The sequence below is a fragment of the Vespa crabro genome, chromosome 1 (genome assembly GCF_910589235.1).
Source record: "Vespa crabro chromosome 1, iyVesCrab1.2, whole genome shotgun sequence".
NCBI classification, from domain to species: Eukaryota; Metazoa; Arthropoda; class Insecta; order Hymenoptera; family Vespidae; genus Vespa; species Vespa crabro.
Window position 1 is genome coordinate 7,884,178 of NC_060955.1, and position 70,842 is coordinate 7,955,019.

Below are 70,842 nucleotides of genomic sequence, written 5' to 3' on the forward strand. Positions count from 1 at the left end.
CGCTAAATCGACGTACAATTTATCATTGAAATCACTTACATATCGTACAAAAAATGAAAAGATTTACCCGATATTTTGCTCGGACTTTCATCACCCATTTCTGGGTAAATAATTTGTGTTCTCGTTGGTATACCAGGTTTTATAGGTATTGTCAAAATCTCTTCTTTAAGTTCCGTTTTTATTTTATTATTATCAACGAAAACATATCTTTGAATTTTTATTTTCTTTGTCCCACCAAAAAATACCTATACATAGGTAAAAAAAAAATAAATTGAATTTATCAGAAAAGACGTCTGTCGGTATTGTTCAAATTTATTTATACTAATGAATCGGCAAATTATGTATATTTTATTATAGCTAATTTTGTATTCTATACTTCTAACTATAATATTATTGCAAGAATATCTGTTGATCTTTTATTACCTCATAAAACTGGTTACTCAAATCTTTCTTTTTTCTTGTATACATACGGTGAATATTAATAATAACATTTTTATCGATGATACTTTACTTTTAGATTATTTCTAACATTCTCTTAAGATAAAGAAAGTCAAGAATTCATAGATACGATGAAACCAAAATATCTTATTCGAAAAAATGCTTAAGATATTTAGGTCATTTAGAAAATTCGTAGCAGAACGTTATCATCGATAACCACTGTAGAATATTTCTGTTTCTAGTACAAATTTCTAGTACTATTTAAAACAGAATACCTCTTGCAAAGTAAGCTGTAAGCTATTTATCACTGGCTCTTCCTTTTTTTTTATTCCACGACCTTCTGGGAATTCAAATAATAACTGTGGCTGTGTTAAATAATCCAGAATATCACCATAAGGATTATCAGTACCAAAAAATTCTCTAAAAATATTTGTATCGTAAAATTACATTTTTATTTTCAATGATAACAATATATTAATTTAATGAAGAAATAATTTCTTATGTACCTATAAGTTCTCAACGGTTCTCCATGATAAACGTAAGGTTCGATAAATCCATTAGGACCTGGAACTCCACGTTTTAAACCTTCCTCACCATACTGATCATATACAGCTCTTTTCAGTGGATTCGAAAGTACATCATATGCTTCAGCTATCAAGTTAAATATTTCAAAGCAAGCATTATTCCCTTCACTTTTCGGGTGATAACTTATTGCCAATCGCCTGAACCTGCATAACAAATATATATGATATTTCGAAATAAACTTTATCGAATTATCGTTTCAAATAATCCTAATAAAATTGTTATCAATCGATTTGTTTATCTTTATATATATTTTATTAATTTAATTATCGTAAATATCGAATGTAAAAATTTAACGTATAATTCTGTTGAAGATAAAGATATAAATGAAAATTCATTAAAATGTGATTACTATGAATACTAATTATGACATGACACAATTGTAAAGAATAAATCGTCTTTTTATATATACATATATGTATATTATATATGTATATCCATCTTACGCTTTTTTTATGTCGTGGTCATTAGAATTTTTAGTCAATGACAATACACCATAATAATCTAGGCCAACTTTGTCACAAGTACAGCAATCACAGGACATTTTTCCGAGTTCGTAAAAACGTTCGTTGAAATATCGATTAGGTCAAATTAAAATCGGTGAGCCTGATCGTACCTTTTTGACTCTATGACATGATCTTTTGCATGGACCATATATTTACGATACAAATAAAGAAAGAAACGAAAGTGAAAAAAAAAGAAAGTTGGCGCATCGTTACGCTGAAAAAAATTGTTCAATTGTTTCAAACAACGAATGTGCTTCTCCCGACAACCAAGCAAAGAATACCTTCATTCCTGTGTTAGCTTGGTGATTATTACAAGCACCTCAAACGCATCTGATACACATCGACTATTGTTAAACATTTACTATAATACCATTGAAATTAGTATTTTGCGAAGAATTTAGCTGTTTGAAAGTCAACTAATTAAGGCATCGCGATGGAGAGTCATGTATTTGAATGTATCGTTCAAAAAGGTAAGATTATCATAGGATATTCGAATTTTCCTATTTAAACCTCTATAATGCCATATAACTTTCAAAATAATACGTTTATATACATATATTTTTGAGGTTTGATTTCAATTTATCGTCACGAATTTGTTATTTCATATCGGAAGTATTCATGTTAAATATAAGTTATACTTATTATAATATAATTCTATACATATAATTTTTTTCATATTATATAATTTTTGTATAGAGACAAAAAAGAAAATTGGGTTATAAAGAATTAAATATCACATCATTAAAATTTGAATATTGTGAAAACTTTAGTCGTTTGAAAATTATCCGATGAAGACATTGTAATGCAAAATCGTGTAATTGAATGTTTCGTTCAAAAGTTAAAATCATCGTAGGATATTCGAATTTTTCCATATAACTTTCTATAATCGTATAAAATTTTCTAGTAACACGCTTATATATTTATACTGAAGTATACTGTATTAAAGTTTTTCATTTTAAGTATTAGTTATGCTTAATATATAGTATAATTATACTAATATAAATAATATTATAATTTTCATATTATATAATTTTTTTGTTGTAATCTCGATATAAAAAGTGAATTAATATAGGATTAAACGTTAGAATATACAACAAAATATTTAAGTACTATCTCATGTCTCGTATGATTTTCGCATTTTGTAATTCTTTTTATTCCTTTTTTTTTATATCTTATTTCTTTTTCTTTTTTTTTTAATTCCTCTCATTCGTTCGTAATGATCGATGCTAATTTATCACACATCCATAATACTTCGTTCAAGGTGACTCATTGTACTGCGAATCTAGAGAGAAATAATAAAAATAGATTAATATTATGGTGCCTTGTTCACAGACGATACAAAGCTACGTGATTCGAGAAATGTCAAAACAAACATCCTATCACCGATCTCGACGAAGAAAGAAGCTATTTATTTGACTAACTATCCTACCTATCGTGGAAGGGGCTACGTAAGAAGCAATAACAAAAACAACAGTAACAACAACGCCATTATCGAAGATCGTGTTCTCGATTCGTCCCGAAGAGAGACATTCGTTGTTACCGAGGACGACAAAGAGAATTTTATTGGAAAACAAGAGGATCGTTTGAATAATTTTCCATCTACGAAGCGACAAGAGATATTACCAACATTGTTGTCTTTCGACGAGAAAAATAACGAAGGGAATTCACTCAAACGAAAAATTCCACGTCCGGCTAATGCTTTCATGCTTTTTGCGAACGAATGGCGAAAGAAACTTGCCAGTGAAAATCCTCGAGAATCTAACAAGGACATCAGTGTCAGGTCTAATATCCTTGTTAAATATTGTTCATTCGTTGTGTTAATAAGTCGAGTTGATATATGTATCCTAAATTATCAATAATTTACCTTTTTGTATCATAATAATCTAATTTTCGCTTCTTTAATTATCTATTAATTAAAAAATAATTAAAAAATATCGGAACTGAATTGTTCGCTAATTGAATCTGCCACATTGTTTTTGTTGTTATTATTGATGTTATACGATTTCTCGATATCCGTCGGCCTGCAATAACGATTTTTCTTTATCTAATCAGACTTGGAATCCTTTGGAAGAATATCTCGAAAGATATGAAGGAGAAGTACTTCACATTGGCACGAGAAGTCGATGCAGAACACAAGAAAAAATATCCTGGTACGTCTTTTTTATTATTACTTGATTCTCCAATAATAGACATAAAATGATAAGTATTAACTAAGATAAACTTTTTCACAATTAAACGTATTATGATGTTTCGATTTTCAGCACGTTAACGTTGAAAATTAATATTTACAAATCGTAGATGAAAACAAAACCAATACGTTCAATATAAATAATACTAATATTAAAAACGCTATACGATATAAAAGTTCTTACAACATATTCTTCAAGAACGATGTTGTTAATAGAATTTATATATTATACATATATATATTTTTTTCTTTTATCTTTTTTCTTCTTCTTATGTATTGATAAAAAAACCGTAGAAAAATGCACTCTATAAAAATGTACTCGTCAAGAACATCGCAAAGTGTGAATTGTCTCACGTTACTTTATTAACTCGGATCAGGGATGAGTGCATCGTCATCATTGTCGTCGTCATCATCGTTACCGTTGACGTAACACGACAGGACGATGCATGCAGGCAAGCGGACATAGAACGATGCTGATAGCCTACTGAGAGATATAAAGCCGAATGGCAGCCGCTCTACTCGTCATTTGTGATCATATGTTTAACTTGCATATTCGAAACTAACTTTTCGCGATACAAATAGCGATTTCCTAGAAACAAGAACGTATGGCGTGTTGCTGCCAGTATGTAATGTTTAATTTAACGTATACAATGTGTCAACAACAAAAAATATATCAAAAGATCCGTCAAAATTTATTATGATAACTTTTATTATTATTTCTTTTTTATTTTTTTGCAAAGAAAAAAGAAAGATAAATAAATAAAAAGAAATATTTCGCCTTTTTTAATGATCATTTCATACAAATATAATATAGAATTCTTTTTTTATAATTCTATTTTAAAGAAGAAAAAAGAAAAATAAATTAAAAATATGAATCGTCAAATTCAAAAACCCAATTTGTAATTTTCGAAAAATTCTATAATTATCCTTTAATTAAGTTAATACATCCTTTCCATTCACGTTAATACATCCTTTTGATTTACGTTAATACATCCTTTCCATTCTTTGTCCGAAGCAATTTTCCAAGGCCATTCCGTTATCGATTTCTTAATTACACCAGCTTTGTATAAATTATAAGATCGTAACGAAGTTTTCGATTACACATGAGAACGGTAACCAACTCGCCGTCTGGAAAATTTGCACGAATAATCGAGCTTCTCTCTATTTACCAATTAATTCGAATCCTTCGTTACAAAAGGATCGATCATCCGAGTAATCGTTCCTTTACGGAAGGACGACTTGCACTTTTCGTTACATTGCCTATGATATTAGAGTACTCTATTGAATAGACAAAGAGAGAAAGAAAGAGAGAGAGAGAAAGAAAGAGAGAGAGAGAAAGAAAGAGAGAGGGAGAAAGAAATCGATCCATGTAATCAAACGATTCGTTAGGAACGATCGGTAAGATTTTCTAAAACTAGAAAGAAGTGGACCGACTGATCTCCGAGTTGATTATCCATTCTCGTCACTATGAAAGATATGAAGAGTGAGAGAGAGAGAGAGAAAATAAGGAATGAAAAGAAAGATCATTTTTTGATCATGTTAAGAGCAAATGAAGAATGGTCGATATTAGATTTGCTTTCGTCAAAGTAGAAGTACAGAGGTGAAAGAAGCAATGTAAAAGAAAAAGAGAGAGAGAGGTAAGAGATATCCTCGGTCGAGTTGACGAGAAACGTGCGGGAGGGAACGGTAGAGACCGGAGGTATTGATTGCGACGCGGGTCTAGGAACCTGTCCGATACACGACCGCGCTTCTACCTGCCTGCCTACACCCATGGATCAGGCCGATTATGCCCTCCGTACAACCGTACCTCTCCTCTTTCTCTTTCCTTCCTTTTCCTCTTCCTCCGTCGTCGTTGTCGTCATCCCTCTAAGCATTCACATAATGTCACATATAGACATGTATATATTAATATATATGTATGTATTCGTTTAAAAATATAGGTATCCATATATATATATATATATATATATATATATATGTGTGTGTGTGTGTGTGTGTGTGTGTGTGTGTGTGTCTGTGTGTGTCTGTGTCTGTGTCTGTGTCTGTGTCTGTGTCTGTGTCTGTGTCTGTGTCTGTGGTGAATGTATATGTATTTTTTCTTTTATCTAAATAATTTACAATTAATTTGAAATAATATAGAAAGTTTTGTTGTGAAAACATAGATTTATATGTGTGTGTGTTCTTTTTATTTTTTTTTATTTTTATGTCTCTGATTAACGAAATATTTTCTGTCAACTAATATACGTATACATTAGATAAATTTTCTGTTGTTTTCATATATAGTATGTTCGTAATAGATATCTATTATAGATGCATATATATATATATATGTATATATCTGTTTACGAATAGGTATCTATAATATATAGGTATATATAATGTATGTATTCGTTTTACATTTAAGAGTATGTATTCTCCGAATACAGGTGTTATGTACATATGTATGTAGATGTATAGATCGACATAGACAGAAGGAGTTTTAAACGTGCACGAGCGCACGCGCCAGCTGAAGTAGTCGCAACTTATCACTGAAAGTGCCGAACGAGCGTGCAAGCGCATAGATAGGAAAAGGGTGACGCTCGAATCGATCGATTTCTATCGCTTCTGGCACCGTTCGACGATACCGTCCTACCTCGTTCTCGTTGGCAAACGTTAATCGTTAAAAGATTTTTCATTTTCGAATAAGACAAAAACAAATAAAATGAAACATTAAATGTATTGATTGAAAATCATCATTGAAATTTAAACAATATGATTAGACGAATTTAATCGCTTATCTTTCTCATATGACGTCGAATCGAATTTTTTTTACAATCGGATCAATTAGATCTAATACGATTGAAGATTTGATAGAACTTTATCTATCACAATTAAGATGTTTTATGTGTTATTTAACCATCCCCATAAAGAAAGTGAAAATAATTTCAAGTAAAATAAAAATATACAGATATGTGAAGAGTATCTTTGAAAAAGTTAAAATAAAAACAAATTTTTCAACAATCATACTTGAAATAAACAAAATCGATATAGTCCAATCCCAATTACAAGGGACTCAGTGAGCCCTATCGAAAGAAAAATGCACGTTAATACGTTTGATCGTTCGATATAGATTAAACGAATTTAAACAATATTTTCACATGGAAAAAAATGAAAAATAAAAAAAAGAAAAAATTTTTAATAAAAATAACAAAATCCATGGGCAGTCAAGATAATCTATGAAAAAGCAGGTAAAAAGAGAGAAATAGAGAGAGAGAGAGAGAGAGAGAGAGAGAGAGAGAGAGAGAGACAGACAGAGACAGAAACCGAGGTCGAAGGGTGAAAAAAGAAAAGGGAGGAAGCCGAATGCATTTTCAATAAGACATAACGAGCGTTTTACGTTAATCGATCGAATTTTTACAAGAATGTAAAGAATATATGAAGTAATCATTCGACAGATATATTTCTATCATTTTGTTTTTTCATCTTCATCATAGTCTCCGGATCGACGCAGCACGACGGCGCCGAAAGGGCGGGGAAAGTCGGCTTCGTCGGTGACGAGCGTAGCGTTAATCCATCGTCGTGGCGCTGATGCTTGGTTGAAATCAGTGCGAGTAAGGTGCACCGTGAAGCAGGATCGTTCTCTTTCTTTGTCTCTCTCTCTCTCTTTATCCACTTCTTCTTCTTGTTCATCTCTTCGTAGAAGAGAATACCAAGGAGTCATGAGAATGAAAGAAAGAAAGAGATAAGGAAAGAGAGAGAAGGATAAATAAATAAATAGAGAGACAGCAAGTACCGAAACGAAAAAGCTCTCGGCTAGTCTCGTAGAAAAAAAGAAAAGAAAGAATGAGACAAAAAAAGGGAAAAGGAAAAAGATAGAAAAGAGATAGACTAGGAAGATGAGGGTGAAGGGTGAATAATAAGGAAAAAAGAGAAAAAAAGATAGAGGGATAGAGAGAGAAAAAGAAAAAGAGACTCGAAGGAGAAGAGAGTAGACTAATAGTCGTAGTAGAGGCGGGAAGAAAGGTGTCGGTGTGTTGACATCTCTAGCCTCGGAGGGTGTCTCATGTGCGCTCGACGTAACTCCACGGCTAGCTTTGGGGCTGTTGCTGGAGAAGGAAGAGGAGGAGAAAGAGGAAGAAGTGGAGGAGGAAGCCTAGTTTCGAGCATCGATCTCGAACCATCGGCGCAGCTACTGCTGCTGTTGCTGCTGCTGCTGCTGCTGCTGCTTCTGCTGCTTCTACTGCTGCTGGCGCCGCCGCCGTTGTTGCTGCTGGTAAAGGAGGAGGTACTGGTGGTTGTGGCGGTGGTGGTGGTAGTGGTGGTGGTGGTGGTACTGCTGCTATGAGAATGGCGCGAGTGCTAGAAGAAGACGCGAAATCGTCGCATCCTCCGTTCGTCGGAGGGCCGCGACAGAAGGACGACGGTGTACCGCTCGTTGAAGAAGCGGTAGAGAACGGGTCGGTGAACGTTGCGATTCGATAAACGAAATTTATCAACTTTTAGCTTTTCTCCGAATGACAACGTAGAAGACGCCCTCTCAGCGTCTCGACGTTCAGGTTCGAGAAGGATGCTGAACAGAGAGAGAACGTCGTCACCGATATCGACTACAACGAGGATCACGATGAGGATCACAAGGACAAATAAAAAGAGGAGAATAACGAGGAAGCTGCAGGAGAGGGCTGAGCGTACTTTGGGTCTTCCCGATGGAATGCGAGCAGCCGATCGAACGGCACGACTCGAAGGCGATGTTCCGCGTTTTCCCGCGTAATCGCGACCGCCTCGCTTGACCAACGGCGGTAATCTCGCGGCGCGATCAACGAAACAGTCAAAATATTGAAGAAAGTTTCGACGACGATCCTTTGGCATCTTTCTATCTCTCTGTCTTTCTATATCTCTCTATATATCTATCTATTTATCTATCTATCTGCTTCTCTCAAAAGACTTTCGAACGATCTTCGAACTCGCCGATATATCTATTTCATTTCAAAAGACACAACGCCGACTTTAACTTTTGCCGTTCGTGTACGATGTCCGTTCAAAGTGAACATTAATGTCCTTAAACGCTCCGATGTAACGACAAAAATCAAGACATAGTCACATATTGATAATCCACGTATCCTCCTATTAAACAAAAAATATGGATTGCTGCAACTACGTCGAAGCGTACACACCTAGTGCTCATTTTTATCAACAGCAACAACACCATCAACAACAACAACATCAACAGCAACATCATCAACAACAGCAAGCCTACTTTTACAACAACACTAGCGTTGCCCCATACGCAAACTATGGTACCACACCGATCTCGAACATGCTCGAGGCTAATGCACGTTATAATGCTGTCCTTCCGGCTGCTTATCATCCGACAGGTAGATGTCTATTCAATGAGAACTCACGCGAACTTCTAAAAGTATACACGCGATTTCAATCGACCTTTTTTATTTTTTTTTCTTTGCTTCTCATCACGTCTTTCTCCCTTTAAGCTTAAGGGCTTCTCCCTTAACCGTAATGAAAGAACGTCGATAATCACTGAGTGCTTCGGTCTCCCGTAAAGCATCGTTTTATTCGTCGGCGTCGAATTATTATCGCGCGATAGTTCGGTTGATAAACACGATCGATCGGAAGGATGGGTCGTTACGGTTAATTGGATTGACCTCGATCGTAACATCCAACGAGAATGCTATGATTTACTTCTCCTCGAGAGAAGGATGCGTCAAATGATGGAATTCGCAAACTAAATCGATGATGGATGAGACGATAATTTAATAATTAAAAGAATAGATAAGTTGAGACAAGACGATACAAAAACAATCTATTTTTACGGTATCTTATCTGTTCGCAGACTACGTCTACAATCCCAAGGAGGCCCGAATACGAAAAGCTATGCGCGAGCAAAGCCGAGAATCCTCAAGACGCTCGATCCTGCAGAGCACGGTCGGGAATGCACAGGACTCTCTTGGAGCCTCGTCGTCAACAACGACGGCGACGACTACGACGACGACGACAACGAGGACGTCATGTTCATTGGCTGATGAATTCTTGGATCAACAACAACAGCGGAATCATCTTGATTGCAGTGCTTCGGGCTTGACCAATTACCGAACAGAGCAATTCATCGGGCAAGCTCATCAACCGCATCAACATGATCAACAGCCAACGATACAAGAGTCTTGGTGTCCAACGGTAAACGAACCACGTTCGAAATGTGGATACAATGGCAGGGGACTAGAATGGTATACTGGTATTAATCTTGAGGTTGACGTTGAGCAGAGATCACGACTCGCTATGCAACAATATCAACTTCTTCAACAACAACAACAACAACAACAGCAGCAGCAGCAGCAGCAGGAACAACGACAACAACAACAACAGTTTGGTTTGGGAAAACAACCAATAAACATTATCAGTTATCAAGCAGCAGCCGCTACCGTTGCAGCTGCAGCTAATCTCGGGAGAGAAATTAGACGTCAACAGATGCTTGGAAGCTACCAACTTACTGGATTCCCTGAAGAACAAAAGTGGAGTCCTTATCAGGTGATACTCTAATTGATTTCCTTCAATTTGAAAAATTAATTGACATATTCGCTACTGTTATTTTTAAAAATTGTAATTATTATTAAAGCACTGTCCTCAATGGTCATTCTCGTGGTTTTCAGAACGTTGCGCATACACATCATCAACATGTAAGACCAATCCAATTACCCGCTCCACCACAAATTATTATCCCTCATGTTAGCAGACAGGAAACTACTACTCAAGGAGCATGGGGTCATTTCTGTCACAATTTGCCAACGTGTAAGTTTAAACATTTCATTGATATTAATTAACTTAAACGATTCTAAGAGTAATATTTTCCTATTCAGATGTCCCTGGGATGATCCGTAACGTTACGATGCACGGAATTCGGCAAGCCATCTTCTTGCGAGATAGTACGTCCAATAGACAAGGTGCAGAGAATCAATCGCAAATACCATGTATTTCACGAAAACGCGAGCTCGATAACACGCGTGACCTGTCTTATCCGCCACCGGAACATCAGGTATTTATCAAATTAGTCATATACGAGTAATGTTGATACAGGTGTAATTACGAATATGAAAAAAAAGTGAAACGACATTAGCGACATATATTTTCAAACTTTAGCAAATACTCGCAGAAGCATCTACATCAGCGATACCCAGAAGATGTGAAATAATTGAAGAAATGAGATGGCAAGCGAATCCGGTAACAGGTTCAAGGATTTTCAATGGATTATTAATCCCAGCGACGGTAAAGTAGAACTTTTTAGAGAAAAATTGATAAATAATATCTTAACTCTTTACACCATCATAAGGTCACGTGACAGTAATATTTTTTTTTAGAATTCTTAAATCATCTTTGACAAAACATTCCGTTCAGTTAATATAATAAGATTAATAGGAAACACAGTTTTATAGAAAACTTGTTTTGAATATGTACCTACATGTATAAATGAGGATATCGAAAGTAGACGAACAAAAAATCAAGTTAGAGATTAGCTAAGAATAAACTACAAAAATAAATAATTATGAGAAAGAATTAATTTTTCAAAGAATACTTTAATTTCATGTCAGTAGATGACGTCAAAGAGACCAAGAGATCAGGAAAAAGACCATGATCATCATTCCTCCGAAAGCTTTGAATCGAAGAAGCCAAATTTGACACAACCCTTGCCCGGATTTCATCAAGCTTTTGGCTCGACAGAGATTGGGAAGTTCTCGAGATCGGAATATTTCGCGAACATGATCGGCGATAAGAGTGCCGGCGCAGAAGAGGATAAGAAAGAGGACGTAAGTCGGATAGTGGCAGCGGAAGTGAAAGGCACGGTGGTACCGACGACGATGACGACGGCGACGACAACGACAACGACAACGACGGCAACTTCAAATTCAACGAGAAGAAACTTTGACAAAGGAAAGTTCGAAAATGAAGTCGTCGGAGTCATTGATCCGACATCGGCTTTCGATGTTGCCAATCAATGTTCGAGCAACAACATTTATCCAACGTCGTTGTCATCGTCATCGTCATCGTCATCGACATCGACGTCAACCGATGTTTATTGTGGACAGCCCATCATCTCGCCTTGGCACAGTCCGCACGTCGGTCCTGTAGGTAGTGAAATTTAAGTGTATTATCCAATCAAAAAACAAAAAAACAAAAAAAAAAGAGATTGCGAACATTTTCGCACCATTTTATTCGTTACGTTTTAGTGGTCTTCCCGTCGAGAATCGATCGATCATCAAAGAAAGAAAGTGATTCGGCTTGTCCGAGAAATGTGTGCCAATGTATGCTAACGATAATGATGATGATGATAGTGATAACGATGACGGTAGTATAGTATCGTCGTTAATGTTTTTGGCAACACAAATAGCATTTTTATCCGTGGATAACATGTATATGTGTATGTACACGTATATGTACAGGATAAAAAATATAACGTAAATCGTCATTTTTCTCCTTGAAAAAAAAAATTTTCTCTTTTTTTTCTATTTTATGTATAATTTACAACTTTACGAAACGATCACAATTTACCTATTCTTTTCTTTTTATATTTTATTAAATATTTCAAAATATGTAAATATGGTCGTGTTATATAATTCAGTCTGTACATTCGATTATCGATGATACAGTCAAAGAGACTACAGGAAGATATATATATATATATATATATATAAACACACATACACATAAATATATTTATAATTCTTTCGTTAGGAAAGAAATGGAGTTGTTCTCTTTGGTGATCGATCGACGAAAGACTTATCGTCTTGAAAGTTCTAACGGTCTCTTACTCTCTCTTTCTTTTTCTTTCTTTCTCTCGTAAATGTGACTTAGATACTGAGTACCTTATCGAGAAACTAAAATTAATATCAAAGATCGTATGTCGAGCTATAATCAAAATAGATACATATATATAATATATACATATTATATATATACATATTATATCGAAGTTGATTTATCATCAATCTGTAAGAGAAAAATAGAACAAAGGGGAAGGAAGAAAAAAGAGAGAAGAAAAGAAAACGACCGACGAACGTATGTTATCAAGTAGGATTATTAATTAAGCGAGAGCACGTATCAACGCGCAAATAAAAGAAAATAAATAAATAAATAAATAAAAAGAAGAAAATTAAAAGGAAAAGAAAAAAGAACGATTAAGATAATCAATTTTACGCGCTGACGTTGCGAACATGAGAAGGAGAGAAGCCGACAGAAAAGCGTCTTTCTATTTCTGACAAATATTTCTCTAAAGGAATGCACAATTAATCGCGACCAGTATTCGCTTACGGAGTCGTTAAAAAAAAAAACGATAAATAATAAAAGAAAGAATTTTTTCTTCCTACTAGAAGAATGATCTTAACAAAAAGAAATAATCTTCTATCTCTCTTTCATCTGTAATATGTCTTCTCCATAGTAATATATACAACATATGCAACATAAAGTATCATATTCAATTTTTAACGTTATCTTTTATTCGAAATATTGTCGACACCTTTATTTATATATTCAGTTATGTTCATGTTAATTTAAATTGACAAACGAATGAGATAATATTTTTTATGTCTTGATTTTGTCTTGTAACGGAAATCAGTTATTATAACATATAATAGACACATAAAGCATTAAAATTTTCACCGGAAAGAGAAAAAAAGTAAAATATAAAACTTATACGTTTATAAACAACGTTAAAATCGTAGAAGTGTCGATTTAAGTTCCATTTATTTTATTTTCAGAATTTGAGATACAATGTTAAAAAATTGAAGTTATAAATTGAACGTGACAATTTACGTTGTAATATACGTAATATTAATCGTAAATCGTTCATCACTATTTCCGTAAGCGAAGTGTGAACATGTATCGGTGCAAGTTTCACTTGTATCAATTGATCGATCGATCCATCGATCAATCGATCAATTATATAAATTTGGGATAAATTCGTGTCGGGCATACCCTGTACCTACAATGGGACCAAATTAACGAATATTAAAGAAAAAAAAAGAAAAAAAAAGAAAGAATCAATGAACAACGTTTATTTTGCGTTCACCGTCGCGCTTGCGTCCTACGTATTGTCGCACGAAGCGTTCTCTCATTCTGTTCGCACGATCGCTCGAAGATTCGATTCCATTGGCCAAGTTTTGACGACAAATCCTCGTTATGATATTCGGATTTACCAAAATAATCCACGAGAAAGATCTATCACTATCGATTCACCGAAACAAATACAAAGAAGACTTTTACTTATTCCTCTTAATTAATTATACATAATCATCATAAGTAGCGACATGATCGATTCGATAGAGAACATATTTATCGATAGATTAATCTGATAAATTTTTACATACGAGAACATACGTCTTAACTTATTACCGTTGTTGTTGTTGTTGTTGTTGTTGTTGTTATTATTATTATTATTATTATTATTATTATTATTATTATTATTATTATTATTATTATTATTATTACTTTTTCTTATTTTTATTTTTATTTTTATGAAATACAATGACGTGTAAAAAAATAGAATGAAAGATATCGCAGCAGCTGTGTTCAGATTCATGCGTAGTACAACTTAAGAACGTTCTTCCTTCGATGTAAGAATTCTTCCAGTAAAAGATATATGAATTATAAAAAAAGAAAACAAGATATATATGTATGTATAACGAACAAAGAAGATAACATCGTGACAAATTTATTATATACAATTTTATAAATATTTCCTCCTTTTTTGTTTTTTTTTCTTTTTTTCTTATTTATTTATTTTCTTTTTTTTTTTTTTTGAAAGACGGGAAAAAATGACGATAAAGAAAATCATTCGAATCAGGAGATGTAATACATATCGAAAGGAAGAAAGGAAAGTCGCGTTTGCCAAGCTCAAAATAGTCGCGTAATTTTCATATTTATTTGTTTGTTAAGTATGTTGTGTAATTTAAAAAAGCTATATCGAAACAACGAATGACGGTTAAAACCATAGGGATATAACGTTTTGGAGGTAAAAAATTTTGCATTATTGATCATTTATTATTCGTGTAACGTTCGATTTCGAACGGAGCACAGTTTTGATATAATCATCTCTACAAAGTATTTTCATTATTAATATAATGTTTAGTACAAAATTTAGAATTTCTGACGGCAAAATATTACATAGGAGTATGTATTAACACTAAAATACACATATATACATAAATACCGAGAAAGACACACGTGTACACAGAAATGATAACACAATTAGTAAAGCATTGGTGAACCATGTATTGTATAGATATATGAGTTTATTTTTTCTTTTTCTTTTTTTTTAAACAAAATTAAAAAAAAAAGAAAAAAGACGATGTAACATCAACTTGTCATAGCACGAACGATACTCGCGAAAAATCCTAAGTTCGAAAGGTCAACAATATGTATGTATATGTAAGTATGTATATGTGCACACAGCGAAGGAAAAACATTTGAAAATAGATGACAAAAAGATTCAATAATTTTAACAAAATAAATAAACGAACAAAATTTATGGCGATCCAATGTACAGTGAATGAACGAACGAACGAACGAATACGCGCGTGTCCGTGCGACAGTAAAGAGAACGAAATATTATAAAATGCATTTTATTTTCTTTCCCAGATCCCAGAAGGGTATCTATCCGTTCCAACAATGTTTCCTTTCCCTATGGCATGTCAAAACGTCTTTAAAACACCTAATGTGATCGACGAAACGAAAAAGCAAGGTGAACTCTTCTCACGAAGCGTTCACGATGGTTATTATTGGTTCACCAAACAAGCTGACAATTCGATTGCTAAATTCTCAAATGGTAACGCAGTAAGTATGAATTTTTATATCGATAATATAGTATTATAATATTACATCGATTATATCATTATTAATTTTATATCAATAATATAAATTAATGAACAATAATAATCCTTTCATTTTTTATTGTTCAATTTAAGTTTACTTTTGTAACCAAACGTACTATAATTAATTTTCATAGTTTCTTTTCAATTAACTCTATAATCAGATTTTTTCTGCTTTTGATATATCCCATATATTCATATATATAGGTATACATACATATATGCTTTCAAAGTAATTTTTTAATAAAATTCTATTGATTTGTTTAATTAATTAAATGAAATGTCATGTCAAAGGTGATGCCATAGCTCAAAAGGTTGATTATTAGTTGATATTCAAAGATTAAGTTTTGTTAAGTATAAATATTATACTTATTGTTAGTATAATACAGTTACATATTAGTACAACTTTCAAATTTTACATTATCTACATAATTTTTCTTTAAACATGAACAAAAATTGGATTATAGACGATCAAATGCGGAAAATAGATTAGTTATATAAACAAATACTAATCATGTCTTGTTTTTATAATTAGATTTTATCCGAACTTTGGAGAATACATCTTTTTTAACACTTAAGTATCAAACCAATTTTGCAAATCAATATCGTTATCTCATACCTTTTATAACTTTCTATAGATAAAAAATAAATTCATTATATTTTTTTTTTTATATCACTTTTACTCCTATTAAGAACTTTTATAGTCTTCAAGAAATGTTATAAATTTTATTTAAAAACTCTTAAAAATAATTTAAATTAACTCTGAAAAATTTAATTACAACATTCAGTATGTTAACAAATTCGTATTCTGCATTTTAAAATCTATCAAATCAGGAATTAATTAATTTCATGCAAAATGCTTCAATTTGATACAAAAAAAAAGATAATTTATTCTTGTTGACCATAGAATGATCTAATCAAATAATTAATTAATCTTTTAGATACCATATAATATTATATCGGCGCAAGTAAAAAATACTAATATAATATAACCCGCAAATAAAAAAACTCAATAATAATTGAAAATGAACGTAATTATATATTCTTTGAAATTTATAAATTATTCCATAAGATGGCGTATCAAATGTCCTTAGAATATATCTAAAATTCATTAAATGTGTGCAATGATTAATTATATTTATTAATTCAAATTCAAACTAGAGCTTGTATTACATGCGCTTTGTATAGATTGAATTAAGCACCTGTAAAGCACATTAACGTACCTATGGTATCTAAAAGGTTACTTGATAATTATTTGATTAATTAATTAATTATACTGTATCACTTAAAAATACTGTATCACTTTATTCTGTTTCTTTTGAAAAGTATCAGATTTATGTAAAAAAGAAAAAAAAAACTTATACACAGATATATACAAGGCCACCCGATTGTATCCATCATACTAATGAAGGACACGAATTTCACGAGAACGCAACGATCACTCGTTTATCGAATATCGAAGCACTCCTCCATCGTTACAATGGAAAATGTTGTATCCTGATCAACGAAGACGATCACGTAGAAGATCAGAAATATATTCTAATTGGTACAGACAATAGCGACGACGGTAGTAGTTACATCGAAGAGGACGAAGATAATGAGAATGTCAAGGTCAACGAAAACAAATCTTGTCGTTACGAAAATAATCGAGAAGAATCTTCGCCTAAATGTTCCGACGAATAAACGAATTTTGGAAGTTATAATTAATCGTTTTTCATCGTTTAAACTGATTTAGTTTAGTCTCGGATCTTTTTGCGAATGAATGAACAATTTATCAATAACGTTGCGACAAAGAATTTCATTTCTTCGTAACGACGGCAGCCTCTAGAATTTATCCATTGATTATATTCAATAAAGTTTTATCTATTTATCGATGTTGTTCTATTCTTATAGACATTATTTTATTATTTAGAAAAAAAAAGAAATAAATACATGAAACATAGTTATCGATCGTTTTAATTTTAAATAATGACTCCAGACTATTCAACGATTAATTCGTCAATGTTAATATTTGCAGATCTATTCGATCAAAAATAAATTCAGTACATGTTAACAAACATTGTTGACCGGTTATTATATACAGAAAGTAATGTCTTTCACCGAGTATGTTCATAATTAAATTATAATCGTTATTGAAATATTAAAACTTTTTTTAAATGCTAATAAATAAAATAATATCAAAATTAAACAAATACTATTAAACGCAATAAATAATACTATAATAAAAAATAAAATAAAATAAAAACGCAAAGCATCGATCTTTTTCATTTTAAATAAGACTCTAGACTACTGAATGATTCATCTGTCAATATTAACATTTACAAATCTATTCGATCAAAAACAAATACAACATATGTTAACATATATTATTAACAAGCTATTATATGTAAAAAATAATGCGTTTTATTGGTTATATTCATTATTAAATTAAAATACATGTGCGAGTACACTCATGACCGGTCAAAGACGTTAATATCAACAAATTAACTGTTGGATATTGTAAATAATAGTTACTCATAATTGTACAATGAGTAAATATGATTGTTAAGATCATGTCCGACAAGAATAACATCGCATTCTTCGACCAAATCCCTTTTTTTTTAGAAAACACAAGAGGAATACAATTTGTAAACAATGAAGAAAAATGTTGATGGTGTTATCGAAACGATTAATAAAGATACTTTATGAAAGGACAGAAGGGGGGAAAGCGGAAGAGGCAGAGAAGCCACAAACATGATAAACTTTTCCGGGCTGTTCTTCTAATCCAAAAAAAGATGCGAGCTACCTAACGGCAGGTAGCTATATTATTATATGGGGGATCCTGCTGTAAACCTCCATGATTCACCGAAGCCATCACGTGGGAACTCTAAAAAGTTTTATTGCCTTTGCCACTGGGAAAAACGCCGAAAGATCGCAAGATCTTTCTGAAGGAAGTAGAAAAGGTAAACATTCGTAGATTTTAGGTTAAATTAGGACAACTATGTACGTTTGTATGTTTGTATATAAATGTACATTAAACATTTAACAGGACCAAAAAGTTTTAGTCAAAATCGAATATCGGTTTTGTTTATTTCGTCATTTATTTTATAATTTTTCGAAAATGATTTTGATTGGTCTAAAAAATCGAGTATCAGCTTTCTCCGTTTCGTTAATTATTGTCGAATTATTCTAAAATTTATCTTGATGAGACTAATTGTTATTTATCCATTTAATGTTATACGTATGAGTAAATAATTTAATTATTAAACTAATAACTTTGGTAGATATAATAAATAGACACATTATTTGATAAATATATAATTTGTTTTTTGATCATTTCTTAAAACTAATATAATGAACAAGAAATCGACAAAATTCTAAAGAAATCCTAAATATAACAGAAAAAATAGAGAAATAAAAGTACCAATTCTAATATGTTAAAAATGGAGTCGACAAAATTCAAAACGAATTAATTCGAATACAACAAACCTAAATATAACAAAAGAAAGCAACTTATTAAATTACTTAATAAATAATTTTTTTCATTTATTTGATCAATTAATTCAAAAGTACCAGTTTTAATAGATTAAATTAGAAGTCAACAAAATTCTTAACAAATTCGTCCGAATATAAAGATCCTAGATATAACAAAAGAAATCAATAAATCAAATTATTTAATAAATAATTGCTTTCTTAATCATTTAATCAACTTGTCCAGAAGTGCCATTCCTAATATACTACTAAAAACTCAAAACATAAATTCGTTCGAATATAAAATTCTATCGATTAAGAATTCTTACCTATCGTCAGAAAACTTCATCAGCTTTGCGGACAATTCATGTTATACGAGTCTGAGGCGCAAACATATCCTTGTCGACTTTATATATGTATATAAACGCACTAGTAGAAATCATGGCATGATACTACAAACAAAAAACGGTCCTGGTCAAATGTTCCTAGCCAATAAAAGATTGTACAGCTCGTACCGTGAGACTGAGTCTATGTTGATTTTAGTCATTTGAGATGAAAAAGTACGACTCCGAAGACTCCACCTTCGGTGCTTACCTTGCTGACTCCTCAGCATCAAAAACGAAGAACGAGCTAACAATAGCATATATATCTTTCGAAATGGAATACCAATAATCGATTTGTTTTTTATCTTAATTCACAATCCAAGAAAACACCCTAAAGGGATTAATGAATATAAACGTGTGTGGATACATACGATAATGGAGAACACTTTCTATAAGATTGTTACATCACCGAAACATCACACTGTATCTTGCTTTAAAATCCTTCACGTATATATTTCTGAAAAAAACAAACAAGAAAGATATTTCTTGAATAGCACTAAACAAATATAATGTAAAAATATAATAAAAAAAAAGAAAAGAAAAAAAAGGAGAAAAGATAATAAATTAAATATACGATATAATAACAAGATCGCTGGATATAATACTTGATATCTAACCTCGAAGAAGTCAAAGAGAACCGATCGAACGAATTAAGAAAAGAGTGCCGAAGTAAAACGATCGGTTGAAACCTCGTTGCTCGTTCACGAATTGATACCGCGAAGTCCGGAAGCGAGGTCACACAAGGGGGTCACACATCGTCTGCCGTTGACGAAGGAACTTCAGGAGGAGCTGGCGATCGGTCAAGTTGATGGGCGGACTGACGAACTCTCCGTCTACTATACGATGAATCAACCAACCATGATGGGATCGTAAACTGAAGTCGATCGTCGGTTGGCTTGCGAGTAGGATTAGAGGCGGTGACAAATAGCGTCCTTGAATGGCCTAGAACGAAGAGGGGACCAGTGAAATCGTTTCGTTCGGTGTACCAAGCAGTTTGTAGGGATTACAGCCAATGCAGAAAGAACATGGTACGTACTGCCATGTTTGCGGCAATATCATGAAAAAGAGAGAGGAAAAGGAGACGGAGAGAGAGAGAGAGAGAGAGACCAGGCTCTTTCTAATTCCTGGCTCTTAATTAGCACCTGAGGAGCACCGTAACGGAGTTGGTCAGCCAGGGAGGATGGTGCCGTTTCTTTTAGGAGCCGGCCACCGCCAAGAGATAGAGAAGGAAAGGTCGTCCAGGAGAAACTGAGAGGTGTCGCCCGTCAGTCTTCGGCTCGTCTTCGCCGGATAGTGTGAAATATCGCGCCCAAGTGTTACGAGTCCTGGCCACGAGGGCTGGTCAGCAGTTGAAATCGGTGTTGCTAGGTGCGACCGACGACATCCGCGTTCAACGTTCTCCACTCCCTCTCTTTTTCTTACTTTTTTTCTTTCTTTCTTTCTTTCTTTTTTTCTATCCTTCTATCTATCTATCTATCTATCACTCTCTCTTTCTTTCTTTTTTTTTTCTTTCTCTCGAACATTCATTCGTATCTTTGTACCAGCTTTTCTGCTTTCTATCTCTTTTCACATCGACCTTTTTCTAATCGTTTATCACATTCGTCAACTTCATCTAATTGAACTAGCGACTTTAGAGAGAGAGAAGCGTGACTTGATTGATTAACGAGAAAAGTTAAAAAGAGGGAGAGAGAAAGAAAAGTAGAAAGATGCAATCAGGCAATACGAATCTCGGTATGTCTCCTGTACATTCTTCCTGTCGAGAAAAAGATCGACAGAGAGGACAGGAGCAACAAGATACCGAAAATGAACATGAATTAGAACAAGAAGAAGATGGTGAACAAGCTCGAGCAATGTCTAAGGAAACCAATAAGAAATCAAACGATGATCGAGATTCTTTGTCCAGGCAAAATATCTGCGTTACATCGATGTCATCTAATCAGAACTTACCCCTATCTCTTTCATTAGAGGACAGAGAATTATGGACTAGATTTCAGTGTATCACTAACGAGATGATCGTCACGAAAAATGGAAGGTAAGAATGCTGATGATCGAATTTTTTAGTTTCTACTTAATCTGATTACTTAAGTCTGATTGCTATCGCACTTGATCATTTAAAATTTAAGAATATATTCAATCTATCATTATTCATTTACATTAATAATCATCAAATATTTTTATCATAGAGAATATAAAAAATCTTCAATTTATATCTATCAGAAATAAAAATTATAAAATTGTTTAAATATTAAACATTCGAAAATGATAAAACCTTTTGAAAGGATCTTCAGAATTTCCAGGTATATTCGAAATATACTTTAAACATTGTAATTGATTTTTTTTCTAACGATCAACGTATCTATGTATCTATTCTTATTTACCTGGCGTGCTTTAATAGTCAAGATAGAGTAGGCACGCGCGACTAATGATCGACCCCGAAAAGGAATATCTCGAATGAAAGAAACATAATTCGGTTGGAGAATAAAAAACTATAGTATTGTGTCGGTAATAAAACTTTACGATACTCACGATTCTTCTTCGTAGAATGTTGGACGGTCGGTCCAATGGCACACCTGCAACTTCTGAAGTTTTGCCGGCGGACTGTCTTCAAAGAAAATTGTTGAACAACGATATAGGTCTCCCATGCACATAGAAAATAATATATAATAAAATGAAAAATCACAAAGTTTGTGTAATATTATTTTTTTCTCTTATGAAATATTACTTACGAAAATAATTCATTGTAAAGAATAACAATCATTTTTATTAATCATCGTAATGAAATGTAAGGACATTTAGAAGAAGACAAAAACAAAGTATATGAAAAGTAGAACACAAAGTTGTAAATTAAGCTAATTGATCTAATAATAATGCCTAGCAGATTTGCTTCTTGCACTACCAACGTATATTATTCGCTGATAGAATCCTTTTCTTCTATTAATAAAACTGACGTGGCTCAAACTTTAATTTAAATGAAATATTGTTGACTTTTCTCCCCTTAGACGAATGTTTCCGGTGGTTAAAGTATTAGCACAGGGCCTGGAACCAGCAGCCATGTACACTCTTTTGCTCGAATTCGTACAAGTAGATCCTCATAGGTGAGAATATTTATAACTCTAGCATCACATGATATCATTTATATATTTATATATATTATATAAAAAAAACTCTGTCAAAAAATAGGTGGAAATACGTAAACGGTGAATGGGTTCCCGGTGGAAAAGCAGAAATCGCACCTCCAAATCCGATTTACGTTCATCCAGAGAGTCCAAATTTTGGTGCTCACTGGATGAAAGAAGCAATATCATTTGCCAAGGTGAAACTCACCAACAAGGCTAACGGGAATGGACAGATCATGTTAAATTCGCTACACAAATATGAGCCGCGTGTGCATCTGGTTCGAGTTGGAGCCGAAGAACAGAGAACTGTAAGCAACGTTCCGCATCATTTTACGATTTTGTATACGTTCTTAACAAGAGAAGTTTGCATTACGGTTTCAGTACGTTAGAATAAGTTGAAACATGTTTAGTCAATATGGATATAGGTACCTATGCGTTTCTACGTAAGTTCGAAAACGTCGAGAAAGAGAAAACGTTCGAACGTGTAAATAAGATTTTCTGACTAAATGTAAGAGTCATCGAGGCAGTGACGTATAGAAAAGAAAAAAATAAGATAAAATAAAGTATGTTTAAGGATTGAAAAAATTCCGATTATTGCAGGTTCTCACCTATCGTTTTCCTGAGACACAGTTCATAGCAGTGACAGCGTATCAGAACGAGGAAGTGACAAGCTTAAAAATAAAATATAATCCATTTGCTAAAGCTTTCTTGGATGCAAAAGAAAGACCAACTGACACTCAAACGTATCCTCAATGTGAGTCTAATATACGAATAACATTGAACTTTCGACGCACGAAGTACGACCAACACATTGCCATTTGAAAATTGTAGACTCAAGTGCTTGGTTCATACCGCAGCCAACGATGGGATGTGAGTATAGTACATCCGGAATAATGGCGCCTCAAAATCAAGCACAAAACGTCGTTAACAATCACCTTACTCATTCTTACACCGTTTCTACTAGTGGACGTAGAAATACTTGTAGGGTAACACCATATTCTTTGAGACACAAATATGCTCAAGATGGTTGGTATAACAATGTGTTTAATTATCTTCCTGTAAAAAAATAAGAAATAATTGAATTCTATTTAAACTTCAGAGGAACACTTAGATCCATATGGGACCGTTCCACTCCTACATTCAACGACCTACGTAACACCATCCAGTTGGTCACCACGAAGTCCGGAATCCTTACAAAGTTTAAATCCAGCGTGCATACCACCTCCACCGTCACAAGAATGGGCAGCTTCACCTTCGCCATCACCAACATCTTCCTCACATACTACACTAGCTAGAACGGTCGTTGGAACAATGACACCGACCAGTGTGACCGGATGTACACTTTACGTCCCAGCAAGTTTACCTTGCAATTCAATGTCACAGGATCATCCCCATAACTCAGACTCATCCGCTTGGATACACTCCATGGCTCTATCCGATCAACAACATCATCAACAACAGCAACAGCAACAACAACAATCCTATTTAAATTTAAATTTGCATCTCCATCATCAAATGCCACCTTACACTACGGTATCTCACGGTGGACTACATCACGTTTTACATCCAACCGATAACGAAACAATTCCTTCAGCCAATCCAGCAGAATATTCGATTCATGAGTATCATCATGCACCTGTATCTCCAGTACAATCGACGACACCTGATCAACATCTACACAAACAGCAGCATCACAATATGCAAATGTTACATCTTCAACCTCTTTCACAAACCGAAACTACATCACCAAATGCTGGAGAATATGATGATCCTTCTAAGGAACATCAACATGTACCTGGTGTTTGTCCTAATCAAGCTGTCGAAACTCTAAATAATGTACAATCCGATGATGATCGCAGGTGCTTAGCTGTGGTGATAGATCGTCACAATCATCATCGACAAAACAATCAACTGACTAATACCGATCAACAAACTAACGCTTGGACGCCTTTGACACCACCACCTGCTCCTCAAACAACGGCTATTTGATTTACATTTATAATACATACGAGCAAATAATATATTAGGTGAAGTTTCTTTCTACGAAACTATACATATATATTCGCATATATTTGAACGAAAGTTCTAGCGAGTATCGACTAATCGGATTTTCAAGTGGCCTTAGATAATAATATTTTACATTAAACACTTTCTCATTTAATGATTCATATATTTTCGCATCGTTGTTGATCATACGAAAGCTTCACGTATATCTTACTTGTAAGTATACCTTTCCATAAATATAAATATATCGCTACCTACAGAAAAAAATAACACGTAAATCTTATATATTACATTCTGAATTTTATAAAATTATATTTGTTTATATTATTACAAATATATAGAAAGAAATAGAGATACACACACATACAGAAATCAATTCCATTGCAAATTAATTTTTACTGCATATTTTGAAAATATAGGTTGTTAGATAAATTTAACGAATTCTGAAAACATTACAATAAAATATACTCTATCAGTAGGGAACAAAAGATTAACAAAACAAACTAATTTTTATGACAAGAAAATAATTTACCCGATTATTGATAAATTACATTGCCAGAAAATAAATCAGTAATAACGGTAGTTATAAAAATTAACGTTAAATTAACGTATTCCTCTATCCGAACCAATGACTACCCATGCAATCTCTCGTCCATTGAGTTTGGCAAACCCAACACCACTGAAAACCACAGCCTGCTCGTGTACAAACCATATGCATGCATCCACCTAAAAAAATAACAATTTCGAAGTATTTTTCGAAAATAGAAAATTGACTGGTTTGATAAAAAGTTTTCAGAAACTATGAATACCATCTCTTTCGGTAGGTGTCCTACATTTTGGACAAGGTTTAGTCGATATTTGTATGGTTTTTTTACTAGCCTCATCCCATTTAGCCTAAAATAAAATATATCCATAAGATTTTTGCACTATTACGCGTCACAACTTTGAACAATAATAATGTAAATACATCTTTAGCCTTCTGGGGATCAATGGTATATCCGTTAGATATAGATTTGTTATTAGATGCCTCTGAAGATTGTAATTCGCATTCTCCCACATGAAATCCTTGTAAACATCTTCTACAGAATACATACTATAAATCACATATAAAGTATAAACAATATATACTTCGTGTAATTGTTCCTATTATAAATCACAATTGTGTAGGATTCTATCTAAAATATAATCCATATATTAACTTACACCACAACCTGCAAAACATTGAATTTTACGACATTCTTCTTCATTTGCACCATCTTCTATAGATGGTGGTATTATGCCCATACCACAATCTGGCCTTGGACAAAGAAGTCCACCCTCTCGTAAAACATATTCCTCTGTACTAAATCGTTGATATTGCTCATACTAAATATTAAAATATATTTCAACAACTTTTCTTAAATCTCATATAATCTCTTAGTTTAGAAAATATATACCTGCTGTGGATTAAGAAGATGAAAATGATGGACTTCTGTAATAAAAGAGTTGGAACATCCTGCGGGACAGGGAAGAGTATAGTAACCTTTTGTTGCTTCAAATTGAAACTGACGCTCGCGTAAACGTACAGAACAATATTCTTTAAAGCAATCTAGGCAAGTTACATGGGCTGCTTCGCAAGGAAAAACCAATACTGTATCCCTATATATATATAGGTAAAATTAGATCATATACATATAGATAAATTTAGATTATTATCTGATCCTCTCATTATTATCTGATACCTTATATCTGTACAAGCGAGACAAGGTACATTCATGGAATTTGGCTTGATATAATAAAGTGGTACTGCCTGGTCATCTTCACCTAAACTAATATGATTTGCACACTTGAAAAAGAATTGAGCATAAAAAACTTGTAATTCGGTGTCTTCATTAGAAGATACTGATAACTCGCATAACTCATTTTCGCAATGAACCGTTATTCTTTTGGGTTGTAAAACATCTGGCCAACATTGTGGATCTCTATCTACTGTAACGGCACCACTACCACAAGATGCACATTTGACTCTTAACTTCCCTGTAGTTACAGCTTTGCACGGCTTTGAACAATATACATAAAAATGTGCTCGAGTTTCTCGTTGCTCTACCATAAAATATGATGAAAATTATATAATATAATTAGTTCATTTTTGATTTATTATAGTAAATATAGCATATGTAATATAATAACCATCTGTGGATGAATTTGTCTGATCTGTTTCCTCTAATGGCAAATCTGTAAGAGTTTCATTCATTGGTTTACTCCCACTACTACTAATTGTCGAATCAAAATCAGATCCTTCTGTTACCACCTCTTCGATAATATTTACAGAATTTATACTCTTATTAAGTCTTTGATGACGATTTTGAACAGCATGAAGAATGCTTTGCTGACCCAAATCACATTCCTATAGACAATTATATAGAAATATATAATATTTTATAAAATCATATATTAAATTTTATAAACTATAATCACAATTGTTTTGTACCTCTATTACTGTTGAATTATGTAGTTCTTTACCAGCGAAAATAATTTTAATATCTTCTGGTGCCATCCCCATTCGGGGTGCTAATATTTCTTTCACATTTTTTATATCCCATTTAGGATCTAAATCCACAGATAGAGTATTTCCTGTATTTGTTTTGATATATATACTTAATGAATTGCTAATTTTCTTTTTACCAAACCATAAAAGCTCTAACATCCTGATAAATGCGTTTTTTACTAAATCAAACAAGAAACTCATAACGATAACAATGTATTCTGTACAATCTTCTAACCATTGCACAGTTAGAAGATACAGTAAACATAATTAACAACAATAAAGCCTAAACGAACATAACCTCTACCTCCATCATAGATAACCAATATGAGAGACTAGAATTACTTCCATCATAGATAACCAATATGAGAGGCTACAATATGAGAAAAATTATATATGTCTGATAACTAACGCTCTCTGTAAACACTCATGTGCGATTCTATACATATTGTAATATCGATAACGTTGACCTTAATCATCGTAGAATTGATAAAAAAAAAAATTATAAAAACTTCCATTATCAACCCAATAATAAAAACTTGCTAATATTTCCAAAAATCACATTTGAAGTATGGAAAGGAAAAGAAAGTAATTCATAATAATACAAAATTTGTTCATCATCAATATAAAGAAATATTTTTCTACTAATAATATAAATTTTATAACATCTTCATTATATCCTTAACATGCAAAATATTTTAATTACTATGTGAATGAACGAATACTTACATTTAGACATATTAAATTGTCGTTATTCGAATATTGAAATTCGTAAAAAGGAAGAACATGTCACTCACCTTCGATTTCTTCGTGAACAATAACGATTTTTAACGACTTTTTGATTCCGTGATTTTAGTAACAGTGGCATTTAAAAAAACCGCGAAAAAATAGTAAAAATAATGTAAGTATGAACGTAATCTTTTTCTTTTCCTTTTTTTTTTCTAAACAAAGCATTCGAAGTATTTCGATATTAAATTATATAAAAAATGATTGTAAAATGTAAATTTACAAAATACTTCATCATATGCTTAATTAAAATTTCAGTTTATACATTATTTGAAACATACACTAATTAAGTACAATATATATATAACTTGCATATCACAATGTTAACATATTATTTTTATAAAATAAATCATTTTTCTTCTATAATAAAATCAGTAAAAAAGAAAGAAAAAAAATGGCATAAAGCTTACGTACTATTTACATAGTGTGTACTAAAGTAATGCATCTCATATGATGTGATACAACTTTCGATGTTATATACATACGAGTAAATGACATATAGAATGCTTAATTAATTATTTTTACATTATGCAAGTACATAATAAAATCATTGGAGTAATATATTTTCAAATGGTTATGACACACATTACTCTCAAGGAGAGAGAAACTCTTATAAAATATAAAAATTTTCTTATACTATTTCTATGAAGTTTATATAGCAGTGTAGCATAAAAAATCTAGATGAAATTGTATTAAAAATATATCTCTTCAAGATAAATGCATGACTAGAGCAAAAAATAGTTGGAATTTTCTCCCTCCATTTAACACTTGCATTGTAATTTCTCATCAAATGACTATATTTTATTTCTTCAGATGTTAATATTATCATAATAAAAAAAAAAAAAAAAAAAAAAAAAAAAAAAATTAAAAAAGAAAAAGAAGAAAAAGAAGGCGCGACATGAAAAGAACATAACTTTGTCACAAATACGATAAAAATTGATTAATGATTACTTTATAAATGGAAAAAAAATTATTCGAATAAGACGAATGTAGTTAATACCAAAATGATATTATTTTTTTCAATACGAAATTCTACAATTATTAAGATAACTTAAAAGATAGGTAAACATAACGAATAAAAAAACTGAATAAAACATTTTTCTATAAAAGAAAAGGAGAGGATTTTATCATGCAAGTATCTTTGATGTTCTTGATACGAATATATGTTAATCCTTTCTACTCGAAGTATTATAATAAATTATTCTTTTCATCAATATATATATATATATATAACGTATGTATGTATATATATATATATATGTATATATATATATGTATATATGTATATGTATATATATATATATATATATATATATATATATGTATATATATATATGTATATATGTATATGTATATATATATATATATATATATATATATATATATATCACGTCTAAAACATTAATATAGTCATTAGATTCGTTCTTTGAAGTTTAGTTTAACCGATAAATCAAAATCGATAGAGTTTCATAAATCATTAAATGAAGCTCCGATTAAAAAGGATTAAAATAAATGTGCGTTATTTGCACGATCAAGCTAGAGATTATTTATTATCGCAAAAGTGCAAAATCTATCGGAATCCCTTCAATGATCCTTTATAATGATCGCCCTATTGTGCTTTTGACCAAATTAAATAGATATCCTCTCATAAAATATGACACCTAACCAGTTTTCCAAAAATAACTTTTCATACTGTCCTATATTTATTTTTTTCTTTTCTTTCTCTTTTAATTATTACTAAAAATCGCAGCTTTTTCTCTAAATTGTGCGCGTCTTGCTGCCTTCTCAGCTTCCTCACGTTTTCTTTCTTCTTGTTCCATGCGAATTTCGTCCTCAAATTTACTAGATTTACGAAGCTGCTCGATCTACGGATATAAATGTAAATTATATAAGGAAAAAATAAAGAGAGCATTTTTTTGTTATTAAAGTCAGAAAAATTTTTCAGTTCTTATTTGCTTCATATTATTACAAACAATAGATTTTACCTTAGCTTCAAAAAAGTTCTTGGCACCTGATACGCCAACCTCATCCACGTCTACTTCGGTCAGACGAGCCAATTGTCCTAAGCCAGAATCCTGCTCTAATTCACCAGCATGTGCCTTACGGTAAATCAGAAGAAACTGTAACATTTTGATATACATTCATGAATTATTACATTAAAATCTAACGAAAAAATATCTTCCAAGTGAATTTCTAATACTGCTGCTATTACTACTACTACTACTACTACTACTACTACTACTACTACTACTACTACTACTACTACTACTACTACTACTACTACTACTACTACTACTACTACTACTACTACTACTACTACTACTACTACTACTACTACTACTACTAATAATAATAATAATAATAATAATAATAATAATAATAATAATAATAATACCGAGAAAACATAGATAATAATAAAAACAATAATAACAGCTTATTTATATAATAGTTATATAATATTATATATATTCAATAATATTTCACAAAGATTCTTTATGTTGGTTTCTTCCCAAAAATACCTTAAAGGAACAGATACTTTGACACAGCCGAAAATACTAATATTGATAATAATGATAATAATAATTATTATTATCTTAATAGTAATTAATAATTAATAATTATTATATATTAATAATAATAATAATTATTATTATATAATTATTATTATTATAAATAATAAATAATTAAATAAATAAAATGATACTATATGATGATACTATAGATGAAAATCATAACTAATAATTATCAGTAAAATTATTATCTTCTTACTTCGCGAAAGGATATACGTCCGTCACCATCTTCGTCAACTTCATGTATCATTGCCTTTAAACCGAGATGAGTTTGAGGTGCTCCTAGAACTTCCATCATACGTTTCAATTCATTTAGATCAAGATAACCATCGTGTCCATCATCGAATCTGTAAGTTGATACAACGGTTGCTAAATATGTTAAAAAGAAGAATTGTTCTGTACAGGATAGTAATTACAAATGAATGAATTTAGTCAAATGACAACAAAAATAGCATGAATATAAATGAGATAAAAAATAACACTTATATCTATTTGGTCAATATTTTTTTCTTTTTTATTAATAAAGTAAATTTTAAAAATGAATAAGTACATTTTTTCTAAAATAAATGATCGATATATATAAATATTTTAGTTAAAATAAATAATAAAATGTTAAAGTTGCATCAAAGCTGCATCATCACTTATATTGTCTTATAAAAAGAAATATCTTCGTTCGAATATATTATGTACCGATATTTTATTATAAAAACTAACCATTTATTTAAAATACTGACCCAATAAATAACATATAAAAAATAATGCATCAAAGAAAAAATTCTAGTTCTGACATTTTCTTTGCTGAAAATTACATTAATCGTAATGAAGGTGCTACGAGTATGAAAATATTTCTTTTTTAAGCAGTATAAAATATTAATTAAAATATTTTGAAAGAGAAAAAATATTCGAAATCGTTAAAAATAACTATATCACTTCAATAGTATTTGATAAAAGTATAATGTAACGGATCCTACATCAAAGTATCGTCGAATTCAAAAATATTTAGAGATTAGGACACACCGAATAAAGATCGATGAATGTAATAAGGTACAAATTGTTATTTTTTAACTGAAATAAATTAAATTTAAGCTTCTAAAAAATCCCACAATATCGATACGCTCCTGTGATGAAACGTATAAAGGCGAACTATCGTAAAGGTCGAGGTTGCGTGCTTATAAACATACTCGAACGACAAACGTACTCTGATCGATAAGAAAATGTAAAAAGTAGATTAAAACCGTTCTTCGATCGATCGTCCCACTGAACGCAAAATCCTCGCTTCGTTGAAGTATCTGAAATCTTTTATTTATTATCAGATTTTTTTTTTAATCAATGACAGTACGAAGATACTTCTTTTTTAAAGAAAATATTATTTTATACGAATAGCATTTATATTATACATTATATATTATATATTGTATATTATATATATATTATATATTACATATTATATAATATATATAGTATATATATATATATACATAGAAAATGTGGAGGAGGAAGAACGACAATGAAAGCTATTATATTCGTTCAATTTGTCGCAGCATCATTTCTAAGGGGAGAAATATAAAAAATCAGGCCAAGGTAAGCATACAAATATGTAGAAGATGTTCCTTCTAAGTTCTCCGTATTACTACCCTTTACTTGGAAAGATCGATATTGCGGAGATCGCTCTTTTGTATGTATAAAGGGCAGGTTATCAACGACTCATTGATTTAACATTTAGCACCGCCAAGAGAAAGTACAGTAAAACGAATATATGCCATGAGCTAATTGTATCGATTTACTAAGAAAGAATTATATATATTCTTCATAGTTCGAATAAAAATTATACGATTAAAAAATAATTTATCAAAAGAGAATATTTCTAATTTCTCCATTTTCTTTACCGGAAATGTCATTAATTGTGTCACGTGTGTATACTACGTGCATATGATAAAAATTGTTTTCCAATTTCTTAATAACAAATTAAATTTTAAATAACAAATAATATTTTTAATTATTTTTAAATTATTTTGTAATTTAAGAATTTGAAAGAAAATTTGTTTAATGAAATTTTTTAAATTATAAACAACTGTATATTAAATAATAATCAACGAAGTATAACGGACCATATATATCATCAAATACAAAAATGGTCGAAGAGGTTATGATGCACATAGAATAAAAAAAAAAATCGATGAGTATTATAAGGCACAAGCCGCTATTGTTTAACTTGCTTGTCACGACAACTATAACTTCCTCATGGAACTCTATGCTCTACTATAAAGATGTATACTAGAATTTCGCTGAATCGCCAGAGGTACCTAAGCACGAAACACTCCTTCTCATGGTAATATGAATTGCCAATACGTTGTACATTCATCGACCCTACTGAACATTTATTAAGACCGCAATACAGCAGGTTATTGTCATCGTGGTTTTGGATTAACTCGATACCTGTACGAGTAAATATGAATCACTTTTACTTACACGTAATCCTGGTTAAAAGATTATATAGTGGTAGAACGAGCTATTAATCCTAGAGAAAGTGTAATGTTTATAATAAAATGTTCATTTACAACACCAGCTTATTTTGTAGATAAGGAACTAATTATTAGTACTTTTCTTTTATTATAGAATTCATTTTTTTAGAAAGCATATGCTAGACACAACCCTCTTATAAAACCGTTAATTCGTATCGTGTTATAAGAAATTACGAAATAAATAAATTGAACGGATACGTTCTGTATTATGTGAAAACCATGTATATAGGATACTTCTCGAAACTGTACAAAATTTAAGAGATTTCGTTCCATGTCAAATTTGACATATAATAAAATGAAATATTATTTGCAATTAAAAAATTTTTCATGATTTAACAATATACATTAATTTACATTAAAACTGAAAAAAAAAGAAAAATTCAAGAATTTAAAACGAAATAGATAAAATAGAAAGTTTGCGAATTCAAGTAATTAGAAAATCTCATTGTAATTTGATTATGGAATATAACTATGATAAGATATTTATCTGTGATTTTATGTAATAATTAAGACCCGTTGCATTAACCATTGTGTTACACCATGGATCACTTTTGTTTTGTGTAATCCTTGATACAGTGTATATATGTGTATTGGACGGTTTATGCAATTTTTATACTGTGTTATATTAAAACAGTGCTCTTAGAGTGCGTTATAGGAGATGTTATAAGAGAGTACCTTGCAATTTTTTGTTTACCGTTTTATATCGAAACCGTTTTCAGAAAGTACCGCGCTATAGAAGGATATTTTGTAATTCTTTTACTGTGTTATATTGAATTATAAAAAGGTATCTCGTAATTTTTTTATCGTATTCTCTGAATACCGTATTATATCGAAACAGTGTTCTTAGAATACCGTGTTATATCAAGACTATGTTCTCAGAGTACCGTATTATAAGAAGGTTCCCTGTATATATGTATACTTCGTTACGTTAGATATGTATCAATCGATTTCTTTATGCAACCTATCCTCCATCTGGTAGGAAAAGTTCAGCGTTCTAAATCCACAGGCACAATTTCTAATATCCAAAATATAATACGACTAATCGATAAATTCATGATCGGTATATCACTTGAATTGTCGAATAAATTCTTTCTCCAATTACGCATTCGATACACGCAATTTCTTAGAACGACTACGAAATAACGGCTCGTACACAAATACGTAATGAGGATACAGAAATCCGCACGTTGGTTTAGATATACGATTCACGAAGGGTTTAGCTGCACGTGGTGTTTACACTATGAGAGGGAACGTAACGATCGGTAAATGTACACAACTTCTATTTTAAAACACAAGACGTCTGATACTTTAAAAGAAACGATATCGTCTAATACTCAAGAAATCGATGATCACGTTGATGGTAATTTTTTTTGTTCTTAGAAAAAAAAACAATATGCACAAAAAATATTACGCTTTCAAATTTGACGCGTAATTTTCTGCGCCAATTTTGAATTTTCAACTTTCGTTTCCCGTTATTTCCACTCATTTCTCGTAACATTTTCGATTAGATCTTAGAGGAAATTAAAGTATAGTCAAAGTCGGAAGAGGATGATAAAGACGCTGAAAATTCAATCAAAATAAAAGGAAACCTTGTCACCGTGCGACTCATCGAGACAGGAAATGCAAGATAGATAACCACAAGATACGAAACATCTGCGGATACATGTTCGCTATCATGTGTCACCGAATAGTCAAACCACAAAGTACAAAATATGTTCATACATACATATATATATGGTAGATTGTTTAAAGTGAAAAGTGTTCTGCCGAGTTGGCTACCGATATTGCTTGAGACGCTTGGTAAACATATTCGCGAGACAGTAACCGGCAGTTTGAAATGATCACCTTACGTGACTCACCCCGTCTTTGTGAGCGTGCGTCAGCGTATATGTATGCTGCACACGTAGAAAGAAAAACAGGGACCTCGTAGCATACCGGTTCCTGAAAAGTGCGTCTTCCCTTAATAGAAAAAAAAAAATAGAATTCCGTAAACTGTTTTGTGGAAAGAAGTATCCCGATTTATGAGGTACAAAAAGGAGAAGTTTTCATATTTTCGACGAATATTAATGTATTAATTTAATCATAGAGGACAATGAAATCAAACATTAATGAGTACGACAGATATTGTAAAATGTTTACGAAAAAAAAAAAAGACCGTATCAAAAGAGATAAGCAGTCTTACCGGAATAATATCCAATGAATTTTTTCTTTTTTCTTTGTTCTGTGAAACAATTCTGAATTTATAATACGTAGGTTTCAAAAGAAGTTGGTATATCTCCGAGAGACAACATTAAACGATAAAGGATTACTATCTACGTTAGATAATATAAAGTTAAAATCAGTGTATTCGTCTCAAAAGATAAAGTTAACGATATTCGTATGAGAATCTTTAAAAAGATCACAATGTTTCATTTAGTTACAGATAAAAATATTTTGATGGTTATTAAGAAACAATGAGTCAAACGGACTTCGATCATTCATAGATAGAGATAGAAACTTATGTTTACGACCTTTCTTTCAAACTTATTGTTTAAATACATATCGATGATAGGAATAAAAGAAAAAGTATGACTTTTTTTTGTCGGTGAATAGGTCAATGTCGAATTGTCTATTATAAGAATAAAACGAACAATCATATTCTACAATCAGGTATCATTAACGCAGCATCCTTGCATTGTGACATTCATGTTGGAAGAATACAAATGCGTAGTAATAATATGCATGTCACGAAATGTTTTCTCACGAAATATGTCGTATCATACATAATCAATTAAGGAAAAACAACGAGCGGTATTATTATAACAATATCTTTGTCTTTCTATAAACTAAGAAACTAATGAAAAAAAGTATAGAGATAATATGAAAAGGAAAATATTATAGTCGCTCTCTCTTTCTCTCTCACCTGTTGAAGGTTTGCTCGTATCGTTTGATCTCCCGGCGAGAGAGCTCATGGAATTCGGTATAGACGTTAACAAATCTGTATTGTTTCTTCACTTCTTTACCCTCATCGAGATCCTCGTTGATCCGTTGCCTCCTGCTAAGAATGTTACTAAGCTCAGCGTCCGCAGACATCTCCTATCTTTACCAAAGATTTCCCTCCAACCGAGTGGATTATCTCTCTCTTTCTATATTTTGATGTCCTTTAGAACGAAGTTTCACGTTTCTCTCTGCAGGTACCGCTAGACTTTTCTCGTTCTAGTTCGTTAGAACGTTAAGTAAAGGTAAATAACTGAACGTAAGATTCTTGATGTTAATTAAATCCTCGCTAAATCGTTCTGTCAAATTAAAGAGACAGTAGAGAGAGAAAGAGAGAGAGAAAAAGAGACAGAGAGAAAAAGGGAGAAAGAGGGAGAGAGAAAAAGAGAAATAAAAGACGAACCACACACCACGATGAGACCACATGCACTGGCATGCATTGACGGCGCGCCGAACGAATCGACTGGTGCGAGCGCGGATTCGTTCCCAGGGCCGTATCCGAAGAAAACCAATAAGGCGCTAATATCACCTTTTATCTGGATCAATTTTCATATGCTATTTTTTTCCTTTTTTTATATATATATATATGATAATTATATACGATATAATGTATACGATATTTAATAATATTGAATAAAATATATTGAATTAATTATTATTATTTATATTATATATTTAATATAATTTTTATGGTTTTACAGATTACACCTTACCATTTATAATTGGAGACAATTCAAGTCTTAAATTATATAAAAAACGCGTGATAACGAATAAAGAAGTATTTTTAAATATTTCTCTGAATCCGATAAAAATACTTTGCTCTCTTTTTTTTTGTGGAGGTTGGAATAAACCAAATTGTGAAAGATAAAACACAATTTATATTTACTAATACTCTTATATGCATAATCAAAGTCCAGACGAAAAAACTGATTAACTTTTTAATGATATCTGCGAGTTAGAACGATGACCTTTTAACGAATCTGTTTCAATACTAATTTAAATAAATACAGTATGAATACTCAAAAATATTTATTTTAAAAGATACAAATATTATCATACTTTTCGCTTTTCAGAAAAACACGAATACGCTATTTTGATTGGTTTCCTTCCTTTACGTCACATTCTGAATAACATCTGAGTAACATAAAACCATATAGTTTATATCAATTTTATTCAACCAATAAGAAGTTTTCTTAAATATCAGATTCTTCCTACGGTCGACTTGATTGGTCGTCAATGTCAAACACAACAAATATTAGCTAATTACAAGTTTCGTATCTTTCTACATTCATTATATAAACACGTTACGATTGGTTAAACTGAATACATGCTAAGAGATTTTCTAAATGATTATTTCCGATAGAATTATCATTTTTTTAAACTAATTTAACAACATGAATATGAAATATTCATTTCTAGCGAGTACATATTGAGCGGAATCTTTTTATCGATACAATTACATCAAGCATCCATAGAAGTAAGTTTGACTAAGAGCGTCATCTGGTATTCTTTTCATGGATTGGCTATCCTTATTGGTCCTTCTCTCTCCGTTCGTTTCCCTTACTCCTTTCTCATTCTTTCTTTGTGGGAGAAAAACAAGTAAGAGAGAGCGTATGCAATATTTAACGCAGGTGGAAAGCCGTAAACGTAGTTATCAACGGTAGAATATTTCCTTTTGGACAGAATAGAGAACAACAAAGAAAAAATCTAGTGACTGCGCAGTTAAGTTAACGCGACCACGCGCGCGAATCTTAGAAAAGGAAAGAGCTCTGTGTTACGTAGGAAAAACAGAGGAAGGAAGAGTGGTGGGCGGAAGAGGCGTGTGCTGACTGACCGACCACTACATCAAGCTTTTCGTAGGCTCTGTTTCTTGGCATTGCAATTATCTAGGAAACATAGATACTCGCGGGTTTAACAACGGCGTACCGCTTGTACAACTCCTTGTGTTCCTACGTTCGTGCTCGTGTTCGCGTTCATTGCACACGGTCAATCGAACGCCCCTCGTAACCCGTAGCTACTACGTGTCCAAAGATTTTCATCTTGATGCAATTGATTTGGATAAAAATTAGTGACAACAAAATATTACGATCATTTCATACACGTGTGAAAATAACGTACCTATGAGGACCGAGGCGAGCTACGTAAGGCAGCAAGGTTTGACGGTAGTGGATAATTCAGAGGTTGGTTTGCGACGTTTATGAGCATGCCGACGAAAGGGAAGCAACAACATCACCTGGCCCATCACCATCATCATCATCAACAGCAACATCATAATCCACATCAGCAACATCCGCTTGTAGTCAACGTTAACGTTAATAATCCTGGTGTTCATCATCTGTCCCAAGGATACAGTACGGTGGTTGCCACGAGTACACCGCGTTACATTTCGAATGCCGGTGAGTCATTTTTATTTTCTTAATCTTCATATTTTTTACAGTTTATAATTTTAACAATTTCTTATCGTATATTTTCAACCTGAGATACACCTAACTTAAGAATGCTTTTAACGAGATGTATATATATGTCGTATAATAGTCATAATTTGAGGTTAGAATGGTCACGCGGGCCATGTGCCTACTCGTCGTAGTATCAAGAATATCGAAAGAGAAGCACTCATCGTTATGATATATATATATATATATATATATATGTATGTATATATATATATATTTATATATATATATTAATTTGATATGAGTCCAAAATTGTTAGATACGACGTCAATTTTATTCTATATATTTGTATTCATCGCTTACAAATATTCTTTAATGAGTTGTGAGGTTATGAATCTTCTGAAATAACTATTTGCAAGCTGTGAATAAGTTCATTAGAATTTTGATGGTTCCAATAGCATTTCGTTACATAAGTTTATTAAATTTAGTTTATGTTACATTTATAAACTTCCTTTAATAATATTCTTGCTCTTAACGCAAAAGAAAAATATTGCCGTTTATATTTATTCAACAAAATATTAGAATTTGAAGACTTATTATGAATAGAACAGTAATTAAAATACATATGAAATAATTCGCTTGAAGATATTATGGCTAGGAAATAATGTATAGCTCGTAATGTATATAAAGTTAAAGTTGACGTTAGTCCTGTTAATAGCATTATAGAATATCTTTCTACTTAGTTAAACTATTATCTAATCTAATAAATAATGAGGAAAGAATTAATTTTAGAATTAACAAGATCTAAAATAAATTATTACTTATAATATATGCAAAAAAATATTCAGGCTTTGAATAAAAAATATTCAGGCTATGAATGTGTATACAGTACAAAGATAAATTTAAATTCCGTTTTGTGTAAATATGTGCACGAATTATTACCAAAGAACATAAATAATAGGGAACAAATATATTTATCTTTTCTCAAGAATTTCTTTTTATCTTTTACGAAAGTAAATACATTTACTAGAAAAGAAGTTAGATATTGATAAGAGAGGTTGAGTTGAAGATAAAACAAATCGAAGACACAAAAGAAGATTGATTAGGACAAAATAAACAATTTAATTTGCTATTATCTTGCAAAGATGTCCGAACTTTGAATTATGTTGATTTTATCTACTAAACTGTATGTATATAGTAGTTTAATCTCCAGCTATATATCTTGAAAATTCATATAATTTATCTCGTTTTTTTTCGTCTTTATCTCTACAACATATTTTTATAGAAAAAAATTTTTTTTTTCATCTATATCTTCGATATCGTAAGAAGTAGTAAAATTCTTAGTATGTTAAAGTTACACACTCCGAAGGCCTTGTAGTAATCACGTTGTGTTATAAAAAGAAAGGCCTCTGAGTGGCTGTATATAGATATTCAACTCGACAAATCAGATCGCTCGGAATCCTTATGTTAGAAAAAGCGGTAGATACAAAATGTGAATCATTTAGAATCTTCTATTTGATTAAATTTTCTAAATATAAATTATATTTTTCTTTTTACCTGGCATATATCGTAATCTGCGATATAAATGAAACATGATTTTAAGAAGAAATTAAAATGATAATAAATTTAAATAAGAAAATATGCTGAAAAGTGTGTGAAAAATGAATACAAATTATATGTCATTTATAAGTCAATGAATGTTGTTAAATGACATATAGTCATTTAGTATATGTCATTTTAAAGAAAAAGTTTTATATGAAAAATTGAAAGATTGAAAATATCATTAACATTTGATTTTGCAAGAAATTATTCTATTATTAATATAAATTGATAACAAGCATATGGTACCTAAACTAGTAGACGAATCCATTACACTAATTATTAATATCACGTAAAAGAAATTATAATTCGCAAAGCATATTGTCAGTTAGGTTAGCATCATGACGTTGAGCATGGTAATGCGCGAACTGAACGAAAACGAGCCCATAGAGGAGCACACCTTTTTTACAATCATGGTAGTTATATCGTTGTTTGGTTGGTAAGACGTTATTCTCAAGACTGTGCTCTTTCGTGTCCGTCGTTATTCCGGCGGTTCAAAGTACTAAAACGATAGTTATAAACTTCATTCTCAAGAAACGTTTTTAATCTTATTAGTATTCTTGAAATCCTTTCGTTTGTATAACGCGCGGGACGGGACATTATTTCGTTTAGCAAAAAGCGTGTATTAGAGACATTCTACTCTACCAAAGAAGGCATATACTGTTTTAGCAACGACGAGCATATGGTTAAGAGTCCTCGTGTCGGGTGCGTGGCGAAATTCATTTATCCTACGCGTGTTTTTCCCTGTCCTTCTCGTGTATCGCGTTTATCAGATAAAGAATTGTAATTATTAAAAAGAGAAAAAATAAGAATTATAATTTGAAGAAAAAAGAAAGTTCAGAGAGAAGGTAGGAAAAACGATTATAAAAGATAATTATTCTATTCTTTTCTTTGACGTAACCAAAAATCAACAGCCTTGATATTTACTCGTTACAATTATTGTAAGGAAGCAAATTCAAAGTACCGCCAAGAAAATTATATAATACTTTTTATTTCTGAACAATAATCTTTGTTTAAACGATTCGTCGCACGTGACCAATATTAGTAAATCGATTTGGATTCCTAACGGAATAGAAATTTTCTTTTTCTTCGTGGCGTGAATGTTCACGATTAGTTAACATTATTTTTTCACACATATACATACACACACATCGTAACGGAGTGCACGCGATCGCCACGCGTACACATAATCACGCCGTTAACATGCACTTAACCGTCAAGGACATGTGTCATCATTGACTTAAAGACGGCCTACTCAGACTGGACATACGTCCCCACAACAGCACCGTACGACGGAAATGTCGACAGTTGTAGGTAAGTTCGTCGCGCGCATAACACCAACATCGGTCGAATGTTTTTTACATTGTTCGTACATACCATCATGAGATGCCGGATGTTCGTCGAATGGATCATACAAAGAGTCAGGCAGACAGGGAAAGAGATATGTACTCTTTTCTTTTACATGGAATAATATTCCATCTACAATGTTGCTGATTCTCTATTTTTCTTTATAATATTTTTTGTATGTGAATACGAGATATAACAATTTGTTTTTGCTTTCACAAAATCTATCATGATTCGCACGTAACAATTTGAAACGCCATAAGAAAAGCAGAGACGGCACGATACTGAGCATGATGGCGATAAATTGTTTTCTTGCTGCGTATTTCTGAACGGTACTGCAAGATGGCGCGTTAGGTTTTAATTAATCCTATACTTCCATTTCGTACATCCGTTATGAGATATGAGAAAAAAATTAATTTTATTGTTGGGTTTATAATGTTATTAAGTTTCTTAAAAATGTAAACTTTTTAATATGTTGAATGATAAAAATAAATTAAAGATAACATTAACAGAATTTGAAGGAAAGCTCTTGTTATTTGATCATTCGATATTAGTTGTTTACAGGACATATTCTTTTGATGTTCTTGTTAAATTTAAATGATGAAATTGATTGGTAAAATTAAAATGAATGAATATCATAATGCAAAGTAAAATTTGGATAGTTTATAATCGTGTTGCAGGACTAGAGAAACGTACGTAATGTTCAATCGTGATTTTCAGGTGAAAGTTGACTCAGGTAACAAACTTGAAGTTCGATAAAATCCGGATCATTATTTAAGTGACTAGGTAGACATAGAAATACAGTTTGGTTCGTCATAATTCTTGTAAAATTATGGTATTGTTAAAGAAGAGAATGTTTAGAGAAATGAAGTTATTTACATATATATATATATATATATATATATATATATATAATTGTTATGACTATTTATAAATATTTATTCCTCGAATAAATATTATACATATTTTATTATATATATATATTTTATTTTATTTTATTTTATTTTATTTTATTTTATTCTATTCTATGTTTTATTATATTATATATAAATCTCTCTCATATGCTTTGAGCAATAAATATTTATCGTATATATTTATGCATGTATATATTTATATTTGTTATATATAACAAGCAAACTGTTCAAAGATTATATATTGGAAGTAAAATTTGCAGCATGAAATATAAAAGAATTAAAACAAGCGTGTAAAAAGAAAATGAAATACTATTAAGCTTCTCTCTCCGGATGTTCGGCGGCCTCTTTCTTGAGCGAGCGGCCTTGTCAGGAATGCGTATTTTCTACCGGTTCTCCGCGTACTTACTTCGCTACGGATCAGTGTTACGAACGTCCGCCATTCCTCTTAATGTTACCAACGAAAATTTTATCTTTAGTAATATCATTTCGTGTATTGTTTCACGGTGATTTCTATAACAATAAAATTGATTAATGTATTATTATCTTTACGATCTTTACAAGCAAGCGCTCTATCGATGAAAGTAAAAAAAAAAAAGAAATATAGAATCTGCATTTCCCTACATCTTATGGTATATAGATTATCGGTTGAAAGTTGAAAAAAAAAAGGAAAAAAAAAATAATATATAATGCAGCTGTAGTGGACAGAGAACACTTTCAACTATCGATGACATAATCAAACGGTTTCTCTTGCACTATGCAACAGGCAATATAACGGTAAGGCGTACTCTACAATATATAAATTCTTCACTTATAAAAGCATTTCGAACGACCAATCAGAGAAGCGCGTATACGGCCTTACAGTGCTACGTGACATTTCTCATGATTACCGTTTTAGTCGACGACTCGATTTACGCGATATAAAACAATACCGTATTTTGCTATCGTATGTCGTGAAGAGAAGGCATAAGACGCCTTCTTCCGATCGCGTTGTCCTGTTATACTTACATTTGTCACGTATCCATGATTCGAATTAAAATTGAATTTTCGAATACGTTCGAATTCTCTAGCTATTTGCTTATCCGTCGGTAAAGAAGTTTCCGTATAAATCGTATTCTTTTTCAAGAGAATGAAATTACCGACTAGGTAAGATCGATATGAATAGAAAAACGAAGTCGTTGAATAAAAAAAAAAGAGGGAGAGTGGAAAGAGAGAATCACTATTACATTCTCCCGCGTATCATGCCAAAGGCACGCTATTCCTCTCTCTCGCTCTCTCTCTCTCTCTTTCTCTTTTAGTTCGCACTCTCTTCCTCTCATCCCCTCCTTCTTTCCTGGTTGGGTTAAGGCTCTTGACCACGGTGTCGGCGACGGTGGTTAGGCGTCCGTCGGTGCCCAATTTCAGATAGTTTCAGGGTTAGCACGCAATAACGCGTAGTGCTGAGCATAAAGGCTGTTGGCAAGGGTGGCAGGTCATTGCCCGGACGAGGGAGAAAGCCGGGATATATCGACCCTCCCTTCGTACAGACTCTCCTTCGTCCAGACGTTCGTTTGCTCGCTCGCTTGCTCTCTCGTTCGTTCGTTCATTCGTTCGTTCGTTTTTTCGTTCGTTCTTCCTTTCCTTCTTTCTTTCTTTCTTTTTTTCTTTCTTTCGTCGTTCGTCGTGTCTGCTGCGTTGAATCTCCTACTCTTTTAGCTCTCTTCGTTTCTCTCTATCCTGCCCCCACCTCTCCTCCCTCAGTCCGGTAACCTCGTACTAAACGCCCACGTAGAGAGTACTACTGTTCGACACCACGAGGTTTCCATGCTACCTTTCCAAGGTCAACGGCTCGAGGGCTCAAAGACCCCTGGAAAGCGACTTGTATGGTTCATCTTTCCCTCTCCTTCTTCCTACTTCTTCTTTCTCTCTCACTCTTTTTCACGCTGATGCTACGATAAACTTAGCGAAACTCAAGATCGAACGTATTCCTAAAAACAACTTGAGAACCGATCGTTCTCTCTCTCTCTCTCTCTCTCTCTCTCTCTCTCTCACTCTCTCACATTCATTATTTTTTTCTTCCGTACCGTAGGTGATTAAGGAGTACCGTTTGTATAAGCAGAATTACATTTAGCTCGAAGTTCGAACGATTAGAATCTTTTGTCGAGAACAGATATTGTACCATACAAAAGTGTTCCATATAAAATTTGAAGCTCTCGTTAAAATCCTACTAACGTCATTTCATAAAGAAACAGTAGTCAATGGGTAGAACAGCGAGAAAAGACAATACATACACACATGCATATAGAGAGGCTTATCTTTGTTAACCGACTTTACTTCTTAGCTTCTTTCCTGATCGATCAATTCACAAGACATTCTTTGCAGAAGAAGTAGTGATAACGCGTTACTTATATTATATATTATATATTATATATATATATATATATATATATATATAAACTTTTCTTTGTGCTTATTTATCTGCTTAATTAAGAAAAAAATCATTATAATTAGATAAAACTCTATCGTCTTCTTGGAATAAGTTTGATACAAAGAAAAAAGGTAGAACGAGGATGATTCTTCACTCTCAAATCTACATCGACAATGACTCAGAAGAGCAGCAGCACGATTTTGCCATGTGCGAAGGACTTTGAACTTAGCCGCATGTCTCGTACGATCGAAACGGTCCAACCGAGAGAGACGACAACAATATAGGAGGGTTGCGACGCCCCTTCTCTTCGTCCTCCTTCTCTTTACATTATCCTTCCCTTCTCCTCTCGGACCCCCCTCTTGTCAGTCTGGCTCTTCTCACGGCAGCCGCGCAGACAGGATCGTCGTATTTCTACTATTTTCGAAATCTTCAGTGTTTCTTCTTCGAACACGACTAGACGATTCTCTTTATCTTTTCTCATCCTTCCTTCCACTTACCTTTTTCGTATTCTTTTCTTCTAGTCCGCCTACACACACACACACACAAAACATGCATGCGCGCGCATGCTCATTGGACTAAGCGTCGACAAGACCTCAAACAGTAAGAAACTAAGACGTAGCTTCAGTGTTAGCATATTTTTCAAACATGCTTATCTCTTCAAACCGTTTTTCCTATTAAACTAAATTATTTGATTTTATTGATCTTAATTCATGATTATTTAATGGAATTTAATTTCAAAGATAGAATTTTTACTTAGCATATAGAAAATCTTAGATTGACGACTAAATAGAAGATGCTTACGGAAGAGCAAATCTTTTCACGTTCGCTCACAGGATGTCCGTTCATCATGGATATGTTGAAGATATCAATGGTCATGAGAATCAACATTTTCTCTTTCTCCCTTCCCTCTCCCCCCTCTCTCTCGCGATGTATTTCCTCTTTTCGCTATTCTTCAAGTTATGTAGGTCACACGTCTCCCTTCATGCACCTATCCTAGGCAAGCGAATCTAGGCTGTAAGCAGAGCGGCGAGTGCGTGTAGGTATCGATCGAACCACGGCGTCGCTGCGACCCGACTTGGTTGGTGCATCGTCGTCAAAACTGGGTTACCTACCGAACGAATTTACACATGCGGATCATCTTCCTCTCTTCCTTGAAGTGGCCTTTAGCCTTCTTCTCGCGTCTCCCTTTCTTCTCTTCGTCCACTTCATCGTTGGATTAGCGACATTATCCTTTACTTGTGCTTTTTTCGTGTATTCGGAATGATTTTCAATATCGTCCCAGTTTAAATTTCAACTTTACGTTCGTCAAATTCCTTATCGCATAGGTGTGTATTTAATAATAACGGGAAGACTCGAACTGAGAATAATTGTTTTACAGTAGGAGACAGGTGTTCTGACGCTGGTCACCAGATCTCATCTTTTGTTCCCTTCTCTACCTTCTTCACAGCCATTTCTTCTCCCATTTGGAAAAATATTCTTTCTTCCAACCATTTTATTACTTTCTCCACTTCCTTTCATCTTTACTAAATGCTTCATTCTTGTATTGAAATACGGATGCGTGATTTATTCCCTTTGGGATTTCCTAGACGTATATCGTGCTTGTAAAATTTATTACAAGAAATATTTTTTTTAAATATGAAAGAAGTACCGTAACGGTTAATTGTTATTTCTGAATTAGTATAAATTGCCTACAATATTTCACCAATTCGTTTCCCTTGGTCATTAGATTTTCTAGATTTCTATATCTGTACATCGTTTTCGCACACACATATTATCTGTTTTTATGATTGTACTTTCTTACTGTCCTTTTACAACATATTTCATATATTAACAGAGATGTTATTGAATCGTAATCGTTTAGAGATTTTCGGACGACAATTGACGGAAGTTCTCGAGACAAAGGAGACATTTTTTCATGTCATGACTTAATTACTTGAGATATATAAGATAAATATACAAATAAAAACAAAAATAACTTTAAACATTTTTCACGAAATCATTCAGAATGAATCATTGTTTATATTTTCGAATATAATTTCTATAGTCCTTGAATAACACATACGTTTAACCTTTCCTATGACTCTTTTAGTTATCTTCTTAGAATGTTGTGTTTATATTCCAGTTTATTGTACAAACACATTTCAACGATCAAATATCACTAGCCATTCAATTATATCAGAAGTACATTGCTTCATCATTGTTAAAATAATAAAAAATTATTAGCACAAACAGATTATTATAATGATATTGCTAAAAATAATATAATTAATAATATTATTAAATAGATGAAATATATATATATTTCATATATATATTCGTATATATTATTAATAACATAGAATATTTTGTTTAGTTTGTTTTTAATTGTGAAAGTATAGATATTTTCGGAAATAATGTGATTAGTTCTCATAATGATAAGCTTTTCTTCTTAACTTAATCTTAAGAGAAAGTCGGATGATTCATGGGACATTTTTTGGTATCAATACATTATATGCAAGATCAGTTATTAATGGCCGTAACAATTGCAGATTGTAATTTAAGATTTTGACTGAAGAAATTGCAACTTAAAAATTAAGTTTCGAATATATATAAGATAATTTTATGAAAAAAAGTTGTTTTAGTCATTTTTTTCTTTCCTTTTATTGAAAGGATTAAATTCATGACATTCGAAATGAAATAAATGCGTGTTATACGACGGTTAAAGATACTCAAAAGAGGGCTTGATTACTCGAAGTAAAAAATTAAAAAAAAAATAAAATTATACAAGATAAAAAATCGACTCGTAAATAATTTCAGTATTCACATGCAACTTTTTCGTAGGATTTAGTAGGTGTGACACATCTGGTGGTTGAGTTATTTAAAACGGGTTATACGTGCGCACGCACGCACAAAGCTGCTGCTTGCTACCACATTACCCTCAAATGCACCGTAACAGGGCTGTGCCCGCTGCATTCACGCGGGCCGAAGGGTATTCGCCGTCGATCTGCGCATGCGCACCAATGTCCTGCACTCTTGCCCATTGGCCTGCGCACGCGATCTTGTACGTTCGTCGGCTCTTTCTGCATTTCTTTCGCTGCTTCGAGGTTTGACTATTTCTCAGGAACGTATCGATTGTTATTTTATAAAATTCAAATTTTTATCTTTATTATCGTTTCAATAAAAATATCTATTCCCTTTGAATATTGTTAAAGATAATCAATGTATTAATATTGTGATACACGAAAGATAATATTTGAAATGAAACAAATTTTTTTATAATTTTTTATTTTCATTTTATACATGAAACATTATTTACGATAAATATTAATAATTAAGAATTATTTACAATCAGTTTTGAATACGAGTCAAATAACAAGTGCTTTATAGTTGATCCAATCTAAAGTAAATTGGTATATATTTCACGGATTAATCAAGAAATACAATTTGGCATGATTATGCAAATAATCCATGAGTAATTATCCAAAGAGATGTTTTCCACATTTTCCACATTTTTAAACTATATTTATATCAATAACTTTGACAAAATCATGGTCGTATACAATCACAGATCTCTAAAATAGTGTAAGAAAAAAGAACCCTCGTAAAGACATGGGGATATATGTTTTCCCATAGGCGGCCCTGACTTTCTTTAGTTACACTATGGACCGCTAGAGGACCACGATTCGTGGTTGGTTGGTTGGTAGGTCGTGCGAAGACTGGTTCGCATCAGTCTTACGCGTCCCTCATCGAAGGGTGCGCACCGCATTGGTATAATTGTGGAGTTCAGTGGTCTTCCCTCTTTTCCCCTTACCTTATACTTTGTCGATCTTTACGTAATAGACAAGAAGAGAAGAAGAAGAAGAAATACGTGGTACGTGGCGTAGCCATCCATCAAGGATAGCAACGTATATCCCAGAAAGTATAAAAAAAGAAAGGAAGCGACGCGCGTGACGTCTCGCGTGCGTCGCGTGGCCTTGTGTGTCGAGGCCACGTAACGTGAATCTCTTTGGTACCTTGATGGTGCTCTAGTGGTGCAGTGAGATTCGTTCTAGAGTCAGTTTGCAAGTGCGCGCGCGCGCGCGAACACACGACATACGTATAAACGTACGTATCCATACGAAGGGTGGACGAAGCTGTTCATCGTTCGTTTATTTTATTTTACATAGCGTTTAAGAGATATGTGTCGTTCCTTGTCGTCGTCGTCGTCATCGTCGTCATCGTCGTTGTTGTCGTCCTATTGGTAATAAAAGCGATTGCGCTCATAACGCCTTCACTTGAAGATAGAGATATAGATAGAGATATATAGAGTGAGAGAGAGGTCTCAATTGTTGGCGCTGTGAGCGCCACTGCGCGGTGCTGTCGTGTATGCCGCCCGCCAAGTGTCTCTCGCGTTTCTCTCGTGCTGCGATCGGGAAAGTGTATGCCGTTGACTTACGTGTACGAAGTTATCGTCGCCGTCGTCTTCGCGCGGTAATATATATAATAGAGAAAAAAAATAAGATAAACGTATAGAAACAAGAAAAGGATAAAGGGAAAAGGGTAGCGCTCTTCTCGTGAAAGGTGAATTCGGCTTTAGTCTCTTTTGTTGCTCGGCAAATTTCGACACGCGACCGAAAGTTTCCGAGCAGCGCCACACGGTGGAGAGAGAGAGAAAATACGGCTCGGTGCAGAATAGAAAGAGAGAATAGGAAGAGTCAATCACCGATTGTGTTGAGTGAGAAACAAACAAAAAGAGAGAAAGAGAAGAACCAAAAACGGAAATCCCATAGGAAATTAAGCATTGTACGCTAGAGAAAGAGAGATAGAGAGAAAGAGGAAAGAGAGGGACTTTCGATACTCGTGATAAATGCGTAATCTATCCCCTCTATCCTTACTTCTCCTCTTCGTCCTCGTATAGAACCGGAAGAGAGGGAGTGAGTGAGTGAGTGAGAGAGAGAGAGACAGAGAGAGGAGTCGGCGCCGTGAAGAGGGAGTAGCCGATGTCGTGACTTAAATATCGATTTTGGCACGGACGAGCGCCGATAGCCCGTTTACATCGTACCCTTCCATCTCTTCGTTTATCATCTTTATTACCGACAAGTTTTTAACGGACACGCGCGCGACGTATTTCTATTGCGACTGTAAGAAAAAAAGAGAAATACGAGAAAGGAATAAAATGACGCGCGATGTTCATCCCACTCGACACGAGCAACAGCGAAGAGCGTGACAACACACGAGACTAGAAAATAATTCATTTAAATTTTATCCTTTGATCAGTTTATCGTCAAAACACAATATAATATAAATATATGCATATATATAAATAACTATACGTAATATTTATAGTAATTTTAATAATAATAACAAAATCGCGTTCGCATTCATCGACGCGACTGAAAATGCAGCTTTCGTATCGTCACGTGCATTCGATCTACTACTACCTTAAGGAAAGCATGCAACGTGGTGTGCTTCACGGTGAAGAATCATCGAGTAACGAGGAGAGTACTACTTATATTTCTACGAGCAGCGTCGTCTTTTTGAAACTCGTCGAAGGACAAGTCCGTCTTTCTCGTTCGTCGTCCTAAGTTTCTTTTCTTAACAATAGAGGAGCACTCTTGTACCGACTGCTGCGGCGGTACGACAGTAGTACCACACACGGCGGCCATTGATTCTCTTCGACGAGTCTCGCGAAACGTCGTTGATCTTCGTTTGTTCGTCGAGTCGACGTCGACGTCGTCGTCGTCGTTGGAGTCGGTCGGTCGGTCGGTCGGTCGGTTGTTCTCGACCGATCTGAATAGAAACGCGAATATTATAAACGAGAATTTAACGATAAAATCTCTCATCATAATTCGAAGTACGCGCGTTATTTGATGTTCACTGTGAGACTGCGAATGCATACATCGTTCTTCTGTCGATAAAAACGCGATATTATTTCGAGTGAACGCTTGCTTGCAACGGCAGCGCCGCCGGCAGCAGCAGCAGCAGCGGCGACGACAGCAAGCAACGTATCGCTAATAGCAGCAGCAGCAGCGATATTCATGTGTTCTTTTGGTGGCAGAAACGAGGCGCGTTATCATCCACACATTAATCCGTATATCTTCATCGAGATTAGGACAAGGAAAGATACGATAAGGAGGAATAGAAGCAGCCACGGAAAGAAGGATTTCGTGGTTTCGATGACGAACTTTCGAAGAGAATAATATAACTCTACACGACGGACGATCGGCGATCGTATCGTTCGTTGTCGTCGATAACAGAAAACGATGACGTCATGGTGCTCCATCGCCGATTGAAACGCCCGTGAATAACGAAGGTAGTGTTGGTTAAATATCGATATAATCTTTTTTACCCGAAGATCGTCATAATACGAGCCTACACGCACGCTCTTTAGTAAAAAGAACAAAAAAAAAAAAAAAATAAAAAAATAAAAAAAAATAAATAAATAAAAAAAAGATATCCTCGATCTTTGGAAAAGATAAACCCTAGCGTTTTGTCACGCATCTTCTTTCAATAACATATCTTTCGCTCACTCCTGTACACTTTTCTCTCTGTTTTATCAATTTTTCCCCCAATTAAATCCGACGTTACAATCGTCGATAAACTTTAGACGAAAGTAAAAAAAAGCAAACAAATAAACAAACAAAATCAATCACACGAGCGCGCAAGGATTTATCGGTCTTTAACCAACGATCTTGGACAAGGAACGTCGTTGAGGCCGGACAGGACCAACTACACGGCGGCGGCGGCAAAGCTAGAACAACGACGACGAAAGGATCAACGATAGGAATAAAGAATGGTTTCGAGATATGGCGTCTCGAAGGAGGGCGCAGTGGACGTCGCCGTGGGAGTAGGACCTATGCATTGTCTAATAGGAGGGCCGCATCATCATCATCATTTATCGGCCCCTCATCCACAAAATCCTCAACCGGGTCATAATCACCACGTGCATCATGCCGCTCACCCGCCACCGCCATCGCCAAGTCCTCATTTGAATCACCAGCTGAGCCATCATCAATTGACCGTCAACATCAACCATCTCGGACATCAACTCGCTCAACATCAACAAGCCCCACCACAGTATCGTGTTGTTACAGCTAACACTAGTAAGTATCGAGGAGGGAGAAAATCCTTCAAAGTGAAGACAATGTGTAGATATATATATAGATAGATATATAGATAGATAGATAGATAGATAGATAGATTAATAGATAAATAGATAGAATTAGTAGTTGATCGTGCATTGATCTCAACTTTGTTAAGTTGTAAACGTATGATGAAAAATGCGCTCCTCCTCCAGGTCGCTGACTTATTTCCTTTTACTCCTCGGAGATATTTTTTTTATAAATATGCTTACGAACTTATCACGAGTTATAGACAATAATGAATGCATCGCATCGATGAAGCTTTTTCGCCTGTTCCTCCCGGCATGTATATATATCCTTTTAATATCATCAAATCTTATGAAGGCAAAGAGTAATAATTACGGTGAACTAATTTCACTTTTCCCGAAAATAGGACACCAAGTTTTAATTCTACTTTTTAATAAATGATCGTGATGTGGTATATAAAAAAAAAAGTCGTTTTTCAAAACACAATAGACAAGTCGTAGTACCGTGAACAATTTTTGTCTTCTCTACCGAGGAACTAAGTTAGTTAATGAGCGATAAAACGACGGTATTTCATCATGTTCACAAATGACAGACGACCTAACGGAATAAAGAACGGGCCATGGCCGCCACAGCAGTGTAATTAGGTTTCATCGTCGATTACGTTTAGAGATCATTGCCTTTAAATATGGTGGATTTTATTGACATATTAATATCGACTTGTTCCTAGATTTTATACGAGCCATTGGTTCATTGTGATCTCTTGCTTCAAAATTGGATATAATCTATTGTCTCATCCATCTATTTTAATTTTATTAAAATTAATATAAATAATATATATACATAGGGTGGGAGGGAGGGAGGGAGGAAGGAGAGACTATGACTTTATAGTTAAACGATCGATAAATCTGCGACCGTTGCCTAAGCCAGGCCCAATCCAGACGTAGTGTTCCTTACCCCACCTACTTACCCGTGTGCTAGCTTGGCGTAACTTCCCCCACCTAAGGAATGTTCTCTCCTTGACGTTCGGCAGTGAGAACCAACCGTAGGAAGATGTAGTGGTGGGGATACGTGACAGTAGAAGTATCACGAGAGAATATCATGGTAGGGATAAAGATACATATATCCCAGTTCGTGGTGTGAGACTAGGCGCAAGCAGACATCGAGAAGTGTGGGAAAAAGACCATGCGATTAGACAATTTTCATCTTTTTATATATATCCTGCTAATAAATACATTGCGGATACAGTCAATGATACATTTGACAATGAAATCTTTAACGATTGTATATTGCTAGAAAATTATTTTTATTTTTGTATGATTTATTGAATTCAAATTTAGAAACTATAAATTATATACTTATCAGAATAATTGGGAATAACCGGAAATTCTATTTTATTTTTGGGTGACATTCGCATGAATTTATTTTCCTGTTATTCTGTAACATGCCTTGATTCAAACCATTTACATATATTCTTTCATATTCTTCCCTTTCGTTCTTCGCCTAATGATAAATGTGCATGTTCTATTTATGCTGGCTGACCTAGACGTTTTTTAAATGCTCCATCATGGACATGTTGTTTGTTGACCAATGGATGCACCTTGGTTTTCCATCTTATTTTTGAAACATTTTGTTACTTCATTATTTCTCGTTTTGTTATATTTTCTATCGTTGAATTTTATATTCGTATATGGTTTTTAAGGAATTGATACATATCGTCTTATGATACTGTATTGTGATGGCATAGTCTCAAATATTTGATTTGTCTACTAATAGAGAACGAATGTATACCAAGCCTGAGTTATTTTCGGGTATGCGGAGGGGTAGTTAATCTGACCTGGTGACCTATCTGTTCAGGAGTCGTACAGCTTGCCTCTATTTGCAGGCACACTGATGGGCTCAGATCGTGCAAGAATGATTTGTCCATTCAATGAATCAAGATAAAGAGATGTGCGTTTTTATGTGTCTTCAAAGTGTCGAGTAATTTCAATAAGAGATCATGACGTTTTTTACGTAGAGGAGTCAGTTGTCATAGGTTCTTTCAATTTTAACCGTTTGCTCGAATCAAACTGCTACTATGTAATAAAGAAAAAAGTATCGCTTCAGACGAAACATTTTCATTTGTTCATTTATACAATAATAATTCAAGAGGCCAGTGTAAATTTGACATTAATGTTTAGTCACATTGTTAGATCAGATTCGTAATAATTTGATCTTCTATTCTCGAACCATGGATCATCACTTTCATTTGTTCAGATCATTGTATTCATCTATATGTTTCTAGAATATATTAATGGAAATGGAAAATATGAATTTTACAAAGTTGGAATTGCGTCGTAAGTGAACGGCCTTCGTATTTAACATCATGCCTCTAGCTTGATCTACAATGGGATAATATCTGTTTATCTTTCTTACGAAAAATCTTTTTCTTTCTTTTTATTTTTATTTATTTATTTTTTTTCTTTTAAGATCTTATGAAGTTCATTTTAATATCGATATATCTTGGAAGTTCCGTATATATGTCAGAGGTTTTAAGCGCCCTCATGCGGAGCTTGAAACAATTCGAAATATAGGTCAATCGATAAAATGCTTTTCGCCTTGTGCCATCGTGAAGGTGCATTCAATCCTTTCCCTTTTGCATGATACGTCTCGTCAGAACAACGACCAACCCTCTTTCGTCGTTCATTGTTCATTGTTCATTGTGAATATTTATCTCGGTAAATCGTACGATAAGAATCCTAACGTACGATGAGAGGATTAATTTCAAATTTAACTTATAGAAAAAAATAAATCACATTTGATTTCGCTTCCATGTCGTCCATAATACAAAGTATATCGTTTGCAAAAATTTGTACTAACAGTAAATATCTTTCGATTCAACTCTTGTAATTTGTAGATATCTTATTATTAAATTGTATATAAATAAACTTAATCATATGAATTATATTTTAAAGAGCTTGAAATTGCTCGCTTAAAGTGTATGGTCAGCAAGAGAGAAAAGTATACACTGTCCTTGTCTTCCGGTCAAACATTTGACATACTTTCGAAGCATCACAAACTTCTCTTCCTAGAGAGATCTCGAGCAAGATAAAACGAGTCGACCGAGTTGTCTAACTTTAAATGGATTCCAAGGATAAAATGAATATCCGTTTTGTAATAATTTAATTGTTTTACACATATATAGGTGTGTGTGAGTGTGTGTAGGGAGGGAGGGAGGGAGGGAGGGAGAGAGAATTAAATGTATTGTACTATTTTACATAAAATATCAAATAGAGGACAACATTATCTTCATAGCAACATTGTCCAATTATAAAAATAATCGCATCAGATATTTTTTCAGTTTGTCAAACGTCAAATATAAAACGACAAAAGAAACAAACAAGAATGACAACAATGTCGAAGATTAATTTAACCAACAATATCCAATTAGATGACTAAGGAGATGCATTTATACGGTTTTACGGTCGATATCACGTGGACGTCTACAAACCACGTGACTTTTTGGAATTAGCATAACGTTTACCTTCAATTAATTATGTTTTTCCTTTCGTATAAGAATATTTTATTTATCTCGTGATTGTCTATAAATAACCGATAATGAAATGAAAGAAGTGATAGAGAAGTGGGGAGAGAGAAAGTGATTCTTCAAAAAGTGCGAAGTCACATAAGAATGTATACACATGGTGTATCAGTCAAAGAACTTTAGCAATTTTTAATAAGGGGATATCACGTTTCTTCGTTAATCTTTTAAAGGTTATCAAACTTTTTTTATTTCTTTTTTTATTTTCATTTTTTTCATGAAAATCATTCGAAGATATTTTTTATTTCTTCTGTTTCATATTTTTTGTTCATATATTGTAACAATCGATGTTTTGCTTAAATTCTAATAGTTCTTTTTTCATTTGATATTGTCAATATCATATAGTATCTTTTATTTCCTTTTATTTTTGAAGTAGGTCGTAAGAGAAAAAGGGTTTGTTTTTGGTATTTTTGGCGGTGAAAAAATAGAGAATGGTCTTGGATAGTTACGCCCCTGATGTTCTCTCAGCGAAGTCTTTTGCGGCCTCGCCCCCCTTTCGCGGGCAATCAATGCATTCATGGAACTACAGATAGCAGCACCGCTCCGGTTCCTGCCCACATGTGCAAAGAAAGATGGCCGTCACCGAGGTCTGTCTGGTTGTTCCTTCCCTCGCGTACGTGCCACACTACCATCGTCTCGTGTAAGCGTGCATTCTTAAAAAAGACGATTTGTAAAAGTTATCTGCCACGTTATTTCGAAGTGATACAATCAAAAAAAAAAAAAAAAAAAAAAAAAGAAAAAGGGGCGAAACGCCTCGAAGAGGAGCATAGACGGTGAGAAAATAAGAAAAAGAGAAAGACAAGTTATCAAAAACGTCTGCTAATCTTTCTATCGTTTCTATTCTATATCTGCATGAAATCTTATCAATTTTCTTTTTTTTTCCTTTTCTTTATGAACGTATATATTGCTTTCGAGCAAAATAACTTTGGTCAAAATTTATATCCCAGCTTTTTCTTATTTTATTATCCAAAGATTTTTCATAAAAAATATCTGGCCCTAATTTTTTTCGCAATCACATTTTCCTTCCGGTTATTTTTTCGTTCGTCTGTCTTCTTTGCTATTGATGTTATTGACGCGACATAACGTACAATATCCTCGTGAACAATGACGAACTAAGTCTAGGAAAACACACGACGATGACGATGACGATGACGTTGACGTTGACGTATCCAGAAATTTTACCTAGCATAATTGCTTTCACAAGTAACTAGTTTTATTACTTCAGCGACAGGTGCCTCGAGAAGTGAAAGATACATAGTCATTGTAGTTTTTTTTTTCTTTTTTTCTTTTTTTCCCTTAATTTTTCCACACACACACATTCATTCGTTGAAAAAATATGCTATAAAACATTTTACATGTGTTGTTCTCTCGTTAGTAGAACAAAATATAGACGTTGAAATTAGTAAGAGTTTCTGCTTCGTCCATGTAATCGGATATTAATGACAGTGCTCCTGCGAGAAAGAATGAAAGTGGGAAGTTAATTGTATTTTTTTTTCTTATTATTTATTTTTGTTGTTATTATTGTTTATTATTATTATTATTATTATTATTATTATTATTATTATTATTATTATTATTATTGGTATTATTATTATTATTATTGGTATTGGTATTAGTATTAGTATTAGTATGAACAAATTATCGACAGGAGATTAATATTACCATATTTTATGTACCATATTTTATGTAGAAAATTTTTGAGGTGAATTTTGTCATGCGCCTAAAATCAACACGTTTTTCAAACGTTTTACAATACTTATTTCTGTTCTTTCTTCTCTTCAAGCACAGTTTAATCGTCAAACGTGAAACCACTTCGTGGCTTACAACCTTGAAGCCATGTTGCGCAATATACAATCAAGTATCGCGGTGTGTAGTGTCTAGCAAGTCTAGTTGTTGCGTATGCACGGAATATGGCGAGAGCTCGTTTATCGGAAAAATTCGTTTCGTACATCGTCATCGCAGAATGATGATAGCTCGTTCATGTGGACGCAATTTCTGAAATCGATGGTTTTTCGTGGCAAATTGTGTTTTAAACTTTGTATGCTCTTTTTATATTTTTATTTCTTTTTTCCTCAGTTTTCTTTTTCTTCCTTTCTTCATCGTTAATTCGAAACTTCTTCTTCACATCGTGTTGTTTCATTCTTCACTTTCCATACGATCATCTTCTATCACCTTTCTATTATGATCATTCGTGACATGAAAGAAGAATTAGATGAGTTTAGATGATTAGACCCGATGTGTTAGATGATTTTTCTGCAATGCTTCCTTGCAATTTTTGTGAAATGCTGTGCATCAATGTGATATTTTTTATTGGATTGACATTAGGAGCGTGATTTATGCTGGTTGAAAGACATTTTTTTTTTAAATAACACTTTTACATGTCATTCTTTGAAATGTCGAAGTATGATTCAAATCTTTTAATATAAGTTTGAATTATTAATAGTAATGAAAGTAATAGTAAAATAAAAATTCCATATGGAAGAATATATCAATATTTCTGTGACATATTTCTTTTTGACTTTTCGTATATAAAACTACTTTTATAAAAAATATATATTTGTTTTGTTCTAGGATCAGAATTTCATGTTCCAACTCAAAACTACGGCGCCCAGCCAGGGGGGCAGGTGGGCGGGGGAGGGGGGAGTGTAGGTGTACCCGGGGGTAGAGGACCTCCACCACTTGGTGGCATACCAACGATAGGACAATCTACAGCAGGTATACCACCAGGAGGTCCAGCTGGTGGTCAAGCTCCTCCACAAGCACAAGCACCCGGTGTACAAACTCAGCAGAATCAAGGTCCGGCACCAACAACGACACCTCCAGTTCATACTCCTTCACCTCAGGAAATGGGAAAACAACCACATCTACAAGCACATGTATAATTTATATTGAGAGTTGATTAAAAATATATAGATCATCAATTAAACATCAATACATCACAATTAATTGAATATATTTTTTAGAGTTATTATCCAGCTGCTCCGAGGCCACAGCAACCAAGAAATCTAAATCATAGAGGTGGGCAAGGGGGTAGTGGAAATCAAGTAGTAGGCATGCCAGGGGTAGGTGGAGGTGGCGGGCAACCACCTGTCATGTATACGACTGGCTTGACAGGTCAACCAGGGACAGTATTTGTCCCTAGTCATGTTGCTGGAATTCCAACTGGCCCTCATCAACAATCAGTATATCATATGAATAATCAGCTTATTCAAGTAAATATGAACTACTATTTATTATTTTTTTAATAAGAAAGTAACTTGAATTATTTTTTGTGTTATGTACGATCATTTAAAGAATTTATATCAGATTTATAATAAGCAGATTAAATTAATAATTGTTTAACGTGTTGTTACAGTTCTCCAGTGCACCTCAACGACATCAAGCTCAAAATCAATCTTTTTATCCCCCATATCAACCGCATGCTCTTTTAACACAAAATATTTATCCATACCAGCCTGGTCCAACACCTCAACCTGGCTGTAAGTATTACGAAATATTATCATTAGTATAAATTTAAAGACATCAATAATGATCTATTTACCCCTTATTACAGTTTTTTATACATCGCCCACTGCTCCATTGAGTTTAAATAGGTCAAGCGCAACCGCTGTTAGTGGTGGGGCTCAACATGTTGGAGGAGCGCTAGGTGGTGCCCAAGGAGCTACAATGGTACCACAAGGTACTCTTCAACAACCTACCCAACAACCTCAGCCTCTACCCCAAATAGGTACGTTTATTTAAGAAAATAAACAGAAAATGGGGTGTGTATATTTGTGTAACCTAAAAATAATACATATTAAAGTTTGAATATGACATTGAAATTCAATTTTGAAATTTTTCATAGAAGTTCACAAAATTAAATAAAACAGAAAATTAAGAAGGTAATAAAATTATGTAAACATCGAATGTCATAAAATGTCATTAAATTGAACGAAAAATTTCGGAAACATTTTATTTTTAAACTCTAGTAAATGTACTATGTTACTAATGATATATACCCTTGAACATAAAATACTAGAAAGTTGGTTTATTATGGTTTTAACAATAGGAAAGTTACTTTAGGGTTGCGATTATAAAGGTACGGTCAAAAAATATACCTGCACAGTCAGGTAGAATATGAGTAATTCAAACATAACTTAGTGAGAGCATCTTGAAATTTTGTCAGTTCGTTAGAAGCTAGTGGTAAGAGAAGACGTCTTATTCCGTTTGTGATTGAATTTAAAAGTGTTTGAACGTTAAATTATTTGTGAACGATGTTTGTTGTGAGTGGAATATACGGACTATATAATGGTAAACTTTTATAATACGTTACCGATATATAAAATATATTTTTCAAAATTATTTCGTACATACAACGAATGAAATATACATAATTATATTTCAAGTACATAAGAACAATCCTGTTACCTGTTTAAGAGTATAAATTATTATATTTAAAGTCTGTAAAGGACAATGAATTATTAACGTTAACTTTTTACATTAGTAGTATTTTTTTCGTAGGTATCCTGTTGATCGGAATTTTTTTTATTTGTAGAACAGGTAAAATATATGTGTAATTTCTTAGGAAATCATACTATTGTGGATTCTTGATCTAAAAGTTAGATTTTATTTATATTTCGTTTATAAGAATGTGTATATATAGTGCAATAAGATAAACTATGTAGAATACACTTCTTAAACAACAGTAAACAGTAAAAGTGCTTTGTCAGGAATATGTTGACTTATTGTGATATTCCTAACAAATGGATTATTCTGGACATTAATCGCAAAGAGTTAAATATTTAAATACTTCATGGTATTTTTTACTTAGTCTTTATATTTTGAGTAATTTGAGATTAAGTGATCATGTCTCAACAAAAATATATAAATTTGTTTACTTAATTTGTATAGCTGTTTATGATTCACTAATTCCTAAAATGATCTTTTGAAAATCTGTTAGTATTGTGTTATATACATACGCTTTTTTTATATATCTACTTAAGACATAAAACAATTAACTCAAAAATATTACTCAGTTTGAATACTTAAATTAATAATATTGTTCATTCTTATAATATAAGAAAATTATAATATTACGTTTTTCGTTGTTACAATTATTCGAAATCACATTGTTCGTATATAAGAATGTAATTAATGTATTATACATATAGTAATTTATAAGTGTGCGTTATAGTATCATGAAAAATAAATCAGAAGTTAAATAAAAAATTTCAGCGAGATTGTATTAAAAAAAATCTACGTAGGAAATTTATAAATTAATAAGATGTGTTAATTTTTATCTTTTTTCAGATGTGTATTCGGGTTATAATGGCGGAGGTGCAACAGGAGCAAGTAGTTCAATTAGATCCAGAAGGCCAAGAGGAGAAAAGGCCATAACAGATATCGTAAATCCTAGCACGGGAAAAAATATCAGTCATGAAATCTATGACGATGATGCAACTGTCGAAAGTACAGAATCTAGTAATCGTGAAACACCTCAATTACAGGTGCGTTTATATTTCAATTACTTACCATAAGTAATTGGCTAAAGAAACAAAATGAATTCTCTGTATTAATTATCATGAAATTTTAATAAAGAATAATGATTTTTTAGCCAATTGCTCGTGTTATATTTACGTTTATACCCGAGCCATGATTTGATCTCTAAAATTCTTACAAATTTACGTTATTTTTTTGTCTAACTAATTTGTATATGGAAAAGTAATGAATTTTCAATAGTGAGGATTAAAATATCATTAATGATTATGAATAAAATTTGTACAGAATTCAGTAGAGTAAAATAATAAAACAAAAAACTTTTACTGTTTCTTTATATTCCGCACGTATGTTTTATTTAATTGATTGCATATAAACATGGCAGAAAGGTAGAAGACGTAGAATAATATCTTGCACGTTTATTTGTTTCTTTTGTCGGTGATTTCTGTTCAAGTGGTAACAGTATGATTTGAGTTTGGGAAGAGTTTTTGGTTGTCTATTGCATAATTTTTAGCGCGTACTACGTCTCAGCCGTCTATCACGCAGATTTGGTGATTGTTACAGAATAGTAGCGGTGCAGAGGTGGTGGCCGATTTTGCGGCACGCGTTGCGAAAGCCGCGACCGAGAGTTCGGATTCCGGCTCACCGGTGCCGGCCGTTACCGCACCAGAAACAACTTTCGTGTCACAAATCACGACACCAAGTTTATCGAATATTCAAACAAATTCTAACGATATAAACAGTCAGTGCAACAACAACGGTTTGGCCACACCGACGCAAAATATAAGCAAGGTGCACGCGTTGTGTAGTCAATCGTTAGATACGTCTAATAACGTTACTCAAATTGAAATAATTCCTACTTCGTCGGCACCATGTCCAGCGCCATCGGCCGCACCCTCATCCGTTTCATCCTCTACGCCTTTGGCTATTGTTTCCTCGTCTACTTCCATTTCCTCTCCTTCTTGCGCGATTAAATCGGCAGTGGAATCTAAACCATTGCAACTTCTCGCAAAAGAATTTCATCCTAGAGGAGAGAAAAAGACTGTAAGCAGCAGCGAGGAAACTGTAGCCGTAGTCAATGTTGATACTATTCCTATACAGCCTGTCACTACGTTGGCTACTGCTACTGCTACGCCCGTAGTCGAACAAGAAACAAAGAATACCACGAGTCCTTCCTCGGTTAATGTTCAGACGTCATCGGCGCCGCCGCAACATCATCAACAACAACAACACCACCACTCCCACCATCAGCAGCAGCAACAACAACAACAACACCATCACCATCACCAGCAACAACTACCACCGCCAACACATCAATTACAACAACATTCTGCCCCGAATGTGACTGTACCAGAGGTCAGCAAATCGTCTTCTACTCCACCCAGTGTTAATCCTACTCTTGTGAGAGAACCATTTTCCAATCTTTCGAGCAAAACAACGTCGTCGAATTCTCCACCAAGAAGGAAATCTCAATCGCATCATGGCCAATCTAGTAACCCTATCACCGAGCAGCTGTCTTCAAATACCAGGGAACAAAAGGATAAAAAAAGAGAGAAGAGCGTTAGTTCTAGAGGTGCGACTCCAGCACCAGCACATAATCAACCTGATCATCATCATCATCATCATCATCATCAAAAAACGAATGGTGATGCTAGTGGAGATAAAACGGAGCAGGAGCCTATTGTGGTTGCCAGGAACGAACTTTTACAACATAAACAAAATGATGGTGAGTTTTTATTTTTAACTTGATCATTTTTCATCATTTCTTTAATAATTATTAATAATCATATATTTAATAATTATTACCAGCAGTAGAGACTATTCCAAAATTACTATCAAAAATACATCAATATTAATAATTATGTTTGTGAAATCGTTTACGAACAGATCAATATGGCGTACAACACACACCACTCGTATAACAAACACGACAGCATATTTATTATTGTAGTAGATATAATATCATTTTTTCGTTATTTAAATTTCGAAGTAGGTTGTTGTATTTTCGAATAATATAAAAGTAATTTCCGTGAAATTTAACTTGGAATTAGTTTGGTCTATGGCTCCAAATTCTCTCTATCGTTTCAATGTGAACGGGTTTTGTACTAAAAGATTTTGCGGATTCGGCGTTGTGCGCTGTGCCAAGCATATCAACTACTCGCCCTCTGTTGGCAAGGTAGTTCCCTCGAGTGAATTATGTACAAGTCCGTGGTCGTCGTTGTCGTCGTATTGCAAGGTAGAAGAGTGAAAGTGGAATCGAACAGGAAGGAAAGAGAGAAGTAGAAAAAAATGTGAAAAATATTTAGAGAGATATAGAGAGAAAATATGTTCGTTTAGAGAAGGTGAATAGATAGTAGAAGCGGGTGTGATATGGGTTAATGACTTGTAAGTTTTTGAAATATGTGAGAGGAAAATTCAATGAACTTAACCTAAAAATCATGCGCCCGTCTTTAGTTCTTTGATACCGGTCGCGTGTACAGTTCGAAGGGGTAGTGAACTGCGTCGACATTAATAGAAAGAGAACGTTCTTCAACTTGTGCTGCATCGTGTTATTTCGCCTAACACTGAATATTTTAAAAATTTTCATAAGAATTTAATGTACGAATAACAATTTATATTTATGTTTATCGAGAAAAAAATTTTTTTTTGAATGATGAGTATTGATATTACGTTTAATGTCTGAAAATATGTTCATCGTGACGTAGTGAATATTCTAATTAAAGAATCGTGTTTTTTTGTTCGTGTGCGTCGCGTAGTATAAATACAATGGCGAAAGTATACACACGATTCTTCGTCAACCGTATGGTTGGTTAATCATCGAAAGATGTTTTATTTGTCTCTCGTATATTTCATTGTAAAATCTCTTTGGAATGTATTATCGTACAGCATTTTTCATAATTAAACAAAAGTTTTTCCTATAAAAACTTGATTTCCATATTAGTATTGAATATAGTGGTGGTTCTATTTTAATCAAAATGGGAAACAAAAAGAAAGGTGAGTTTTTAACATTATTTCATACATTTTTAGAAATTTTTTTCAAATAAATAATGCAAGAAACATTAGTATATTCTAGTTCAAATCGATTAAATTTAAATAAATTTTACATTTTTGCTAATTAAAGAGTACATAAAAAGGGCAACCATTGTTAATATGGTAAATGATAATAATTTAAAATACAATAGTCATTAGCAAACATATTACGAGTAGTGTTCGATATATTTATTGATCATTTTTGTTTCTTTTGATTTGGAAATGTCTCAAGGAATTATTTCTCTTGAAATATTATACATAGGATTTCCCGCGCACACGTTTTTGTAAGAAAACTAGTATAATTTAAAATCTGTTAATACAACGCGACACAAAGAGATGCGAGAAAGACTAGACTGGTTGGTCGCTGTGAAACTGGTTGACGACGAATTACGAGAACGCGCGGAACTTCCCGAATATGGCCGATAGATAGTGTTGCTACGTTCGGTCGCTGGAGGGAGACGTTGGTGATTTGCTCTTCGAGCAGGCATCGAGTTCTTCCAGTAGCCGGCACGTGCTGTACCAGTCGGGTACGTTTCGTCTCGTTCTCCTGTTTCCTCTTCCTTTTTTCCTTCTCCTTGTCCTCCTGTATCCATTTGTCCGTCCATTTGCTCGTTTATACATATACTCATTTTTCATTTTTAACCCGTAATATTTTCCAAGTTCTTTTTTCTTAGCAAGCTTTTGAACGGATTTCTACTTAAATTTGGAACTGGTCTTTACGTACTTCTATGTATTAAGAAATTTAACAATTGTACATATTTTTTTAATTTTTTGTATTCTTTAATTTAATCACCGACTAGCGCCCTTTACACGCTTCTCACATTTTTTTCTTATATTTTTTGTTTTTTATTATTTTATTTTTTTATTCCTTTTATGTATATTTATACGAATTTGAACAAATCTTTCAATCCTTTCTTTTAATCCTTGGAGAGAGAAAAGTGCGTTTATTGTACTTAACACGTGTCGCATTCGTCGTACTTTTTAATACGAAGTAATTCAAAGCGGATGTGACGACATCAACGACGACAGAACAACCAGGCAAATTTCCGTCTTTACTCGAAATGTATGTACATATATATACACACCTATAATTTACTGCCTTAATGTGCATATACGTATATATCTGTTTATATTAAAATATATTTCTTCGGTTACTAGGCACACATTGCTTTAATATATTACTCGTACGATCAAACCTAACCAAAAATGTCGCATCGACAACGTGGACCCGACATTTTGTTCTCGCCATGCCTTTTACTCGAAAGTACAGTATGACGGTAGATAGTTAACCAAACATATGCTCATTATAAAGGATTATACAAAAGAAAAAAGATCGTTATATTTAATGGTGTTATCGAATAGATTACAGAAAAATCGTGTTGAAAAATTTTTGATTATAAAATTGTTTATATACGAGATCACGAGCGCAATTAAAACAACATGGCCGTTCGAATATGGATCTCATGGGTTTGATTGGAATGATAATGGTTTAATCGTTCGTCTTTTTTTTCTTTTTTTTTGGACTATCAATTTCTATTTTGAATAGTAGAATAAATAAAGAATTATTATGATAGAAAATAGATTTTTTTTTAATTAAAATGTATACTTTCTCAAATATACTAATTTTTTTATATAAATCATTTTTTTATTCGTAATTATATTCCAAAAAAATGTACGTGTGAATCGTTAAATTCTTTTTAGATCTTTTTTCTTTTTTTCTTTTCATTTTTTTTCGTTTGATGTATCAAAAATAAACAAAATTACGAATAATCGTGAATAAAATTTGTTGTTGTCGATGGTTACTTCGAATTTATTTCCAGACGTTTTATCCGTCCGTCGTTCTCTTGTAAGAAAATCGCATGCGCCGTGAACGGTCTTTAGAACGCATGGGGTCATGGCCGGGAACGTATATCGAGTCACGCATACGCGTGGCTACGGTTAGAGGACCTCCGTTAAAGCCGTTTCACAAGAGCACGCATCGTGTCTGTGCAAAAAATACTTCGTCTTTCGGCGGTAACCTTGAAACTTCTCTAATCGCATAAAAGATTTACATAGTTCATTGGAAATGTTGCCTTTGTGATCCATGATCCATTTTTATATTCGTTACTTAGAAATATTATTCTAAAAACATTTTCTATTCTTTTTTTTTATTATTATATTTCATTTTTGTTCTTTCATAAATAAGTTTTATATATATATATATATATATATATATATATCAGTTTATGTACAGTTATATTACAAGGAGAAAAGATAGATAAATCGTATATAAATATTTGAAGAAATATTAGAAAAGTTAAATCGATAAATCAAAGGTCTGATTTTCCTTTACCGTACGGTTAAATCTTAGATATTAGAAATGTCAGGCTAATCGTTTTATTCATTCTATCTAATTCTGCGGAAAAATAAGAGATAGGTAGTAGTAAACAAAAAAGAAAAAAATTCTATCTCATGCGTACGTTTATTGCAATGCTCTTTTAAGATAGCTACCTCGACCTGCTTTTATAAAATCTTACTCAACTTACTTTCATGCATCGAATTAACTGGCACTTCGTGATCGATGCTTGCGCTACCAGGAACCATAATCGTATTCTCCGTTGTATTATGCGTTTTAAATAAATCAATGAATTATTCGTAATTTGTTACTGATCGGTTTTTTTTAGTACACTCGATATACACAATATAATATTCTGTGTTCATTATAATTGATGATATAGTTCGTAATAAAAGCTGGCTTATTAAATGTCTATAACTCAATTTTTATTACATAATATTACATTTAATAATTACATTTTTACGTATGTGCAAACACAAGTATACTCATGACTGATTAACAATGTGTTAAGTTTCTGTCAATAAAATGAAATAAAATTTCATTAAGTAGTTATGACTTTAACCTGCTTAACTTAGAGATGATGAGTTAACTCGTGACGAAGATTTAATTTTTCTGCTGATAAAAAGAATAAATAACAATTTTCTGTCTCAATTCTTCTCCGGTTAACAGGGTGAAGTTATATGGGTTTATAGAAAGTTAAAATTGTTGAAAAATGATCGAAATAGAATGGCATAATTTTCGTTGCAACAAAAAGAAGCAGAATGACAATCATCATTTATATAATCTTCATCATTATTCTATGAATCACATAGATCCTTCAGAATTATGCTACGCGTAGGTTAGATTACATGTGTAAAATAGTCCTTATTGCGCTTGCTCAGTCATACGACCGGCGAACAGAACTAATTTAAGAAATCCTATGTCGCGCGCTGTGGTGTGCGCCAGTTCACAGGTTAAAATAGATGCGTGAAAGCCGTACGGGGATACCTTCCAAGTGTTTTCCAAAGTGTTCTTTAGTTTCGTGCTAACATTCTGACAAGGATTCTTCTTAGTTTTTTAAACGATTATCACACAAGAGGGATTTTATAATAACGTAAAGCTATCAAATCGTTTCGATTCAACGTGATATATACATATATCTATGTATATGTATATATGTATGCTTATATATATATATTTATATATATATACGTATATATATATCCAGTAGTGATAGTTAGGAAAATTTTGTGCATAGTCTAACGTATTTCCTATGCTTTGTCTCTGTTTCTCATAGTATATTTTTTTTATATAGCGAAATGAATCTTTTATTTTCCTGCAACGTTCTTACGGAAATCGTGAAGTCGTGCACTACCGTTTTTGGCTCGATCTTCGGTTTATAAATAAGTTTTAAATCGGTGTTCTTGTCTCTAAGAAGTGAGAGGAGTGAAACTTGAGTTTTGTGCCGTGGATTTAATATCGTGACACAATGTAATATTTATAATACACGTGATTAATACGTTTAATTAGATTGAATGAAAAATAACAATTTTATATTGTCGTTATAATGACGCGCGAATAAGAATAATTATAATCAAATTGTTTGGACTGTGATAATCGTAAAAAAAGAAAAAAAAAAGCAAGAAAAAAGAGGAGAAAAATGAGTAGCAGAACTCGAGCGAGCAGTGGCTCGAGATCAAGGAGTCGCAATCGACGTGGTTCCAGGGATCATGGTACATTGAACCATCTTGCATGCGAGTGTACTTTCTTGGCATTTTATATAAAAAAAAAAAAGCTTAAGGAACTGATTAATTGTCTTTATACTCCTTTATCTTGTTCTATTTTCTTTCTAAGTTTGTCATTTAAAAATATGTCCTTTACTGGAATGTCTCTATGTGCTGTGGAAAGAAAATTAAAGTTAAAAATGAATAAAATATATAGTTTAAGAAATAGTAATGTACTATTATACCATTATGTTCATATTTATTTTGAAACGGTGAATCGATTTGTGATATTAATCATTTTGAGTAAAGAAATAAAATAATGTTGCAAAATTAATGATGAAATTCATAATGAATATATCATGAACTATTTTGTTAATGATTGAAACACATTTAAATAAAGATAAGTCCAAGTGTAGAAAGTCAAGCTATGTAGTGTACTCTGCTCTGTGTCTATAATTATCTTTGGCTGTTGGCCGGAATACTCACTTTTCTACCGCAGCCTGTGCACCACTTCTCAATGGTGCTGCTGTTGCAATAAGTAACAGTTTTCTAATGACAATGAAAATTATGTCTTATTATAGCAAATCTTTTTCTATGTCCATGTAAAAGAAAATCATGATTTAATAAAATGTTTCTGTATCTTTTTTATTTTAAGGTAAAGCGATGCAAAAGCAAAAGAGCAAAAATAAGCTCAAACCTCGCGAGCTTAATCGAAAAGGAGCTGAAAAAGAAGGCACAGATATGGATGCATTTGTTAATACAGTTCCAATTAATAAACCAGAAGTGAAACAAATAGATAATAAAGAAACTATACCGATAAAAGATAACAAGGAACAACCTATTAGAGAAATGACAAAAGAAATTAAAGAAAAAGATGAGTCTTTTAACTCTCACTACTACGAGTCTTTTAAGGAAAAAGAAGCAGCAACTGCTGTCCATCCCAAAGTGGAGAAACATGTGATTCCGGATATAGTTAAGGAAAATGATCCTGTTCAAACTCCTATTATTGAGAAATTAAAAAGTGAAAAAGAGATAATTAAAGAAATATCTTCAAAGATAGAAGATAATTCACAAATTCTAAAATCTCAAAATACGTGTAGTAATGCCCAAATGAAGTCAGTTCCTAATAACGATGTTGTTGATCATGCAATTGTTAAGGAGGATGTTGATTTAGAAACAATAATAGCGCAGAAGAACGAAGAAAATACGAAAATTTCTGCGTTTCAAGCATCTAGCGACGAAAAGATTCCATCTGTGCTAACAATGGAAAAATCAAACGAACAGAGTGAACCTCAATCTCCGACAACAGACATTGCTGTATCAAAAAGTTCTATACCACTAAAATATACATATAAGGATGATCAATGGAGTCCGATAAATAAGAGTGGTAAAAAAGTTTATGATCGTGAATTTTTAATACGACTTCAAGATGACCCAAATAGTAAAATTAAGCCGAACAATCTACCAGATTTAGAAGTCGTTTTAAAAGATAATACAAAGGTAAAAATAGTCATGATTATAGTACTATTTTCGTGTATCATTTTTAAAATCATATATTCCTATGTCACGTATTTTTTCTCTATAGATTCGCAGTACAATGGATTTCAGATCATTTAAAGACACAAGCATAAGCAGGCCAGAATCGTTATTCCCTGTATTTGTGAAATCAGGACTTGCACGTGGTGTGGTAAGTAATAAGAATAATAAATATTACAAATGCAACAATATAGAAATAATAATGATGAATTATTGAAGAATGAAAGTAGTGATCTGAATAAGTCTGATGAAAAATTTTCATTTACTGAGTGGACAAATTTGTATTATGTTATATAATATATTCAATGATTTGTTTAGTTAAAATAAAAATTGTTTTCTTATATGTAGCCACCTACAAATCGAAAAAGTCATCCTTCAGGGAAATCAAAGCCAACTAAACCAAATGTTATTCATGTCTCTCTATCTCTTAGAGAAGATGTAAAATTGAGAGAGACAGAGAATGCATGGCGTCCTACTAGAATGAAGCAACTCGATTTAAGCGAGGAAGATGCTAAAACAGAAGCATTGTATAAACGTGTTCGTAGTGTTTTAAATAAGCTTACCCCACAGAAATTTAATACTTTAATTGACCAAGTTAGGTCATTAACAATTGATACACAAGAAAGATTTCAAGGTGTAATCAACTTAGTCTTTGAGAAGGTAATATTTTAATTATACGTAATATAATATAATGAATTATTATTAAGCATTAGTAAAACAGATAGGAATTAATTATTTATTTATTTATTTTCAGGCTGTCGATGAACCTAGCTTTTCAGTTGCATACGCGTTAATGTGTAAGGAACTTGCTTTAATGGAGGCATCTGGCGGTGATAAAAGTGCAGGAAAGCAAGCAGAAAGTTCTGTTACTTTTAGGAAACTGATTATCAGCCGATGCCAAAAAGAATTTGAGAAGAATCCAATTGATGAAGTTTCGAGAGCAAGTAAAACTAAAGAAATAGAAGAATGTAACGATCCTGTATGTTAATAAACATATTGTTTAATTTAACAAAAATATCCCTAATATATCTTGAATTTTTAAACGTGAATTTTATTTTATATTTGCATTTTTTCTTCTTTTTTTTTTTTAGGAAAAGAAAAAGGATTTGCAGTTACAGCTTGAAGAGGAGGAACGTAGGATACGTATTAAATCTGTAGGAAATATTCGGTAAGTCATTCATAATCATAATGAGTAAAATTATCATATAATTAGGAATTTTAAGAAATATTTTCTCATTATATCCGTTTCCATTCGTTTGTAGATTTATCGGTGAACTTTACAAGCAAGGAATGTTAACAACGGGCATTATGCATCGTTGTATAAATCATTTATTAGATCAAAATGATGAAGATAGTCTCGAGTGTTTATGTAAGCTATTAACAACCATTGGAAAAGATTTAGAATCCAAGGGGAAATATGATGTGAGTGGATACTTTTTCTTTTCGCGATTACAAATTAATTTCATGAGAAAAAAATATATCTACATATATATATATATATATATAATTTTTTCAAATAATTATTTCAATAGGAAATGCAAGAGTATTTTAGCAAGATGCAAGATATTGTTGGA

At 32.9% G+C, this 70,842-nt stretch overlaps 9 protein-coding genes and 2 long non-coding RNA genes across 18 annotated transcripts in view; 6 read left to right on the forward strand and 5 right to left on the reverse strand.

Moving 5' to 3' along the window:
* LOC124432754 (dnaJ homolog subfamily B member 13-like) overlaps window positions 1-1,564 on the reverse strand; it is a 2,223-nt gene extending 659 nt beyond the window's left edge. Inside the window, exons 1-5 of the mRNA XM_046981900.1 lie at window positions 1,467-1,564; window positions 945-1,166; window positions 714-858; window positions 68-245; window positions 1-2 (exon numbers count right to left, since the gene is read on the reverse strand). The exon at window positions 1-2 is cut by the window's left edge and continues 170 nt beyond it. Of these exons, the coding sequence (XP_046837856.1) occupies window positions 1-2; window positions 68-245; window positions 714-858; window positions 945-1,166; window positions 1,467-1,564 (645 nt within the window). The remainder of the gene's footprint in view (window positions 3-67; window positions 246-713; window positions 859-944; window positions 1,167-1,466) is intronic.
* A 335-nt stretch (window positions 1,565-1,899) lies between these two features.
* Window positions 1,900-4,457, forward strand: LOC124432751 (sex-determining region Y protein-like). Of its 2 annotated transcripts, none has more exons than XM_046981895.1 (4): window positions 1,900-1,996; window positions 2,859-3,306; window positions 3,579-3,676; window positions 3,788-4,457. In XM_046981895.1, the coding sequence occupies exons 1-4, from the start codon at window positions 1,960-1,962 to the stop codon at window positions 3,793-3,795; spliced, it is 591 nt and encodes a 196-aa protein (XP_046837851.1). In that variant the 5' UTR covers window positions 1,900-1,959; the 3' UTR covers window positions 3,796-4,457. The 2 variants fall into 2 exon arrangements, with proteins under 2 accessions (XP_046837851.1, XP_046837850.1); XM_046981894.1 differs by having other exon boundaries at window positions 4,092-4,455.
* Window positions 4,458-7,028: 2,571 nt separating this feature from the next.
* LOC124432744 (bromodomain-containing protein DDB_G0280777-like) lies at window positions 7,029-15,303 on the forward strand. The gene is made up of 6 exons (XM_046981874.1): window positions 7,029-9,065; window positions 9,539-10,230; window positions 10,353-10,491; window positions 10,560-10,735; window positions 10,840-10,965; window positions 11,292-15,303. The coding sequence occupies exons 1-6, from the start codon at window positions 8,831-8,833 to the stop codon at window positions 11,838-11,840; spliced, it is 1,917 nt and encodes a 638-aa protein (XP_046837830.1). The 5' UTR covers window positions 7,029-8,830; the 3' UTR covers window positions 11,841-15,303.
* Window positions 7,590-8,461, forward strand: LOC124432742 (homeobox protein B-H1-like). Its single transcript, XM_046981872.1, has 3 exons — window positions 7,590-7,602; window positions 7,883-8,150; window positions 8,197-8,461. Exons 1-3 carry the CDS (start codon window positions 7,590-7,592, stop codon window positions 8,459-8,461), a joined length of 546 nt encoding a protein of 181 aa, XP_046837828.1.
* Window positions 15,304-15,360: 57 nt separating the features above from the next.
* Window positions 15,361-17,431, forward strand: LOC124432753. Its single transcript, XM_046981899.1, has 2 exons — window positions 15,361-15,525; window positions 16,929-17,431. Exons 1-2 carry the CDS (start codon window positions 15,361-15,363, stop codon window positions 17,241-17,243), a joined length of 480 nt encoding a protein of 159 aa, XP_046837855.1. The 3' UTR covers window positions 17,244-17,431.
* Window positions 17,432-21,099: 3,668 nt separating this feature from the next.
* LOC124432745 (T-box transcription factor T homolog 1) lies at window positions 21,100-25,037 on the forward strand. The gene is made up of 6 exons (XM_046981875.1): window positions 21,100-21,425; window positions 22,393-22,488; window positions 22,574-22,817; window positions 23,110-23,263; window positions 23,341-23,535; window positions 23,609-25,037. Exons 1-6 carry the CDS (start codon window positions 21,100-21,102, stop codon window positions 24,496-24,498), a joined length of 1,905 nt encoding a protein of 634 aa, XP_046837831.1. The 3' UTR covers window positions 24,499-25,037.
* Window positions 24,659-27,392, reverse strand: LOC124432748 (E3 ubiquitin-protein ligase parkin). Of its 5 annotated transcripts, XR_006944370.1 has the most exons (10): window positions 26,984-27,391; window positions 26,683-26,899; window positions 26,235-26,595; window positions 25,950-26,151; window positions 25,717-25,878; window positions 25,481-25,606; window positions 25,323-25,407; window positions 25,046-25,239; window positions 24,875-24,956; window positions 24,659-24,767 (listed from the first exon to the last, which is right to left on the reverse strand). XR_006944370.1 is itself a non-coding variant. In XM_046981887.1 (8 exons), the coding sequence occupies exons 1-8, from the start codon at window positions 27,239-27,241 to the stop codon at window positions 25,130-25,132; spliced, it is 1,521 nt and encodes a 506-aa protein (XP_046837843.1). In that variant the 5' UTR covers window positions 27,242-27,391; the 3' UTR covers window positions 24,659-25,129. The 5 variants fall into 5 exon arrangements, 1 of the variants encoding a protein (XP_046837843.1); XR_006944369.1 differs by having other exon boundaries at window positions 24,659-24,956; XR_006944368.1 differs by having other exon boundaries at window positions 24,875-25,239.
* A 2,112-nt stretch (window positions 27,393-29,504) lies between these two features.
* Window positions 29,505-36,381, reverse strand: LOC124432752 (EF-hand domain-containing protein D2 homolog). Of its 3 annotated transcripts, none has more exons than XM_046981898.1 (5): window positions 36,295-36,381; window positions 35,818-35,952; window positions 30,593-30,740; window positions 29,809-29,943; window positions 29,505-29,688 (listed from the first exon to the last, which is right to left on the reverse strand). In XM_046981898.1, exons 1-5 carry the CDS (start codon window positions 36,315-36,317, stop codon window positions 29,551-29,553), a joined length of 579 nt encoding a protein of 192 aa, XP_046837854.1. In that variant the 5' UTR covers window positions 36,318-36,381; the 3' UTR covers window positions 29,505-29,550. The 3 variants fall into 3 exon arrangements, with proteins under 3 accessions (XP_046837854.1, XP_046837853.1, XP_046837852.1); XM_046981897.1 differs by having other exon boundaries at window positions 36,302-36,342; XM_046981896.1 differs by having other exon boundaries at window positions 35,818-36,345.
* Window positions 36,382-38,596: 2,215 nt separating this feature from the next.
* On the reverse strand, window positions 38,597-41,941 carry LOC124432755. Its single transcript, XR_006944372.1, has 2 exons — window positions 41,261-41,941; window positions 38,597-40,385 (listed from the first exon to the last, which is right to left on the reverse strand). It is a non-coding gene; the product is annotated as an uncharacterized LOC124432755 (long non-coding RNA).
* Window positions 41,942-48,207: 6,266 nt separating this feature from the next.
* Window positions 48,208-70,842, forward strand: part of LOC124432743 (eukaryotic translation initiation factor 4 gamma 3-like) — a 30,562-nt gene continuing 7,927 nt past the window's right edge. The window contains 13 exon segments of the mRNA XM_046981873.1: window positions 48,208-51,606; window positions 57,761-58,401; window positions 58,545-58,668; window positions 58,743-58,916; window positions 60,479-60,675; window positions 61,229-62,390; window positions 68,388-69,232; window positions 69,318-69,419; window positions 69,617-69,928; window positions 70,023-70,247; window positions 70,360-70,436; window positions 70,531-70,690; window positions 70,801-70,842. The exon segment at window positions 70,801-70,842 is cut by the window's right edge and continues 223 nt beyond it. Of these exon segments, the coding sequence (XP_046837829.1) occupies window positions 51,297-51,606; window positions 57,761-58,401; window positions 58,545-58,668; window positions 58,743-58,916; window positions 60,479-60,675; window positions 61,229-62,390; window positions 68,388-69,232; window positions 69,318-69,419; window positions 69,617-69,928; window positions 70,023-70,247; window positions 70,360-70,436; window positions 70,531-70,690; window positions 70,801-70,842 (4,371 nt within the window). The 5' untranslated portion in view covers window positions 48,208-51,296.
* On the reverse strand, window positions 56,125-57,224 carry LOC124432758. Its single transcript, XR_006944375.1, has 2 exons — window positions 56,852-57,224; window positions 56,125-56,640 (listed from the first exon to the last, which is right to left on the reverse strand). It is a non-coding gene; the product is annotated as an uncharacterized LOC124432758 (long non-coding RNA).

Excerpts from the sequence above, each read along its gene's own strand:
- LOC124432744 (XM_046981874.1), top strand. The coding sequence starts at position 8,831 with ATGGATTGCTGCAACTACGTCGAAGCGTACACACCTAGTGCTCATTTT. Across the intron at positions 10,492-10,559 it reads CTGTCACAATTTGCCAACGT|ATGTCCCTGGGATGATCCGT; the intron begins GTAAGTTTAAAC and ends TTTCCTATTCAG. Across the intron at positions 10,736-10,839 it reads ATCCGCCACCGGAACATCAG|CAAATACTCGCAGAAGCATC; the intron begins GTATTTATCAAA and ends TTCAAACTTTAG.
- LOC124432745 (XM_046981875.1), top strand. The coding sequence starts at position 21,100 with ATGCAATCAGGCAATACGAATCTCGGTATGTCTCCTGTACATTCTTCC. Across the intron at positions 23,264-23,340 it reads CACTCAAACGTATCCTCAAT|ACTCAAGTGCTTGGTTCATA; the intron begins GTGAGTCTAATA and ends TGAAAATTGTAG. Across the intron at positions 23,536-23,608 it reads ACACAAATATGCTCAAGATG|AGGAACACTTAGATCCATAT; the intron begins GTTGGTATAACA and ends TTTAAACTTCAG.
- LOC124432752 (XM_046981896.1), bottom strand. The coding sequence starts at position 35,987 with ATGTCTGCGGACGCTGAGCTTAGTAACATTCTTAGCAGGAGGCAACGG. Across the intron at positions 30,741-35,817 it reads TACGAGCAAACCTTCAACAG|ATTCGATGATGGACACGATG; the intron begins GTGAGAGAGAAA and ends ATCAACTTACAG. Across the intron at positions 29,689-29,808 it reads AGAACTTTTTTGAAGCTAAG|ATCGAGCAGCTTCGTAAATC; the intron begins GTAAAATCTATT and ends TTATATCCGTAG.
- LOC124432742 (XM_046981872.1), top strand. Across the intron at positions 8,151-8,196 it reads GAAGAAGCGGTAGAGAACGG|CTTTTCTCCGAATGACAACG; the intron begins GTCGGTGAACGT and ends ATCAACTTTTAG.
- LOC124432748 (XM_046981887.1), bottom strand. The coding sequence starts at position 27,241 with ATGAGTTTCTTGTTTGATTTAGTAAAAAACGCATTTATCAGGATGTTA. Across the intron at positions 26,596-26,682 it reads GACAAATTCATCCACAGATG|AGCAACGAGAAACTCGAGCA; the intron begins GTTATTATATTA and ends ATTTTATGGTAG. Across the intron at positions 25,240-25,322 it reads GACACCTACCGAAAGAGATG|GTGGATGCATGCATATGGTT; the intron begins GTATTCATAGTT and ends TTATTTTTTTAG.
- LOC124432753 (XM_046981899.1), top strand. The coding sequence starts at position 15,361 with ATGTTTCCTTTCCCTATGGCATGTCAAAACGTCTTTAAAACACCTAAT. Across the intron at positions 15,526-16,928 it reads AATTCTCAAATGGTAACGCA|ATATATACAAGGCCACCCGA; the intron begins GTAAGTATGAAT and ends ACTTATACACAG.
- LOC124432751 (XM_046981894.1), top strand. The coding sequence starts at position 1,960 with ATGGAGAGTCATGTATTTGAATGTATCGTTCAAAAAG. Across the intron at positions 1,997-2,858 it reads TGAATGTATCGTTCAAAAAG|ACGATACAAAGCTACGTGAT; the intron begins GTAAGATTATCA and ends CCTTGTTCACAG. Across the intron at positions 3,307-3,578 it reads AACAAGGACATCAGTGTCAG|ACTTGGAATCCTTTGGAAGA; the intron begins GTCTAATATCCT and ends TTATCTAATCAG.